Source organism: Eleutherodactylus coqui, chromosome 7, assembly GCF_035609145.1.
Source record: "Eleutherodactylus coqui strain aEleCoq1 chromosome 7, aEleCoq1.hap1, whole genome shotgun sequence".
Classification (NCBI taxonomy): Eukaryota; Metazoa; Chordata; class Amphibia; order Anura; family Eleutherodactylidae; genus Eleutherodactylus; species Eleutherodactylus coqui.
Window position 1 is genome coordinate 29,760,432 of NC_089843.1, and position 72,089 is coordinate 29,832,520.

The 72,089-nt window shown below is 45.2% G+C and overlaps 1 protein-coding gene across 1 annotated transcript; it reads left to right on the forward strand.

Moving 5' to 3' along the window:
• The first annotated feature begins 28,871 nt into the window (after positions 1-28,871).
• LOC136573464 (vomeronasal type-2 receptor 26-like) lies at positions 28,872-45,047 on the forward strand. The gene is made up of 3 exons (XM_066574755.1): positions 28,872-29,792; positions 40,479-40,602; positions 44,143-45,047. Exons 1-3 carry the CDS (start codon positions 28,872-28,874, stop codon positions 45,045-45,047), a joined length of 1,950 nt encoding a protein of 649 aa, XP_066430852.1.
• Positions 45,048-72,089: the final 27,042 nt, after the last annotated feature.

Genomic DNA, 72,089 nt, shown 5'->3' on the forward strand with positions numbered 1-72,089 from the left:
TCACAGGAAAGGCAGCCTAACATGAAGTAGGCCATGTGTCCTCAGGGTGGCAGCATCCGTGGTGGACTTGCGGAAATGTGCAGAGCAGGTCAGACAAGAGGGGGTAGTTTTTCAGAAACCGCTGAACCACCAGATTGAACACGTGGGCCAGGCATGGCACGTGTGTGAGGCTACCAAGCTGCAGAGCCTCCACCAGGTTATGCCCATTGTCACACATGACCATGCCCCGTTGGAGGCTCAGTGCCGAAAGCCAGAGGTTGGTCTGCTCTGTAAGACCCTGTAACAGTTCAGGGGTCGTGTGCCTCTTGTCACCTAAGCTGATTAGTTTCAGCACGGCTTGCTGACGCTTGCCCACCGCTGTGCTCCCACGCGCCCACTACCGACTGCTGGCGACGTGCTCACACTTCTTAATTGAGAGGTGGAGGTGGTGGAGGAGGAGGAGGCATAATACACCGGAGAAACCATCAACAAGGTAGGACCCGCTATCCTCGGTGTGGGTAGCATGTGAGCAGTCCCAGGCTCAGACTCGGTCCCAGCCTCCACCAACTTTACCCAATGTGCCGTCAGGAAGATATAGTGTCCCTATCCGCCAGTACTTGTCCACATGTCCATGGTTAAGTGGACCTTCCCAGTAACCGCATTGGTGAGGCCACGATTTATGTAACGGGGGACGTGCTGGTGCAGGACGAGGACGGCACACCTGGAAAAATAGTGGCGACTTGGGACCGAGTAGCTTGTACGGTAGCATCTCCAGGCTGATTCATTTGGCAATGAGCACGTTTAAAGCTTGTGCATGCAGGTGGGTGGAGGCGTATTTCCGCTTTTGCTCCAACACGTGTTAGCGACAGCTGAACGCTGCGCTGACAGCCATTGCTGGATGGAGTGGAGTACCGTGGAGGTGAGGGTCTGGGTGCATGCCGGGAGGCGCTCTTGCCTGCATCCTGGAAGTGGAATTGGAACTGTGTGGCAGGTTGTGGGACAGGGGAAGAGGCAATGGTGTGACCCGGAGGCGGTGAATGGCCTTCGACTCACCTTGTGGGGTGCTTGGCCATCATATGCCTGCGCATGCTGGTGGTGGTGAGGCTGGTGGTGGTGGCTCCCCGGCTGATCTTGGTGCAGGACAGGTTGCACACCAGGGTCGGTCATCCGCTCTGTCACTAAAAACATCCACACCTTTGAACACCTAGCCCTCTGCACGGAGGCTTGCCGCGAGGGGGTGCTGTGGGAAACAGTTGGGGGATTCTTTGCTCTTGCCCTGCCTCTCCCCCTGGTCACCCCACTGCCTCTTCCAACCCATCCTGCTGCTGCACTTGCCTCCCCCTCTGAAGCCCTGTCTTCAGTAGGCTTAGCAAGCCAGGTGGGGGTCAGTCACCTCATCGTCCAGCAACTCTTCCTCTGGATCCTCTGTGCGCTCCTCACTCGGACTTACTGCCCTTACAATGACCTCACTGAGAGACAACTCTGTCTCATCATCCTCATCCACAAAAAGCTGTTGAGACAGTTGCCGGAAGTCCCCAGCCTCATCACCCAGACTCTGGGAACTTTTCAAAGGTTGGGCATTGGTCACGACAAACTCCTCAGATGAGAGAGGAACCGTTTTTTCCCACTCATGGCAGGGACCCGAGAACAGTTCCTGGGAGTCGGCCTGCTCAGAAGATGTCATTTTCATGGAGTGAGGAGGCTGGGAGGAAGGAGGAGCAGCCAGAGGATTCAGAGGTGCAGTCCCTATGCCGGGAGTAGTGGACTGCGTAGAAGACTGGGGGTTCAATACATTGCTGGATGCGTTAGCTGCGATCCACGACAGGACCTGCTTGTAATAAAGTTCTACCAAACGGACCCGCAAATTTTGATATGAAGCTGGGGAGCATAGAGGCTTGGCGCTCTCCTAATCCCTCAGCAGCCGGCTGTGCCCACACCCTCACTTGGACGCCTGCGTCCACGTGCTCGATCCTTACCCCTATTTCTCATCATGTCGGATTAAGAATAGAGCAGGGCTCAAATAAATTACCCCACTGTATAGCGCTGAAAACTGTGGCTAATTCACCGCACACAGAGACTTGTAGATACGGAAGGCTCTATGCTGTGACCTAAAAAAGTTAAACCGCTGTCTTGCGCTGATACCTAGGGGTCATGTACCACTCACAGAGACTTGTAGATAAGAGAGGCAGTATGGAGTGGCAGAAAACTATTAACCCAGTGTATAGTGCTGATAACTGCGGCTACCTCAACCCCCCCCCCCCCCCCAAGGAATGTGTATTGTGAGACGCTCTGCATAGGGGCAGAAAACTATAAAGCCAGTGGATAATGCTGATAACTGCGGCTAACTCAACCCCTCCCAAGGAAAGGGTATTGTGAGATGTTCTGCACAGGGGCAGAAAACTATAAAGCCAGTGGACAGTGCTAATAACTACGGCTACTTCCCCGCACCCAAGGAAAGGGTATTGTAAGACGCTCTGCACAGGGGCAGAAAACTATAGAGCCAGTGGATAGTGCTGATAACTGCAGCTACTTCACCCAACACAGAGAATGGTATCTGTGAGGGGCCCAGGGAATATTAGCGTACTGTTTAGCGATGAGAACTTTGCCGAATGCACTGCACACAGGGAATGGTATAGCTGAAATGCTCTGTAGGGGCCCAGGAAATATTAGCATACTGTTTAGCAATAAGAACTCTGCCGAATGCACTGCACAGAGGGAACGGCAGCTGTGCAATGCTCTGCAGGGGCCCAGGGAATATCAGCGTACTGTTTAGCGATGAAAACTTTGCTGAATGCACTGTACACAAATAACAGTATAGCTGAAATGCTCTGCAGTGGCCCAGGAAAAAAATTAGCGTACTGTTTAGCAATGAGAACTCTGCTTAATGCACTGCACACAGAAAATGGTATAGGTGAAATCCTCTGCACAGGTCTAGATGCTTTTAAAAAAAATGGTGCACTACTGCTCCCAGCCAGCCACAAAAGTAATGCACACATTGAGGAGTAGCCGTAAGAAGGACCGTTGGGGTTCTAGAACAGAGGATCCCAACTCTAATACTTTCCCCATCTCAGCTGCAGCTCTTTCCCTAACCTCTGCCTGCATGCATCTGAGGCGAGCCGCAGGCAGCACCAGTTTAAGTACTTGACGGTCACCTGATCGGCCATGCCACTCACTACTGTGGAGTGGGATAGGGCTGGCACGTCACAGCAGGAAGTGGTAATACCCTCCCCGCACGTCTGTTGGCTAGAAAATGGCGCTAAACATGCAAGGAAGGAAATACAATTGACTCGAGTACCACGTGGTGTTCGTCTCGAGTACCGAGCATCTTGAGTACCCTAATGCTCGAACGAGCATCAAGCTCAGACCAGTGTGCTCGGTCATCTCTAGAAGTTACATAACAAAGGGATCCATTTACCTTTCCTATTAGAAATAAATACACAAGTTGTGACCCCTTTACTTTTGCTATCTACAACTGAAAGAATGCTTGTGCCAAATTTCACATTTGTACAACACCGGGAAGTCAAATAACATAAGGGGTCACTTACTTTTGTACTTAGAATTGAATAATCAAGTTGTGATCCCTTAGCTTTCCCTATTTAGGACCTAAAGAATGGTTGTGCAAAATTTCACATTTGTACGACTCCGGGAAGTTAAAGAATTAGTGGCAAATCAGTCAGTCAGTGAGGATGTACGCCTTTACATTTATAGATTGCCCTGGTGTTTATGTGTGTCTTTTAGGGCGCCCACCCACTGGCGTTTTTTTTCCCTGCAAAATTCGCAGCATTTTTTTCTCTGCAGGGGTCTATGGGACTTGTAATGTTAAAATTGCGATTTTGCGCGATCGCGATTTTAACATTACAAGTCCCATAGACCCCTGCAGAGAAAAAAATGCTGCGAATTTTGCAGGGAAAAAAATCGCCAGTGGGTGGGCGCCCTCAGAGTGAACATTAGATTATCAGCTTTGCAGGGGACATGGATTATTGTGAATGATGACAGCCTTTGTACAGAACTGCGGAATATGTTTGTGTTGTAATGTAACAGGAAAGAATTAAATCTGTATAACACAAGGAAGGCTAATAATGGTTATTTCTGTTTCTTCATCTTGTTTTCCAATGTAAAGCCGGTTCAGGCCGCAATCACTGGGGAGCAGATCCAGAATGATGTGTGATGAGAGCAGACAATGTGAAATATATCCCATCATACTGTATAAAAAGAGGGGAGATGATAGCAGTCAGCATAATGCCACTGATCCTGTGCGCTCTCTGTGTCGCTGCTGTTCTTGCTGCTTCCATTTATCATGTATGACTTATAACAGTATCTACTTATTCTTAATTGCTATCCCATTCCTAGAAGGAGATGTTTAGTCTCATTATATTGGGTTTTCCATGGCTTCCTGTAACACAATCATTCTGTAATCTCAAGATAATAGAATTCCATTACACAGAGTTAAAATCAACTTACCAGGAAGGAGACGTCATCATTGGTGGCTTGTTGACATGGTTCGCAAATGCAGAGCATATAAAAAACTCAGAGAACAATTCCACAACTATAGACTGTGCAACGTAAGTCATAGTTTCATCTACATATTGTACATGAGAAGAGGGGTGAGAATAGCATGACTGTGCAGAGTAACAATCCACTGATCCTGGGAATAGCATACAAAGAAGCCTGTACTGTAAGTAATGATGAGGGTTATGAGGGTCCAGAGTTGTCAAATATTTGTAAATGTCAAGAAAATCCATAAAAATAGGGGAGTTTTCCAGTGTGCATAAAAACTGATGCATCTATGATTTATTTGAAGTGTGAGGAGCTTGTACCGGTTTTTGTGATTATTATCATATTATAGGTCATACTAAATACTGCTATTGTATTTATATCACTATTCTGAGACATAGACACATATTACTTAAGGTCTTTACCTCTCATTATGGTTTACCAATTTGTCTATTAAAATGTTGGGGAGTTTCTGATTTTTGTTCTATTTGACCAGTAAAAGAAAAACTTCAGTCTGACGCCCTGATGGGTCTGATCTCAGAGAAGGTTTAATGAAGACAGAGGAGTTTAGCTTTGGCACTGTGAATATACTAAGGATGAAACAGTGAGATTCAAAATTCAAAGAAGCTTTATTGGCTGACGTTTGGGTGTCTCTATAGTTCTCTTGAATGTTAATGAAGCACTAGTAGCACTACATTCTGTCTCCTGCTTACTGCAGGGGTGCAGTAGCCTCACAGTGATGAGGACACAGCAAGATCCTACCGATTAGCAAGTTATTCCTCATCCTGTGGATAGGGGATAATTTGTAATTGTGGTACAAGCCCTTATACGGATAAAGAAACAGCTGTATAGGAGACTTTAAATTGGCTAAGGAAAAACCAAATTCTGCCACAAAGTAGAGGATCTCGAAGGCAGTGTCATGTCACAGGTCATACACCATGGCAAGCAGTTTCTTAGAGAAGATGGAAGCTGGAGGCTATCATCACATAAATATCCAATGCTGATGTTCAGTAGCTTAGGAGGAGGTAGGTAGACAGGCTATACTAGTCAGGCCTGCATCTGTCTAGGCACACCCTGAAGTAACAGGGATGACAGTAGGTGATGAAAGTGTCTATATATCCATATGTTCTTCTAAAAGTACTTTCACACAGTGCAGAATTGTCCCACAAGACGCAGCTATAGACACAGCTTAATTTGCTACTGTAGATTTCTGTTTGATAGCCATATATATACATGCAGATTTTCATGCTGAATTTTCTGTGTCTCTAGGTACCTCTTGCAGAATAATTTCACATTCTGTGAAATCACCCGATTCAGGAAAAGGACAGTATAGTTTTGGAAGAACTGGGCTCATTCTGTAGATCAACACAAATGTAGATCAGATTCTTAGCTTTAAAAGACCATCACAGTAACAAATTACACCATCACATCAGCACTGATAGAACTGGAGTTACAGCCATTTGAAGTGGGGCCCGGAATAATGAATTTACAGATGCCATGTCTGTGTGCAGAGCAGAGTGGTAGTGGGGGACAAGCAGGCAGCAGCACATATATCTGTGATTCTTCTGTCTATTCTCCTAGTCTGGGGAGAAAAAATGTATACTTTTCTTAATGATACCACCCTCCCCATTAACTAGAGGACATATTTGCTCTCTCATTGTCTTTGCTGACTGTGACATCTAAATGGTTTTACAGAAAAATAATAGTATTTTCCCCTCACACGTTCCTTAAGATATTGAAAATTGAAAAGAACAAAGATAAAAAAATACACGTAATTGGTATTACATATCCATAACAACACGTATTTTAAAATACATAGTGGGTCACATATAAGTAGCCCGCCTTCACTATTAGCTCCACACTCTTGGGAAAGCTGTCTAAAAAAAAATCTCTTTGTTGCCCATAGCAACCAATCACAGTGCAGCTTTCATTTTTCATATTGCGGAGGTAAAATGGAAGCTGTGATTGGATTCTAGAGGCGATGAAGACAGGTTTTCTTTTAGACAGCTTTTATAAGAGTGTCGTGCAGGGTTTGTAGGTGGGTTACTTTTCTGTGGTTCACCCTGGATTACATTACTTATCCATCAAAAATGCCAAAAAAGCACTTTTCTGTACATTTTGCTTCTTCAAAGCATGAGTAAGAGGTACTCAAAAAGTCGTAAATACCTCAAAATTATAAGTAATCTTGCAAAAATTAAGCCCACATAGAGCTATGTTAAATGAAAAATAAAATATTCTGGTCTTGGAATGTGGTGACCCAAAAAGTCTTTATATAAAAAGTGTTTTTAATCTGGGAAAGTAATTAAGGATAATAAAACCTTAATTTGGTGTTGATTAAATCATATTGACCCGTAGAATAAAATTAACAGATTATGTATACCATATGGTGAACATCATATAAATAATCCCCAAAAAATAATGCAAAAATTGATCCCTCCCCCCCCCAGTACCTCCCTCACAGCAAAAAAAATTAATAAAATAATGAAAGTTATTAAATACATTATATGAACCCCAAATTGGATCCTATGAAAACTAGAACTCATCCTGCAAAATACAATATCTTATTCAGCCACACTGATGAAAAAATTAGAATATTTTGAGCTTACCATCTTTTAATTAGACAACTTGAAACTTAAAATGGGATTGACACAAACTTTTACCGACTGGCCGCATATGTGTCACTCTTAGAATACTTTAGTTTCCTCCCCACCTGATGAACTTCATCCATAAAAAGCCATCCTTTTTCGCACATAGATGGCTCATCTGTTATCTGCAGAGACATATTTATCATTGCACTCCCCATGCTGGGAATGTAGAAAACATTTTGTGCCTGTTCATGATTGCCAGGAACAACTCTAGAGCACATGCTCTGGCTGTTCATCATTACTGGAGAACACTCCAGAGAGCATACTCATGGCGTCCCAGCTATGCTCCCTCCAATAGCAGGATTGAAAGCAGAACATCAAAATGGTGGCATCACCTGCAATAGATCTGAACCAATATATCCTGTGCAGACAGTTGTGCAACTCTGAAGTGAATGCACGGATGTAGCAGTCAGAAGCTACTTCACGGCCTGTTGACTATTTAGAAACATGTATAGACTGATGGTAAAAGCATGTAGAACGTAAAGTATTTTTTAACTTAGCAATTGAACATTAATGTTCAGCTTGTTTCTATTATTGAACACATAATTCACAATAACTTATATCTGCCTCAAACTTCTGGTCACATGATGTGTAATCTGGCTGCTGGCACTCAATATGCTCATCTTTGCCTCTGCTGGAGCATGAGTGCTCTGCACTCTAGCAGGTCACATGATTCATTCTATGAAATCACTTATTACTCTGTGTATGAATATACCTACGATTGTGTATAATGCCAGCCTTACTCACCTGTACATTTATTTGTTTACAGTGACGTGTTTGAGGGATCCATACAATCTCTGATTTTTCTCTTCGCCATTTATAATATTAACCAGAATCCTGACATCTTACCCAATATTACACTGGGATACCATCTTTATGACACATGCTCGGATGGACAATTGGCAGTACGCTATGTTTTACATCTTCTGTCTGGCCCTAATAAGATGATACCTAATTACTCATGTACAGGCCGTGGCCAGCTGGCTGGTGTCATCGGAGATCGCCACTCATCTACCACTATTCCAGCAGCACAAGTCCTTGGCCTATATGGATATCCTCAGGTATTATATACTCTAGGCATTGGGGCACATTTATCATCTGGATTGTGTAGGATTGTGATTAGAGATGAGCGAACGTACTCGGTAAGGGCGATTTCGCAATCGAGCACCGCGATTTTCGAGTACTTCACTACTCGGGTGAAAAGTACTTGGGTGCGCTGTGAGGCGGGGGGTTGCAGAGGGGAGTGGGGGGTAGCAGCGGGGAACAGGGGGGAGCCCTCTCTCCCTCTCCCCCCCACTCCCCGCTGCAACCCCTCGCTCACCAACAGCGCACCCGAGTACTTTTCACCCGAGTAGTGAAGTACTCGAAAATCGCGGTGCTCGATTGCAAAATCGCCCTTACCGAGTACGTTCGCTCATCTTTAATTGTGAGGTAAATAAGTTGCACTTTAGTGCCAAAAAATTATGATTTATTTTCCAAGTTGTATTTTTCCAACAGTGGACAGGGCTTAGCGTTAGAGGTCGTCACGGCTCAAAGTCTGTCATATTTATTACACTCAGCGCTCTTTCACACGAGCGTAGCTATTTTTGGTCGGCTGTGTCATGGCAACAGTGCAACAGAAAGACAACCTGGGTTTGGCTCATATACGCTGAGCCCAGATTGCCATTGGGCAGGGGAAGACAGTTTAGCTCTTTCCACCCCTTTGCCGACTCTCGGCAAGGGAAGGGGGCAGGACAGGCGGAGCTAGAGTGCTAAGCTCCCACCCTATTTCCGCCCCTTGTCCTCTACAAGCAATGGGAGTGGGCGGGATGCGGTGGGAGCTGCTAAACTCCCTCCCATCTCCCTTCTCCGGCAACTACCATAAGCTCCCATAGTGCCTGGACAAAATGCACTCCTATGCGCTATCTTGGCTGAGCGGGCACTTTTGCACCACGGGAGCACACCCATCTGAACTGATGCATTGTAAATAGAGATGAGCGAGCATACTCACTAAGGACAATTACTCGATTGAGCATTGTCCTTAGCGAGTACCTGCCCGCTCAGAAGAAAAGGTTCGGCTGCCGGCGCGGGTGAGAGGTGAGCAGGGGGGAGTGGGGGTGGGGGGTATGCAGACTGTCAGCTGTGAGGTAACCACTGTATGCAGACTGTCAGCTGTGAGGTAACCACTGTATGCAGGCAGTCAGCTGTGAGGTAACTACTGTATGCAGACTGTCAGCTGTGAGCTAACCACTGTATGCAGACTGTCAGCTGTGAGGTAACCACTGTATGCTGCCAGTCAGCTGTGAGGTAACTACTGTATGCAGACTGTCAGCTGTGAGGTAACCACTGTATGCAGGCAGTCAGCTGTGAGGTAACCACTGTATGCAGGCTGTCAGCTGTGAGGTAACCACTGTATGCAGGCAGTCAGCTGTGAGGTAACCACTGTATGCAGGCTGTCAGCTGTGAGGTAACCACTGTATGCAGGCTGTCAGCTGTGAGGTAACCACTGTATGCAGGCAGTCAGCTGTGAGGTAACTACTGTATGCAGACTGTCAGCTGTGAGCTAACCACTGTATGCAGACTGTCAGCTGTGAGGTAACCACTGTATGCAGGCAGTCAGCTGTGAGGTAACTACTGTATGCAGACTGTCAGCTGTGAGGTAACTACTGTATGCAGACTGTCAGCTGTGAGCTAACCACTGTATGCAGGCTGTCAGCTGTGAGGTAACTACTGTATGCAGACTGTCAGCTGTGAGCTAACCACTGTATGCAGGCAGTCAGCTGTGAGGTAACCACTGTATGCAGACTGTCAGCTGTGAGGTAACCACTGTATGCAGGCAGTCAGCTGTGAGGTAACTACTGTATGCAGACTGTCAGCTGTGAGCTAACCACTGTATGCAGGCTGTCAGCTGTGAGGTAACCACTGTATGCAGACAGTCAGCTGTGAGGTAACCACTGTATGCAGGCTGTCAGCTGTGAGGTAACCACTGTATGCAGGCTGTCAGCTATGAGGTAACCACTGTATGCAGGCAGTCAGCTGTGAGGTAACCACTGTATGCAGACTGTCAGCTGTGAGGTAACCACTGTATGCAGACTGTCAGCTGTGAGGTAACCACTGTATGCAGGCTGTCAGCTGTGAGGTAACCACTGTATGCAGCCTGTCAACTGTGAGGTAACCACTATATGCAGGCAGTCAGCTTTGAGGTAACCACTGTATGCAGGCAGTCAGCTGTGAGATAACCACTATATGCAGGCAGTGAGCTGTGGGGTAACCACTGTATGCAGGCAGTCAGCTGTGAGGTAACCACTGTATGCAGGCTGTCAGCTGTGAGGTAACCACTGTATGCAGGCAGTCAGCTGTGAGATAACCACTATATGCAGGCAGTGAGCTGTGGGGTAACTACTGTATGCTGGCAGTCAGCTGTGAGGTAACCACTGTATGCAGACTGTCAGCTGTGAGGTAACCACTGTATGCAGACTGCCAGCTGTGAGGTAACCACTGTATGCAGGCTGTCAGCTGTGAGGTAACCACTATATGCAGGCAGTCAGCTGTGAGGTAACCACTGTATGCAGACTGTCAGCTGTGAGGTAACCACTGTATACAGACTGTCAGCTGTGAGGTAACCACTGTATGCAGACTGTCAGCTGTGAGGTAACCACTATATGCAGGCAGTCAGCTGTGAGGTAACCACTGTATGCAGACAGTCAGCTGTGAGGTAACCGCCGCATGCAGACTGTCAGCTGTGAGGTAACCACTCTATACAGACTGTCAGCTGTGAGCTAACCACTGAGGCAGGCAGTCAGATGTGAGGTAACCACTGTATGCAGACTGTCAGCTGTGAGGTAACCACTGAGGCAGGCAGTCAGATGTGAGGTAACCACTGTATGCAGGCAGTCAGCTGTGAGGTAACCACTGTATGCAGACTGTCAGCTGTGAGGTAACCACTGTATGCAGGCAGTGAGCTGTGGGGTAACCACTGTATGCAGGCAGTCAGCTGTGAGGTAACCACTGTATGCAGGCAGTCAGCTGTGAGATAACCACTATATGCAGGCAGTGAGCTGTGAGGTAACTACTGTATGCTGGCAGTCAGCTGTGAGGTAACTACTGTATGCTGGCAGTCAGCTGTGAGGTAACCACTGTATGCAGGCTGTCAGCTGTGAGGTAACCACTATATGCAGGCAGTCAGCTGTGAGGTAACCACTGTATGCAGACTGTCAGCTGTGAGGTAACCACTGTATGCAGACTGTCAGCTGTGAGGTAATCACTGTATGCAGGCTGTCAGCTGTGAGGTAACCACTGTATGCAGACTGTCAGCTGTGAGGTAACCACTGTATGCAGACTATCAGCTGTGAGGTAACCACTATATGCAGGCAGTCAGCTGTGAGGTAACCGCCGCATGCAGACTGTCAGCTGTGAGGTAACCACTCTATACAGACTGTCAGCTGTGAGGTAACCACTGAGGCAGGCAGTCAGATGTGAGGTAACCACTGTATGCAGGCAGTCAGCTGTGAGGTAACCACTGTATGCAGGCTGTCAGCTGTGAGGTAACCACTGTATGCTGGCAGTCAGCTGTGAGATAACCACTGTATGCTGGCAGTCAGCTGTGAGGTAACCACTGTATGCAGACTGTCAGCTGTGAGGTAACCACTGTATGCAGGCAGTCAGCTGTGAGGTAACCACTGTATGCTGGCAGTCAGCTGTGAGGTAACCACTATATGCAGACTGTGGTTGAGGCGGCTGCTGCTGTTAATCAGATTTGGTTTATAATTACTTGTTGTTTTATAACTGTTACTTTCATATAAAGAAGCAGAATCTAATGATGACCGGAGGAACAGAGATGGTTAATAATGGCTACCGGGATGTTGGTGTTTCCTCAGTGTAACTAGTGAGGTGGTTGTTAGACATCCTTGGGTTCCTCACTGCCTGGATGTGTGGTTACATTTATGGGCGGTGTGGGTACTGACATGAGGGCTCATATTGTGCCGCTCTCATCCATTTATGGTTATTTTAGTCAGAAATCAGTACAAATTCCTTGCATCCAGGAAATAGAGAGTTTCCTGCAATAGGGCAAGATACCAGTGAGGCCATCATATTGGACGTAGGCCCGGCTCATTAAAGGAGACTCCCAGTACGGCCTATATGTGCATGAGTTAAAGGGACTCAGCTGTGAAGGGGTTAATAAGTTAATTTCAGTTATTTATGATCCTGATCTAGTTAAATTGCTAATCACATAGCTGAGGGCAGAGTTGCCGGTCATTTTGATCCCCCCCTTTCTTCAATTTGAGGTTGTCCCCTTTAAGGGTGATGCCACAGAAGTAGTTTATCTCCTCTCTGTGATTTATCATCTATCTTACCCCAAGCAGTTGTCTCTGAATGTTGAGGCGCTCTGGAGCTGCTGGCATTTAAGATATGCATCATGTGACTACATTGGCTTTATTATGGCACTTCGGTCATGTGATGCAGTATTCGGATAACTTCTTATTGGTTGGGGTGTTAATTCTTTGGGTTTCCGGTTTGGCGTTACCGATGGGATCTAAGGCATCCTCCTATTATTTAGGACTATCCTCATTGTTAGAGTAGGTGGGAGGAAGGAATCTCCTGATGTAGATGTAATACACTACTTAGATGATTTTTGTTTATGGGGCATCAGGGTAAGGAGGGGTGCACAAGGTTTAGAGGGCATGTGGTCAGGATGGAGGATTTTTGGGTGCCGCTGGCAGACGGGAGAAATGGTATGGCCATGTACTCGGTTGGAGTTTTTAGGTATTCAATTGATAGCATTGTGATGGTTATTCTAATTGCCAATGTCAGGGGTGTAGAGTTTATGGGTTTAATTAGTCAGACATTATGTGTAAAGGACGATTACATGGAGGGAGTGGCAGCGGTTAGCAGGTCAGTTCTTCTTTGCTTCACGGGTGATTATTATTGGTCGCAGGTATTCCCGCAGGTCATGTGTAGTGATGTGCGGTTGGAAGTCCCATACATCGCATGTGCGAATGTCAAGGGAGCTAAAGCAGGATTTAGTGGTATGGTTGGTATCTGTGACTTTAATGGTCAGTCAGCTTGGTGATGGGAGCTTGTGGAAGCGGATGAGTTATCATTAGGTGCTGACATCAGTGGATAATGGTTATTGAGTGATTGTTGGTAAGAGCTGGTTGGCAGGAGTTAGTTCGTATGCTAGTCAGATTATGTCTAACATATAACCTCTTATTGAGGGCTAGAGCTGGTCGGTGTGAGATTAATGCAGCTGTTATTTCATAGTCTTGTTTGCGGATGCAGCAATTCAGGGAAGAAGAGCCCAACATTTAGGATGCAGCTCATATAGCTCAGTTTGGAAGGTATTGTCGGGTATGGCTTTATTTCAAAGATGGTATAACCTCGTACCTATTAATTCTGTTTTTCAGGTAGAGTGATTGATCAGTAGCTGTAAGGCAGTAGCTGATGCCGCTGATCAACGCTCTGCTATCACATTTAGCTTACTACAGAAGTTGGTAAAAGTATTGCCTGAAGTGTGTAGATCAGCATATGAGGTCCAGCTGTTTAGATGTGACTTTGGGGCCTTAAGGATGTGTCCAACCATGGGAGCTTTATAATAATTAAAAAAAAAGACAAAATGGGTAAAGGGGTGTTGATTCCCTTGTTTGCTCATTTTCATGAGAACATATGCTTGCTTAGGAATTTGCAGGCGTTTGTGTCTATGCCCGCAAGCACCAGGTTCTTTGTTGATCCATGTACCCTGTTTCCCTGGAGATAAAACCTACCCCGGAAATAAACACTAGCAGGATTTTTGAGGATGCCTGAACTTTAAGCCCTATTCCAAAAATGAGCACTAGTTGCAGTTAATAAAAAAAAGTCAATGTAAATAGTGTCTAGGCAGCTATACATGGCAAAAGTAAGTCTTATGGAGCAATTAGTAGAAGACCCTGTCTTGTTTTCGGGGAAACAGGGTTGATGGGCAGTCATTAGCTTGCTTTTAATGTATAATTGTGCTTAAATTGTTTACAGGTGCGGTTTTATTGAAGAACAAGTAGACAGATGGGGTTCATCTCGGTGTAAGTTGTACATGTGCCTGAATAATATGGTGTACTAATTCTTTTTTCATTTTAGGAATTAGGAAAAGTATTGTGTGGATTGTTGGACCCTCCTTTGTTTACTGGGCTTGGAGAAGGGCAGCAGATCGCTGCTATTCCGAAAATTTGGGATTGTACAGATCACAGTTTGAAATTCTTGGTGCCGTAATAGATGTATGAGGTGGAGTGGATTAATGGCTAAACTGATGTATAAAGAGTCACGTGGGCTTGGAGCGTCACATGGGCCCTGTCCAGATGTTTTCATTTTACACTTAGGGGTTAATGACATAGAAGAGAACACATTGATATGTCATGGGAAATTGAAAGGGAGATGTGGAACATTAAACAAGGTTCCAGATATAGTGATGGTTTTTTCAGATATTGTTCCTTGATTATTATGGTCTTTGCCAAGGTCTGTATATAGCGTGAGAATTCAGAGAAGGGTTAACCTGGTGGTAGAGCTCAGGCCAGGAGTGGATTTTTTCTTTTTAGATATGCTGATTTGGAAGGTTTTGTTCCAGGCTTCCATAGGAATGATCTAGTATACTTGTCAGAGATTGAGTTGGATATTTTTAATATGGATTTGTGTAGATGATTGAGGAGGCTGCAGGTGTTGGGGGGGGGGGGGGGGGCATGTCATTAGTGGATGCCATGGCCTGGTGGGGGATTGTCGCCCGCATTAGGCAGGTGGGCAGGTGAACTTGGGGAGACGTTGGTGGTGGTAAACTTGTGTCTGTAAGACAGAGTTTACATGGAGTGTTATGGTTATTGATTGGTTAATAAACTTGGGTCTGTAAAACAGAGTTTACAGCAAGTGTTATGGTTATTATTGGTTACATTTCTCCCCAAATGTTTGTAACCCCGTTAATAAACACCGCGGTCTTCTTTATCCAATATTGGTGTCTGTGTTGGTTATTTATAAGAGTTTGGTAAGGTTTTAATAAAGCGTAAGATTCCATGTAAGGCGTGAGGGACAATTAGGAGGGAAAGCCTCATGGGATCTCGGAGCTTTATGTACATGATGGATGGATGATATGTCACCTTCTATGGAGGAGGTTTTCTGGTTAATCCTGATATGTTACAAAGGTCATTACTGGGTCAGATGAGATGGCACAGAGTGAGTTCTGCCCAGTGATGGACTGGTTGGCAGCAGCAGATGATTGGCTGTAGAAAAATGGTGGAAAATGCCTGTGGTTGTCAGGCAGAATCTGGTGGCCTGACAGCGGCAGGTGATTGACCCAAAGGAACAAGCTGAGAGGAGCAGCAGTGAGATATGGAGGTGCAGAGATGTGGGCCATCATCATCTGGAAAGGAAGCAGCATCTCGCCCTCCCTCCCTTAGGTTTGTCGCGGTGTAATTAATGGGGGATTGTCGCCCGCATTTGGCAGGTGGGCAGGTAAACTTGGGGAGAGTTTGGTGGCAGTAAACTCGTGTCTGTAAGACAGAGTTTACAGGAACTGTTATGGTTATTGATTGGTTAATAAACTTGGGCCTGTAAAACGGAGTTTACAGGAAGTGTTATGGTTATTATTGGTTACATTTCTCCCCAAATGTTTGTAACCCCGATAATAAACACCGCGGCCTTCTTTATCCAATATTGGTGTCTGTGTTGGTTATTTATAAGAGTTTGGTAAGGTTTTAATAAAGCGTAAGATCCCATGCCACAGCTGTGACACCTGTGGCAGAGGACTATGATGCTATCCCATTGCTTTCAATTGATGCCGCCCCATTGAAAGCAATGGGAGTGGATCACTATCCCCTGCTGCGACTGTAACAGCCGCAACAGGGATTTCATTGAATGTGAAACCCCTGGATGCTACAATTAGGTTATCAGCAGCAATCAATTGCAGCACTCTTACCAGGGGAGGCACTATATCTGCCAAGCCGCTGCAGAGACCTTGGACAGTAAATCCCCATTCAGCAATCTAAGACAACAAACTTCAGCAGCAGCAGCATGGAAAAAAAATACAAAAAGATCTTTATTCCTCCATGATAACATGCAACGTTTCGACTGTCATACAGTTTTTTTCAAGCCTAGCATACAAAGTTAAATGCATCTCTTAAATACTAAAACCATTAGACACCACCACCAATTGCATGGTTGCTGTCACAGCTTCTCCCCTTACAGCTCATCCCACAAATGTGTGTGCATAATGTAATCAGTACCATATCTGTAATGATATAAGTCTCCATACGACATCCAGGTATGTGTGGACAGTGTCAGTATCTCTAACGGTATCCTGACATTCCTCTGCGCATGTCCCCAGCACCCCGCTGTCAGAGATGCGTACTGAGCATGCGCAGGCCTCTGTATTAGCCTTATGATGTCAAATGCTCACGAGCCCTGTTCCCTCCGGCGTCAAAATGTTCAGTGCGCATGTCTGTCCATCCTGTACCTTCAATCTAAAGGTGGCACCAGTGCAGAGTCCCCTACACAGTATCTACTTGGGGGAAAGACTATATTTAGCCCCCAGAAGGCACCCTATATGTCCTCACACCATTACTATATCATATGTGCATCACATGCCTCAACTTAATGGCTGCTCAAAAATAACTATTGCTACAGTTCATGTAAGAACCAATTTGCCTATCATAAAATACTGTGTTATACAATCAGAATTATTCAAGTACGCCCTTATATTGCTATGAATTAAGAAAAGTAGATACATGGGAATACGGACACATGGAGTATATTCTTTGCTTTATATTTTATTTATGCTTCATACGGTCAGACAGTAGAGGGAGAACGTGCTTCAGCTTAAACAGCCTTGTTCACTGTTGCAGCCGTTCTGAGGCCTGCACTTTGCTTGCAGGCCAGACCAGGTTTTGGGTGTGCCCTTGCTTCTCCTGGAGCTGATGGGTGTGGTAGTTGCAGGAGTAAGTCAGTCAGCACCTGGTGCTGAGTAGCTTGGCTCCTACTTAAACAGTGCCAGCATGATCTCCTGTGCTGGTCAATCCTTCAATTACCTTTGGACAGCGACGGAGGAACACACCTTGGCTGAAGCTCCTAGCTAAGTCCTTTTATGCTTTGTTTGGTTTTCGTTTTTTTTCCTTTCTGTTGTGCTAGGGCTCCCTGACAGGGACTGGTCAGTGGCCCAGGCACGCATGCGGGCTCGCACTTGTCAGTGCGGTGGGTCCGCCAAGTAGGCAGGGCCCCCTCCCGGGTTAGGGGATGATAGGGAGAGAATTCCCCTTAGCTTTTGTTTCCTTTTGCACAGTTGTGCCTTTTGTTTGTGCTTTTCAGGTTGCATGTCCGTAGGACGCAACATTCACCTTGATCTGAATACCCCTGCCCACTCCTTTAAATGCTAAAATTTATTACCAATCATTAAAAACAACTGACTCATTAACCCCTTTTCAGTACATTGTTAGATGTCTATCCCATTCCCTTAGGACGTTCATCTTAACCCTTTAAATTTCACAGACCCTTTTATCTTTTAATACTAAATGTTTGACATGGTCATTACATAGCGAAATCACAGCATTGCATAGTATGAACCATAATTGCACATGACATAATGTCTGCAAAAATATCCAATTGATTTTTTATATGCGTTTTTATACAATTATTTGCATATAACAAACATAATGATAATTCTTGTATGTTTTATAATAACCCGCAATATGCATTATACTAACATAAATCATGATATATCATACATTGTATGTTTTTTTTCTTGTAATAAAGTTTATGTAGTATATAATATTTATGGGGATAAAAAATGATTAATTTACGATGTGTCATTAGTAGAGATGAGCGAGCACCAAAATGCTCGGGTGCTCGTTACTCGAGTCGAACTTTCAGTGATGCTCGAGAGTTCGTTCCGAGTAACGAACCCCATTGAAGTCAATGGGCGACTCGAGCATTTTTGGATATCGCCGATGCTCGCTAAGGTTTTCATTTGTGAAAACCGGAGAAATTCAAGAAAGTGATGAGAACGACACAGAAACGGATAGGGCAGGCGTGGGGCTACATGTTGGGCTGCATCTCAAGTTCCCAGGTCTGACTATTAAGCCACAATAGTGGCAAGAGTGAGACCCCCCCCCCCACCGCACTGTCAGCATTAAGATCGTTCTCCTCTGCCACAGCTGTAACAGCTGTGGCAGAGAAGAACGATGTTAGCCCATTGAATTCAATGGAGCCGGCAATACTGCTGGCTCCATTGAAAGCAATGCGCTGCCGGTGATCGCGGGATGAATTGTCGAGAAGGGGTTAAATATATAAGCCCTTCCCTGCAATTCATCCAGAAATGTGTAAAAATAAAAAATATATATATACTCACCTGGTCCCGGCAGATGGAGTTCAGCGCGGCCAGCGGCAGTCCTCCTGAACTGCTCTGAACAGCTGTGAGTAGTATTCAGCAGCCGGGGATTTAAAATCCCCGCCTGCTGAATGAGCTGCCTCTAATTGGTCACAGCCTGACCAATCAGAGGCAGATTCCACTCACACACCCATTCATGAATTTATGAATGGGTGAGTGACTGCTGCCTCTCATCTGATTGGTCCCGCTGAGCCAATCAGAGGCAGCAGTCACACACCCATTCATAAATTCATGAATGGGTGTGTGAGTGGAATCTGCCTCTGATTGGTCAGGCTGTGACCAATTAGAGGCAGCTCATTCAGCAGGTGGGGATTTTAAATCCCCGGCTGCTGAATACTACTCAGAGCAGTTCAGGAGGACTGCCGCTGGCCGCGCTGAACTCCGTCTGCGGGGACCAGGTGAGTATATATATATATATATATTTTTTTTTTTACACATTTCTGGATGAATTGCAGGGAAGGGCATATATATTTAAGCCCTTCCCGACAATTCATCTCGCGCTCGCCGGCAGGCCATTGCTTTCAATGGAGCCGGCTGTATTGCCGGCTCCATTGAATTCAATGGGCTAACATCGTTCTGCCGGGACAAGGTGAGTATATATATATATATTTTTTTTTTACACATTTCTGGATGAATTGCAGGGAAGGGCTTATATATTTAAGCCCTTCCCGACAATTCATCCCGCGCTCGCCGGCAGGCCATTGCTTTCAATGGAGCCGGCTGTATTGCCGGCTTCATTGAATTCAATGGTCAGTACTCGTTTAATCGAGACGAGTACCGCGTGGTGCTCATCTCGAGTAACGAGCATCTTGTGCACCCAAATACTCGAACGAGCATCAAGCTCGGACGAGTATGCTCGCTTATGTCTAGTCATTAGCGAAAAACTATATATTTGGACCATATTGCTTTGTGTTATAATTAATCTTAAATGTTTGAAGCTATTTTCATATTCACAAATTAATCTTAGACCTTATATTCCTATTTCATGGTGTGATCTATTCCTTTCCCATAATGTATGTGAGGAGTGTATGTCAAGTTCTCTCATTTACTTTATCCTCGATGCTATGCAACAGGTGCCGATTCAACATATTAGTATTCCACACTGACACTTTTATGTGAGGGATCCTATTGTTACATATTTATTACCAGTGTAAATACATTTTTTTCTTAGTTATGAATGTTCCACTCTGTAAATTCATAAGACAATTAATTGTATGTGAAACAGAAGATAAAAAATAAAAAATAAACTATGCATTTCATATTGAACCGTTGGATCGACTAGTATGGATAGTAATTAGAGATGAGCGAGCGTACTCGTCCGAGCTTGATGCTCGCTCGAGTATTAGGGTGTTCGAGATGCTCGTTACTCGAGACGAGCACCACGCGGTGCTCGACTCTATTACATTTCTTTCCCTGAGAAATGTGCGCGCTTTTCTGGCCAATAGAAGCACAGGGAAGGCATTACAACTTCCTCCTGTGACGTTCCAGCCCTATACCACCCCTCTGCAGTGAGTGGCTGGGGAGATCAGATGACACCCGAGTATTTAAATCTGCCCCGCCCGCGGCTCGCCACAGATGCATTCTGACAGAGATCAGGGACAGTGCTGCTGATGCTGCTGCTGCTATAGGGAGAGTGTTAGGTTTAATTTCAGTCTTCAAGAACCCCAACAGTCCTTTTTAGGGCCACATCTGACCGTGTGCAGTACTGTTGAGGCTGCTTTTAGCAGTGTTGCACTTTTTTTTTTTTTTGGTATATCGGGCGTGCAGACCATAGCGTCCTCAGTCTGCAGTCATTTTACAGAGCATAGGGGCAGTACTGGTGAGGCAGGGTCAGTGGTACAGGGAAAGAGGTATACTGGCTTTATAGGCGGTGGGCTTTTTCAAAAACATACTATATTTGGGGTGCCTGTGACCGTCTTCAGTTTACTGCGTGTCTGCTGGGGGTAGTAGTCGCTAATTAATACCCAGCTAAGTGTTACAGCAGGCTTGCACATAATTGTTTCCTGGCTCCGCTGTGCGTTCCGTAACATCATTGTCGTCATTCCGCCACAGGGAAACAGTACACATTATATCCGCTGCATGCGGTGTCTCTGGTTTTTCACCTCACCATTTTAAAAAATTGAGGCAAAATACTGAAAGCCTACCACTGGGCTTTGTCCACTTCACTGGTTCTGCACTGTGAATTGCAGCAGCTCAGTCATACGCACCTAGGTCTCACTACAGGCTTGCGCATAATTATTTCCTGGCTCCGCTGTGCATTCCGTAACATCATTGTCGTCATCCCGCCACAGGGAAACAGTACACATTATATCCGCTGCATGCGGTGTCTCTGGTTTTTCACCTCACCATTTTAAAAAATTGAGGCAAAATACTTAAGGCCTACTACTGGGTTTTGTCCACTTCCCTGGTTCTGCGCTGTGAATTGCAGCAGCTCAGTCATACGCACCTAGGTCTCACTACAGGCTTACGCATAATTGTTTCCTGGCTCCGCTGTGCGTTCCGTAAGCAAAGTCAGCCTCCAAACACAGACCAATAAGCGGCACATTTAATTACAGCGTTCTGTTTCTGCTCTACTCATAATACACCATGCTGAGGGGTAGGGGTAGGCCTAGAGGATGTGGACGCGGGCGAGGACACGGAGGCCCAAGTGAGGGTGTGGGCACAAGCCGAGCTCCTGGTCCAGGTGTATCGCAGCCGACTGCTGCGGGATTAGGAGAGAGGCAAGTTTCTGGGGTCCCCAGATTCATCTCACTATTAATGGGTCCACGCGGTAGACCTTTATTAGAAACTGAGCGGTGTGAGCAGGTCCTGTCGTGGATGGCAGAAAGTGCATCCAGCACTCTATCAACCACCCAGTCTTCTACGCCGTCCACAGCTGCAACTCTGAGTCCTCTGGCTGCTGCTCCTCCTTCCTCCCAGCCTCCTTACTCCATGAAAATGACACATTCTGAGGAGCAGGCAGACTCCCAGGAACTGTTCTCGGGCCCCTGCCCAGATTGGGCAGCAATGGTTCCTCTCCCACCGGAGGAGTTTGTTGTGACCGATGCCCAACCTTTGGAAAGTTCCCGGGGTCCGGGGGATAAGGCTGGGGACTTCCGGCAACTGTCTCAAGAGCTTTCAGTGGGTGAGGAGGACGATGACGATAAGACACAGTTGTCTATCAGTGGGGCAGTAAATCCCAGGGAGGAGCGCACAGAGGATTCGGAGGAAGAGCCGCTGAACGATGAGGTGACTGACCCCACCTGGTGTGATAAGCCAACTGAGGACAGGTCTTCAGAGGGGGAGGCAATTGCAGCCGCAGGACAGGTTGGAAGAGGCAGTGGGGTGGCCAGGGGTAGAGGCAGGGCCAGACCGAATAATCCACCAACTGTTTCCCAAAGCGCCCCCTCGCGCCATGCCACCCTGCAGAGGCCGAGGTGCTCAAAGGTGCGGCAGTTTTTCACTGAGAGTGCAGACGACCGACGAACTGTGGTGTGCAAGGTTTGTTGCGCCAAGATCAGCCGGGGAGCCACCACCACCAGCATGCGCAGGCATATGATGGCCAAGCACCCCACAAGGTGGGACGAAGGCCGTTCATCGTCTCCGGTTTGCACCACTGCCTCTCCCCTGTGCCCCAACCTGCCACTGAGATCCAATCCCCCTCTCAGGACACAGGCACGACCGTCTCCCGGTCTGCACCCACACGCTCACCTCCGCTGTCCTTGGCCGCATCAAGCAATGTCTCTCAGCGCAGCGTCCAGCCGGCGCTAGCGCAACTGTTTGAGCGCAAGTACGCTGCCATGCACCCTCACGCTCAAGCGTTAAACGTGCACATAGCAAATAGATCAGCCTGAAGATGCTGCCGTATAGGCTTGTGGAAACGCAGGCTTTCAAAAACATGATGGCGGCGGCCCCGCGCTACTCGGTTCCCAGTTGCCACTACTTTTCCCGATGTGCCGTCCCAGCCCTACACGACCACGTCTCACGCAACATTGTACGCGCCCTCACCAACGCGGTTACTGCCAAGGTCCGCTTAACAACGGACACGTGGACAAGCACAGGCGGGCAGGGCCACTATATCTCCCTGACGGCACATTGGGTGCATTTAGTGGAGGCTGGGACCGAGTCAGAGCCTGGGACCGGTCACGTCCTACCCACCCCCAGAATTGCGGGCCCGAGCTTGGTGGTGGTATCTGCCGCGGTGTATGCTTCCTCCACTAAACCACCCTCCTCCTCCTCCTACGCAACCTCTGTCTCGCAATCAAGATGTGTCAGCAGCAGCACGTCGCCAGCAGTCAGTGTCGCGCGGGGTGGCAGCACAACGGTGGGCAAGCACCAGCAGGCCGTGCTAAAACTACTCAGCTTAGGAGAGAAGAGGCACACGGCCCATGAACTGCTGCAGGGTCTGACAGAGCAGACCGACCGCTGGCTTTCGCCGCTGAGCCTCCAAGCAGGCATGGTCGTGTGTGACAACGGCCGTAACCTGGTGGCGGCTCTGCAGCTCGGCAGCCTCATGCACGTGCCATGCCTGGCCCATGTCTTAAATTTGGTGGTTAAGCGGTTTCTGAAAAGCTACCTACGCTTGTCAGACCTGCTTGGAAAGGTGCGCCGGCTCAGCGCACATTTCCGCAAGTCCAACACGGACGCTGCCACCCTGCGGACCCTGCAACATCGGTTTCATCTGCCAGTGCACTGACTGCTGTGCGACGTGCCCACACGGTGGAACTCTACGCTCCACATGTTGGCCAGGCTCTATGAGCAGCGTAGAGCTATAGTGGAATACCAACTCCAACATGGGCGGCGCAGTGGGAGTCAGCCTCCTCAATTCTTTACAGAAGAGTGGGCCTGGTTGGCAGACATCTGCCAGATCCTTGGAAACTTTGAGGAGTCTACCCAGATGGTGAGCGGCGATGCTGCAATCATTAGCGTCACCATTCCTCTGCTATGCCTGCTGAGAAGTTCCCTGCAAAGCATAAAGGCAGACGTTTTGCGCTCGGAAACGGAGGAGGGGGAAGACAGTATGTCGCTGGATAGTCAGAGCACCCTCCTGTCTATATCTCAGCGCGTTGAGGAGGAGGAGGAGGTGGAGGAGCATGAGGAGGAGGGGGAAGAGACAGCTTGGCCCACTGCTGAGGGTACCCATGCTGCTTGCCTGTCATCCTTTCAGCGTGCATGGCCTGAGGAGGAGGAGGAGGAGGAGGATCCTGAAAGTGATCTTCCTAGTGAGGATAGCCATGTGTTGCGTACAGGTACCCTGTCACACATGGCTGACTTCATGTTAGGATGCCTTTCTCGTGACCCTCGCGTTACACTCATTCTGGCCACTACGGATTACTGGTTGTACACACTGCTCGACCCATGGTATAAGGAGAACCTTTCCACTCTCATACCCGAAGAGGAAAGGGGTTCGAGAGTGATGCTATACCACAGGACCCTGGCGGACAAACTGATGGTAAAATTCCCATCCGACAGCGCTAGTGGCAGAAGGCGCAGTTCCGAGGGCCAGGTAGCAGGGGGGGCGCAGAGATCAGGCAGCATGTACAGCACAGGCAGAGGAACACTCTCCAAGGCCTTTGACAACTTTCTGGCTCCCCAGCAAGACTGTGTCACCGCTCCCCAGTCAAGGCTGAGTCGGCGGGAGCACTGTAAAAGGATGGTGAGGGAGTTCCTAGCCGATCGCACGACCGTCCTCCGTGACGCCTCTGCCCCCTACAACTACTGGGTGTTGAAGCTGGACACGTGGCCTGAACTCGCGCTGTATGCCCTGGAGGTGCTTGCTTGTCCTGCGGCTAGCGTCTTGTCAGAGAGGGTGTTTAGTGCGGCTGGGGGAATCATCACGGATAAGCGTACACGCCTGTCAACCGACAGTGCCGACAGGCTTACACTCATAAAGATGAACAAAGCCTGGATTTCCCCAGACTTCTCTTCTCCACCAGCGGACAGCAGCGATACCTAAACAATACGTAGGCTGCACCCGCGGATGGAAGCATTGTTCTCTATGACCATCAAAAACGGGGACCTTTTAGCTTCATCAATCTGTGTATTATATTCATCCTCCTCCTCCTGCTCCTCCTCCTGAAACCTCACGTAATCACGCCGAACGGGCAATTTTTCTTAGGCCCACAAGGCTCAGTCATATAATTTTTGTAAACAATTTTTATACGTTTCAATGCTCATTAAAGCGTTGAAATTTGCATCTGAACCAATTTTTATTTTAACCGGGCTGCCTCCAGGCCTAGTTACCACTTAAGCCACATTAACCAAAGCGATTAATGGGTTTCACCTGCCCTCTTGGTCGGACATGGGCAATTTTTCTGAGGTACATTAGTACTGTTGGTACACCAATTTTTGGGGCCCTCGCCTACAGTGTAATCCAATTAATTTTTTGCCCACCTGCATTAAAGCTGACGTTACATCAGCTGTGCTGGGCACTGCAATGGGATATATTTATGTACCGCCGGTGGCTTCCTGGCACCCACCCATGCTGTCGGTCCACGCGGAGTTGTAACTGCATGTGTCCACTTCTAAAGAACCCCAGTCTGACTGGGGCATGCAGTGTGGGCCGAAGCCCACCTGCATTACACATGACATTACCTCAGCTGTGATGGGCAATGCAATGGGATATATTTATGTACCGCCGGTGGGTTCCAGGGAGCCACCCATGCTGTCGGTCCACACGGAGTTGTAACTGCATGTGTCCACTTGTAAAGAACCCCAGTCTGACTGGGGCATGCAGTGTGGGCCGAAGCCCACCTGCATTAAACATGACATTACCTCAGCTGTGCTGGGCACTGCAATGGGATATATTTGTGTACTGCCGGTGGGTTCCAGGGAGCCACCCATGCTGTCGGTCCACACGGAGTTGTAACTGCATGTGTCCACTTCTAAAGAACCCCAGTCCGACTGGGGCATGCAGTGTGGGCCGAAGTCCACCTGCATTAAACATGACATTACCTCAGCTGTGATGGGCAATGCAATGGGATATATTAATGTACCGCCGGTGGCTTCCTGGCACCCACCCATGCTGTCGTTCCACACGGAGTTGTAACTGCATGTGTCCACTTCTAAAGAACCCCAGTCTGACTGGGGCATGCAGTGTGGGCCGAAGCCCACCTGCATTAAACATGACATTACCTCAGCTGTGCTGGGCACTGCAATGGGATATATTTATGTACCGCCGGTGGGTTCCAGGGAGCCACCCATGCTGTGGGTCCACAGGGACTTCACAATAGGGAGTTGTACCTGCCTGTGTCTATGAATTAAAAACCCCGGTCAGGTTGGGGCATGCAGTGTGGGCCGAAGCCCACCTGCATTTAATCTGACGTTAGCTCTGCTGTCCAGGGCACTGTAATGGGATACATTTATGTACAGCCGGTGGGTTCCAGGGAGCCACCCATGCTGTGGGTGCACACGGAATTCCCATTGCGGAGTTGTACCTGCCTGTGACTATTTATAAAAAACCCCGGTCTGACTGGGGCATGCAGACACCTTGACAGAATGAATAGTGTGTGGCAAATAGGTTCCCCATTGCTATGCCCACGTGTGCAGCTCCAGATGGAGGTGGCACTAGATTGGATTTCTCATTGCTTCTGTACAGCATTGTGGGCTATCGCCCCGCCCCTTTAAAGAGGGTCACTTCTTGGCCCTGCCAACCCTCTGCAGTGTGTGCCTGCGGTTCCTCCTCATGGCAGACGCACTTATAAATAGACATGAGGGTGGTGTGGCTATGAGGCCAGCGTGTGGCATGAGGGCAGCTGAAGGCTGCGCAGTGACAATTTGGTGTGCGCTGTGGACACTGGGTCGTGCAGGTGGGGGGGGGGGTTGGGCAGCATGTAACCCAGGAGAAGTGGCAGCGGAGTGTCATGCAGGCAGTGATTGTGCTTAGTTGGAGGTAGTGTGGTGCTTAGCTAAGGTATGCATTGCTAATGAGGGCTTTTCAGAAGTAAAAATTGTTGGGAGGGGCGGGGCCCACTCTTGCCGCTATTGTGACTTAATAGTGGGACCTGGGAACTTGAGATGCAGCCCAACATGTAGCCCCTCGCCTGCCCTATCCGTTGCTGTGTCGTTCCCATCACTTTCTTGAATTGCCCAGATTTTCACAAATAGAAACCTTAGCGAGCATCGGCGATATACAAAAATGCTCGGGTCGCCCATTGACTTCAATGGGGTTCGTTATTCGAAACGAACCCTCGAGCATCGCGAAAATTTGTCCCGAGTAACGAGCACCCGAGCATTTTGGTGCTCGCTCATCTCTAAAGGTGAAATATAAAAAAAAAATTAAAAACAATCACAGAAAATGGCCATTACTTACTGAGTGAGGAGTGCATATAAATGCATCCTCTCACCATGCAGTAGCAGACAACCAAATGGAGGAGCGAATTACACCTGAGCAGTATACCGATGAGACAGCCACTCACACTGCCTCTTGATATAGAGGGGTGTGGATCCAACCAATGCCTTGCATTTATTATCTATCATTCACATGCAACATGGCTTTAAGACTCCAGGGGGAGCCCAGGGTGGCAGTACCAATGTGGTTCACTGACGGAAGTGCAGGCAAAGCCGCCAAATTATCATGGGGTCATTAAAAGGTTGCTGGTCTGCATGGTGAACTACATATATCAGAATGGTCTGGCACTTTGTATCCACTATATGTGGGAGTATACGCCAAGCAGCCACACCCTTCTATATCAAGAGGCAGTGAGAGTGGCTGTCTCATTGGTGTCCTGCACAGGTGTAATTCGCTCCTCCATTTGGTAGTCAGCTACCTGCGTGGTGAGAGGATGCATTTATATGCACTCCTCACTCAGTAAGTAATGGTCGTTTTCTGTGATTGTTTTCACATTGATATTCTAGTTTAGTGAGTGTCTCGTTAAAGATCAGAATATCAAAACTAAATTCTGTTTCCATTGTCTCTTCTTGTACCCTGATATCCTGAGTAAGGGCTGCTGCATATGAGTGTATGCGCAAAAACGGTCGCACCTGCATAATGCATTTGTGCAATGGAGTCTTTTTGCTTCCATGCCTGTTCAAAACCTTGCGTACTTGCGCAGGAATCGCTTATTCACAGGGATCACCCGCATCCTGATATAAAAGGCTAATTTGCCTAATGAGGTGCCGGTGTTTACAGGTATGCACAGTGTTTTGCGCATATCCGAGAGTAAATTTGTGCATATTTGCCCACTCTCACAGACTCCTATGAGGACCTTTGGTGCAGAAATGTGCACCAAAATAGAGCATGTCTTGTCATGTTTTTTTGGTTTTTTTTGCACACATTAAAAGCATTTGCAAAAAGGAACCATGAGAATGAGCCCATTAATATCAATGGGTTCTTTTCGCTGCGTATTGCTTGCCCAAAGATTTCCTACACAAATAGGCCCATGTGAGCCTGTCCTAAGACCATATTTGGGTGCCCGATATTCTCACACAAACTCTGTCTATGTACGACTGATCTCACACGGAAATTGAATCCATTCTTTTGACTGAGCTAATTCACATGATAGATTTTTTTTCTTTTTGATCAGACCAAGAGTCTCAGGTGGGAAATCGATGCATGTCCTATTTTCGTGTCAATCTTGCTAGACAACGGGACATGCAATGTGTGGTTTCTGGCACGTCACACAGCACACAGATGGGGTGTCCATTGCTGTGCAATGCAACATGTGTCTGAGACTCTTGGGCAAAACTTTCTGTAGCACGTCTGTAGTAGCCCAAATGGGTCTTTAAATGGACTTTAAATGGTGGTGCTCAGTTCATGTATAACCAGCAGGGGTTAACCACTACTTAATTTGACCTATGACTGAGCTATTAATAATCTGCCAGCTGGACAGTTAATTTTCTTTTGTTGCTGGCAGATTGAACTCTGATTGGCTGCACATCAGCTGACACAGCTAACATGTAAAGGAAATAAGCACTGTTAAAGAAAGGCTTGTATGTGTGCATTGATATATGATCACTACTGACATCAACAAAGACATATAAGAGAAAGTTATTACATTTTTTCTTAAACTCTGGTTCTTGTGATTTCTTAATTGCATCACATTTAACATTCTTGTGCTAATGTAGCACTGGCGTCACAAATTATTAAAAAACACAAAAATAGCAGTAACACCACAAAGAGGCCATTGTGGCTCTGTTGCAAATAGTGAGGAGTCACTTCAGAGCACCTAAGCAGCCACCTCTTAAACATTTAAATATAGCCTAACAGAATGTGTTTTGTATGTGAAGTTTTGGATTACAGAGGACATTGTATTAACTAATTGACTGAGAACAGTCAATACAAAATGATTTTAGTTTTCTTCTGTGTTTTGCAGATCAGCTATGGCACCTCCGACCCCTCATTGTCTGATAGACTCCTCTATCCACATGTTTTCAGAATGGTCCAAAATCACCACATCCACAATATGGCGATCAGTGAACTGTTGGAGCACTTTGGCTGGACCTGGGTTGGGATTTTACAATCGAATGATGAAACTGGAGAGGATGAGCTGCAGATACTAACAAAGTACATGAGAGAGCGTGGGATCTGTGCCGCCTTCACCATAACACTTACACAGGAAAATTATAATAGGATTTTACAAGCTCTAAACAATCCACGAGTCTCCATAATTATAATGTGCGGGACCTACTCTGATTATATAATGGATTTAATACGAGATAATCCATTGTTAGACAAAACCCTCATCCTTTCCCCATCCTGGATCTCTACTACTTTCAAAGATTTAAATAAAAAGCTTTTTGTATTTAATGGAAGTCTAGCAGTGCAGTTTTCATCACCTTTTCCAGTTCTGGAGGATCTTATAAAAATATACAGTAAACATGATGATCTGTACCAAAAACTGTCTTACTGGAGATTGCTAGATGAACTAGCCAAGAGTGATCCTATAGATCCCTTCATATCACACTATGACATCAATAAAGAGCACAACTACACTCAGAATACTGAAGGAATTACGAGGTATTTCCTCTCATTAGGGCCTGCCACAAGACTATATGCTGCAGTAGAAGTTCTGGGAAAAGCTCTACATGAAATGTTCTTATTTATAAAGGACAAATATGAAGAAAACTCAATAACTGGATTTCTACACAACAGACGGAAATTACAGCGCTACATACAAATGATGAAGTCCTCACCGGATCCAATGAGACCTTCATATTACTTTAATGAGCAGGGAGAAGCCATACATCCATATAAGATAATAAACTGGTTATCTATAGGAGATGCCATACAGGAGGTTGAAGTAGGAAATTTTACTCCGTGGGCCGTCAGTGGTGAAAAGCTTCACATAAATCCACAGTCTATAACATGGAAACACACAAAGGAGGTGAGAAGAGTTATATTATGTAGGTAACATAGTAACATAGTATGTTAGGCTAAATGAAGACAATGTCCATCTAGTTAAGCCTGTTTCAACCACACACACACCCCCACCCCCTCCATGTTGATCCAGAGGATGTAAAAAAAAAACAATGAGGTGGAAGCCAATTAGTCCATTCGGGGGAAAAAAACCTTCCATTCTCCATAATGACAGTCAGAATAATCCCTGGATCAATCTTTGATAGTTCCTACCTGACTTTAAGACCCAGATCAACAACCCGCTGGTCATCTAATGTCTATATCCTGTAATATCTTGGCGCTCTGGAAAGACATCTAGTCCCCTCTTAAACTCCTCTATGGATTTTGCCACATCCTCAGGTAGAGAGTTCCACAGTCTCACTGCGCTTACAGTGAAGAACCCCCTTCTGTGTTGGTGATGAAACCATCTTTCATCTAGATGTAGAGGATGTCCTCTTGTTACCGTCCCAGTTCTGGGTATAAACAGATCATGGAAAGATCTTTGTATTGTCCCCTAATGTATTTATACATAGTTATTTGATCGCCTCTTAGCCATCTTTTCTCCAGGGTAAATAATCCCAATTTTGTTAGTCTCTCTGGGAATTCTAGTCGTCTCATTCTGTTTACTAATTTAGTTGCCCTTCATTGAACCCCCTCAAGCACTGCAACATCTTTCCTGAGCATCGGTGTCCAGAAGTGTACACAGTATTTCATGTGGGGCCTGACAAGTGCCTTATATAGTGGAAGAATAATGTTCTCGTCCCTCACCCCTCGCACTTATGCTTCTTTTAATGCACTCCAAGATTTTATTTGCTTTTGCAACAGCTGACTGGCATTGATCCAGTTAAATCTATGGTCCACTAGAACCCCAGGTCTTTTTCCATATCACTTTTACCTAGCAGTACCCCATTTAGTGAGTATTGGTGACATCTGTTTCTTCTGCCTGTGTGCATAATCTTACATTTACCAACATTAAACTTCATCTGCCATGTTTCTGCCCAAGCCCCCAGCTTATCTAGGTCATTTTGTAGCAGTACATTGTCCTCCATTGTATTAATTGTCTTGTATAATTATGTATCATCTGCAAATATCAATATTTTACTGTGCAGTCCCTCTATCAGGTCATTAATAAATATATTGAACAGAATGGGGCCTAATACTGAACCCTGTGGCACCCCATATATTTTATATATCAACCTATTATGTGGCACGGTGTCAAATGCTTTAGAGAAATCGAGATATATGAAATCAATAGACTCTCCCAGGTCTAGCCTTGAACTTACTTCATCATAGAAGCTGATCAAATTGGTCTGACATGATCAATCTCTCATGAACCCATGCTGATGAGGAGTTATACCATTGTTTTCCTTGAGGTATTCTAGGATAGTGTCTCTAAGAAACCCCTCAAATGTTTTTACAATTATTGAAGTGAAACTTACCGGACAGTAGTAACCAGGATCTCTTTTGGACCCCTTTTTGTATATTGGAACCACACTGGCAATGTGCCAATCAGCTACAACCCTGGTCTTGATAGTGTCCATAAATATAAGAAATGGCAGTCTAGCTATTACCTTAGAACCCTTGGGTGTATTCCTTCTGTGCCTAGCCATTTATCGATTTTAATCCTCTTTAACGGGTTCTGCACTTCCTCCTGTGTTTGGCATGCCATATTTAGTGGGTGGTTCATTTTATTCCCCTGAATCTCGTTCGTGAATACACTTGAAAATAAACTATTTAAAAGATTTGCCCTCCTCCCATCGTCTTCTATGATTTATCCTGCATTATTTGTTAAAGGGCTAGTGCTCTCAGTGCAAATTCTTTTACTGTTTATACAATTGAAGAATAGTATAGGATTATTTTTGCTCTCTTTGGCAATAAATCTTTCTGATTCCCCCTTAGCAATTTTGATCTTTCTTTACATATTTTGTTTTTTTCCCTGTATTATTTTAGCGCTTCTTTGCTGTCCTCTAGTTTTAGTAGTTTAAATGCTTTCTTTTTTTACTTATTGCCCCCTTACAGCTTGTTGAGCCACATTAGTTTCCTTCTACTTGTAGTTATTTTGTTTTTGAAAACTATGAACTGTTCATATGAGGTAATGAGAATATTTTTAAATTTCTCCATTTGTCCTCTGTACTGATATTTTTGAGGATGTTGTTCCAATTAATGTTACCGATAATAGTTCTGAACTGATCAAATTTTGTTTTACTAAAGTTTAGTTTTTTTCTCGCTCCCTGATAGGGCTTCCTTTTGAATGACAGCTGGAAATTAATTATATTGTGGTCACTATTTTCCAAGTGTCCCTCAACCTGCACGCCCATTACTCAATCTGGTTTGTTAGTTAATAAGTCCAGAGTGGCCCTCCCTCTAGTTGGCTTCCACACAAGCTGGGCAAGGTTCTTTAATTGTTCTCAAGAACTTATCACCCTTGTCAGATTTGCAGGTTTCATCTTCCCATATTATTTCCAGATAATTAAAGTTCCCCATAATAATTACTTCATTGCGGTTTGACACCTCTTCTTTCTGTCTTAATAATAACATTTCAGTTTCTTCTGTTGCTTTTGGTGGTCTATAGAAAACCCCTATCAATATTTTGTTATTTTTTTTCTCCCTGTATTTCTACCCACTGAGATTCCACATGTTCATCTCCTGCACCTATAGCCTGCCGTAGCCTCGGCATTAAGTAGGATTTAACGTACAAACATACCCCTCTCCTTTCTGTTCCCCACGGTCTATTCTGAAGAGATTGTAACCCTGTAAATTTACCGCCCAATCGCACTTATCATCAAGCCATGTTTCCGTTATTCACACTATATCATAATTTTCATTAGTCATTCTCACTTCAAGTTCACTCACTTTACCAATCAGACTTCTTGCATTCGGTATCATACAATTTATATGGTTGTTGTTGTTCTTTTTATTTATTGTGATACTAATGGTACTATTGGCTGTTCTGTCAGTTCTAACTGTACTAACCTCACCCCCTGCTCAACCCCCATTCACATTACTTAGCCCAAGGTTGCTATCTGCACTGTATACCCCCCTATTTCTCTTTTTGCTCTCCCCCAAAAAGAGTGGTCCCTATTTTAAACACGCCTGCAACCTTCTAACCATCTTCTCCCCCAGCACAGCTGCATCCTCCCCATTAAGATGTAGCCCGTCCCTACAGTAGAGCCTATAGCCAACAGCGCAGTCAGCCCAGTTCTCCAGGAACCCGAAACCCTCCTTCTTACACCAACTCCGGAGCCACTTGTTTACCTCCCTAAGATTCTATGGCCTTTCTAGTGTGTTTTTTTGTGCAGGTAGTATTTCCAAGAAAACTACCTTGGAGGTCCTCGCCCTAAGCTAACTTCTTAGGTCCCTTAAGTTGTTTTTGAGGGCCCTCCATTGACCTCTAATTTTTCATTGGTGGCATGACCATGACCACTGGATCCTCACCATCCCCTCCCAGTCATCTGTCAATCTGATCCATGATGTGTAGAACTTGAGCACCAGGGACACAACACACCGTTCGACAATCCCGGTCTTTGTGGCAGATTTCCCTGTCTGTCCCCCTTATAATTGAATCCCCCACCACTAGGACCTGTCTAACTTGGCCTACACTTCCCGTCCCCATCTCACTGGAGCAGTCATCTCCTTGGTATTCAGAGGGCATTTGGTGCTGCAGCAGTGCTGACCCTGTAGCTGCATCCCCCTTATCTGCCAACTTTGCAAACTTGTTGGGTTGTGCCAGTTCAGGACTAGCCTCCCAGGTTCTCTTTTCCCCTCTACCCTTTCAAACTCTCACCCAGCTAGCTGCCTATTCATCCTGCTCTTCCGAACTTCCCTCCACCCCCACATCTACCTCAGTGAATGCCTGCTCAGTGAGCAGCAAACTCCTTTCTATGTTGTCAGTGGATCTCAATGTTGCTAGTTGCTCATTCAGATCCAGGATTTGGGTGTTTTCAAATGTGCAAAGAGCATTCATCTTGCACAACAGTAAGCAACCTCGATCAGCTGATCAAGGACCTCATACATTGCACAAGTAGCACACTGGACAATATTGTCAGGCATAGAGCTCTTCCTAATGGGGATCTACAATTTACTTATGTAAGTAGTGAAGATTGACTAGATCTAGAGATGAGCGAACATACTCGTCCGAGCTTGATGCTCGCTCGAGTATTAGGGTACTCTAGATGCTCGTTACTCGAGACGAACACCGCACGGTACTCAAGTCAATTCCATTTCCTTCCCTGCATGTCTTGCGCCATTTTCTGGCCAATAGACATGCAGGGAAGGCATTACAACTTCCTCCTGTGATGTTACAGCCCTATCCCACCCCCCTGCAGTGAGTGGCTGGTGAGATCAAGTGACCGCCGAGTATTTAAAGCAGTCCCGCCCGCTGCTCGCCTCAGACACGTGCTGGCAGAGATTAGGAAGGGTGCTTCTGGTGCTATAGTTAGAGTGTTGGCGTCTTCAAGAACCCCAACGGTCCTTCTTAGGGCCACATCTTACCGTGTGCATTACTCTTGTGGCTGCTGGGAGCAGTTTTGCACAATTTTTTTTCATCTTTGGCTGTGCAGACTATTGCGTTCTCAGTCTGCAGTCAATTATACAGAGTATAGGGGCAGTACTGGTGAGGCAGGGACAGTGGTAGTGTAGAATTCTGTCAACAAGTACCCCGAAAAAGCTCCTTCTTAGGGCTACCTGTGACTGTGTGCAGTTTACTGCGTGGCTGCTGGGAGTTGTAGTGGCTCTCTATTAGACAGCTTGGCCTTTTTGCAGCCTAGCGTATAATTTTTTCGGCCTACAGTGTGTGTTATATAACCGCTGTGATCCTCCAAGTGCAGGCCAATAATTGCCTAATTTTTTACACCACTCTGTGTGTCCCGTCAACTTCATGCACAGCGTACAGGCGACAGCCGCTGATAGAGGGAGAGACATATATACGCTATCTAGGCTGTTGGCTTTTTCAAAAAAATCTGAAAAAAACCCCTCCTTCTTAGGGCTACCTGTGACTGTGTGCATTTTACTGCGTGGCCGCTGGGAGTTGTAGTGGCTCACTATTACCCAGGTCGGGCTTTTGGCAGCCTAGCGTATAATTTTTTGCGGACTGCAGTGTGCGTTACATAACTGCTGTGCAGGTCAATAATTGCCTAATTTTTTACACCGCTCTGTGTCTGCTCTATTCGTAATACACCATGCAGAGGGGTAGGGGTAGGGCTCGAGGATGTGGATGTGGCTGCGGGCGAGGACACGGAGGTCCAAGTGAGGGTGTGGGCACAGGCTGAGTTCCTGGTCCAGGTGAATCGCAGCCGGTTGCTGCGGGATTAGGAGAGAGGCAAGTTTCTGGGATCCCCAGTTTCATATCACAATTTATGGGTCCACATGGTAGACCTTTATTACAAACAGAGCAGTGTGAGCAGGTCCTGTCGTGGATTGCAGAAAATGCATCCAGCAATGTATCGACCACCCAGTCTTCTACGCAGTCCACTGCTGCAATGTGAATCCTCTTGCTGCTGCTCCTCCTTCCTCCCAGCTTCCTCACTCCATGAAATTGACACATTCTGATGAGCAGACAGACTCCCAGGAACTATTCTCGGGCTCCCGCCTTGATTGGGAAAAAATGGTTCCTCTCCCACCTGAGGAGTTTGTCGTGACCCATGCCCAACCTTTGGAAAGTTCCCGGGGTCCAGGTGATGAGGCTGGGGACTTCCGGCAACTGTCTCAAGAGCTTTCGGTCGGTGAGGAGGTCGATGATGATGAGACACAGTTGTCTATCTGTGAGGTAGTAGTAAGGGCAGTAAGTCTGAGGGAGGAGCGCACAGAGGATTCGGAGGAAGAGCCGCTGGACGAGGAGGTGACTGACCCCACCTGGTTCGCTAAGCCAACTGAGGACAGGTCTTCAGAGGGGGAGGCAAGTGCAGCAGCAGGGCAGGTTGGAAGAGGCAGTGCGGTGGCCAGGGGTAGAGGCAGGGCAAGAGCGAAGACTCCCCCAACTGTTTCCCAAAGCACCCCCTCGTGCCAAGCCACCCTGCAGAGGGCTAGGTCTTCAAAGGTGTGGATGTTTTTCAGTGAAAGCGTGGACGACCGACGAACAGTGGTGTGCAACCTGTGTCGTGCCAAGATCAGCCGGGGAGCCACCAGTACCAGCCCCACCACCACCAGCATGCGCAGGCATATGATGGCCAAGTACCCCACAAGGTGGGACGAAGGCTGTTCACCGCCTCCGGGTCACACCACTGCCTCTCCCCCTGTGCCCCAACCTGTCACTCAGATCCAACCCCCCTCTCAGGACACAGGCACGAGTGCCTCGCGGCCTGCACCCACACCCTCACCTCCGCTGTCCTCGGCCCCATCCAGCAATGTCTCTCAGCGCAGCACCCGCACACTCAAGCATTAAACGTGCACATTGCTAAATTAATCAGCCTGGAGATGCTGCCGTACAGGCTTGTGGAAACTGAGGCTTTCAAAAACATGATGGCGGCGGCGGTCCCACGCTACTCGGTCCCCAGTCACCACTATTTTTCCCGGTGTGCCGTCCCAGCCCTACACGAGCACGTCTTCCGCAACATCAATCGTACCCTCACCAATGCGGTTCCTCAGAAGGTCCACGTAACCACGGACACATGCACAAGTACTGGTGGGCAGGGCCGATATATCTCCCTGATGGCACATTGGGTGAAATTGGTGGAGGCTGGGACGGAGTCAGAGCCTGTGACCGCACACGTCCTACCCATACTCAGAATTGCGGGTCCTTCCTCGGTTCTGGTATCTGCGGCGGTCTATGCTACCTTCTCTAAACCCTCCCCCTCCTCCTCCTCCTCCTCCTCCTCCTACGCAACCTCTACCTCTCAATTAAGAAATGTGAGCAGCACGTCGCCAGCAGTCGTTGTGGTGCGGCAGCACAGCGGTAGGCAAGCATCAGCAGGCCGTGCTAAAACTACTCAGCCTAGATGACAAGAGGCACATGGCCCCCGAGCTGTTGCAGGGTCTGACTAAGCAGACTGACCTCTGGCTTTCGCCGCTGAGCCTGAAAGCGGGCATGGTCATGTGTAAGCTGGTGGCGGCTCTGCAGCTCGGCAGTCTCACACATGTGCCATGCCTGGCCCACGTCTTCAATCTGGTGGTTCAGCGGTTTCTGAAAAACTACCCGCACTTGTCAGACCTGCTCGGCAAGGTGCGTCGCATCTGCGCACATTTCCGCAAGTCCACCATGGACACTGCCACCCTGAGGACCCTGCAATATCGGTTTAATCTGCCAGAGCACCGGCTGCTGTGCAACGTGCCCACACGGTGGAATTCTACGTTCCACATGTTGGCCAGGCTCTATGAGCAGTGTAGAGCAATAGTGAAATACTCCAAAAACTCCAACATGTGTGGTGTAGTGGGAGTCAGCCTCTTCAATTCTTTACCGAGGAGTGGGCCTGGATGGCAGACATCTGCCAGGTCCTCGGAAACTTTGAAGAGTCTACCCATATGGTGAGCGGCGATGCTGCAATCATTAGCGTCACCATTCCTCTGCTATGCCTGCTGAGAAGTTCGCTGCAAAGCATTAAGTCTTTGTGGTCGAAAAAGGAGACGGGGGAAGAGAGTACGTCGCTGGATAGTCAGAGCACCCTCATGTCTATATCTCAGCGCATTTTGGAGGATGAGGAGGAGGAGGGGGAGGAGCAGGAGGAGGAGGAGGGGGTAGAGACAGCTGGGCCCACTGCAGAGGGTACCCATGCTGCTTGCCTCACATATGTTCAGCGTGTATGGCCTGTGGATTAGGAGGAGGAGGATCTGGAAATTGATCTTCCTAGTGAGGACAGCGTACTGATACCCTGGCACACATGGCGGACTTCATGTTAGGCTGCCTTTCTCGTGACCCTCGCGTTAGACGCATTCTGGCCACTACGGATTACTTGGTGTACACCCTTGTTGACCCACGGTATAAGGAGAACCTTTCCACTCTCATTCCCGAAGAGGAAAGAGGTTCGAGAGTGATGCAATACCACAGGGCCCTGGTGGACAAACTGATGGTAAACTTCCCATCTGACAGCGCTAGCGGCAAAAGGCGCAGTTCCAAGGGCCAAGTTGCAGGGGAGGCGCGTAGATCACGCAGCATGTTCAGCACAGGCAGGGCAACACTGTCCAAGGACTTTGCCAGCTTTATGGCTCCCCAGCAAGACTGTGTCACCACTCTCCAGTCAAGGCTGAGTCGGAGGGAGCACTGTAAAAAGATGGTGAGGGAGTACGTAGCCGATCGTACCATCGTCCTCCGTGATGCCTCTGCTCCATACAACTATTGGGTGTCAAAGCTGGACACGTGGCACAAACTTGCGCTGTATGTCCTGGAGGTGCTGGCTTGCCCTGCTGCTAGCGTCTTGTCAGAGAGGGTGTTTAGTGCAGCTGGGGGAATCATCACGGACAAGCGTACCCTCCTGTCAACTGCCAGTGCCGACATGCTTGCACTTATAAAGATGAACAAAGCCTGGATTTCCCCAGACTTCTCTTCCCCACCGGCGGAGAGCAGCGGAACCTAAAGTTTCTTTTCGCTGCAACCGCAGATAAAAGCACTCTTCTCTATCACCGGGAAAACGGGGGGTTTAGCTTTGTCAATCTGTCTCTGACATTAGTCCTCCTCCTGCTACTCCTCCTCCAGAAACAACATGTCATCGCGCTGAACAGCCAATTTTTCTGCGGCCCAAAAGGCTCATCTATATCTACCAATGTTTTTACAATTTTTCAAAGTTTCAAAAGTATTGAGACTGTAAGGCCTTAGTCAGACGGGCGTTTTTTCGCGCGATTTGCGGATCGCATGACGGATGCGCATCCGCAAATCGCGTAACCGGTGCGCGCAAGTCGCCCGCAAATCGCCCGAAAATCTGCTCCTAGCCGCGTTTCATTAGAAACGGGCCAGAGCTGTCCAGCGCATTGCATTTAATGGAGACGGCAATAGAGCCCGCTCCATTTAAAGCAATGCGCTGCGGGCGAGCCCGGGATGAATTGTCGGGAAGGGCTTAAATATATAAGCCCTTCCCTGCAATGCATCCTAAAATGTGTAAAAATAAAAAATATATATATACTTACCTGCTCCCGGCAGCCGGAGTTCCGCGCGGCCGTCCTGCTGTGGGTGTGAAGGGGGTGTGAGTCAGACCTGCCCCCTGATTGGCTCAGCGCTGAGCCAATCAGAGGCATGTCTCACTCACACCCATTCATAAATTCATGAATGGATGTGAGTCAGACCTGCCCCTGATTGGCTCAGCACTGAGAGGCAGCAGTCACACACCCATTCATGAATTCATGAATGGGTGTGTGAGTGAAACCTGCCTCTGATTGGTCAGGGCTGTGACCAATTAGAGGCAGATCATTCAGCAGGGGGGGATTTTAAAGCCCCGCCGGCTGATAGTGCCGAGAAGCAGTTCAGGAGAACTGACAGCGGCCGCGGCTGGACTCCGGCTGCAGCGGAAAGGTGAGTATACAATTTTTTTTTATTTTAACACATTTTAGGATGAATTGCAGGGAAGGGCTTATATATTTAAGCCCTTCCCGACAATTAACCCCACGCACGCCGGCAGCCCATTGCTTTCAATGGAGCGGCTGTATTGCCGGCTCCATTGAATTCAATGGGCAAACATCGTTCTTCTCTGTCACAGCTGTTACAGCTGTGGCAGAGAAGAATGATTTGTCTTCTATATGTTCTCAATGGGGTCGGCGCTGCTGCCGCCGGCCCCATTGAGCGCATATAGAGAAGAGAACAGGAATCGCAGATCGCAGATAGGTGCGATCTGCGATTTTTTGTTCTATAATTAATTGGACGAGCGCATAAAAAGCTCTCATGTGTCCGATACCATTGCAAAGCAATGGTTTTATAAAATCGCCGGACGCATGCGCATGCGCAAATCGCGGCTAAAAACGCCCGTCTGACTAAGGCCTAACATGGTACTTACACTGATTTTCTTCACTTACACACTCACTCTCTTACACCTCCTCACTTAGTCACACACACTTAGATAGACACTAGACACACACTTAGACACACACTAGACACACACAGACACACACTTGGACACACAGAATATACTTATCGCTTCTGTCAGCAGATCCTCCGCAGTTGATGACGTCAACTGAAGGCTCAGCGTCAGGACCTCTGTCCCTGCGGCCACATCCTCTGGCCACCTGCTGCTCTGGTACCTGCTTTTCTTTTCCTCTTCTTCACCTCTTCCAGCCACTGGACATATCCTTCCAGTGGCTTTCCTGGTCTTCTTGCAGCTCTGGTTCTGCTCTGACATTTCCCCACTCCCGTTCTCTGCTCCACAGGCTCCCCGCTGATGTCCCTTCCAATACGTCATTTCCGGCTTCACTGCTTCGGCTGCACAATATCCTGCTCTGGCTTTCAGCCTGGAATGCTCACAACTGCTTAAGAGATGTGGATTTCTTTACCTGGCATCCGCCAGCATTTATTGAGCATCACAGCAAATCTCAAAAGCACAGTCCATATGCACCCCACTTGGGTGTGAGTCAAGGGTTGTCGTCAATGTCTGACTCAAGCCTTTTCTTGACCACCAGCCTGCAGCACCTCAGCCCTGCTGCACTGTGACTCCTCTCTCTTTATTATGTAAATCTTGTCTACCATTTAACATTATATAGTTTACACCCTCTTATCATACATGCGTTTTATCTTTGTAGTAAAGGTTCTTGTCTTTTCTTACAGATCCCAGTATCCCGCTGCTCTGACCAATGTTCACCTGGTAGCAGGAAAAAGACAAGAGGAACAATCCATGCCTGCTGCTATGACTGCGTCCCGTGTGCAGAAGGGGAGATATCCAATATAACCGGTATATGGTAGTATAAGCAGTAGGTGATGATAATGATGTACCAGTAGAATGTACTTATTAAAGAAAACATACGTGAACCCTTTGAAATTACCTGGATGAATTAAGCCACAGTTTTCAGTGCTGTACAGTGGGGTAATTAATTTGGGCCCTGTTCTATCCTTAATCCGCCATGATGAGAAGTAGGGGTAAGGGTCGAGGACACGGACGCGGATGTCCAAGTGAGGGTGTGGGCATAGGCCAAGTTCCTAGTCGTGGTAAATCACAGCCGGCTGCTGCGGGATTAGGAGAGAGGCAAGTTTCTGGGGTCCCCAGCTTCATATTACAATTTACTAGTCCACGTGGTAGACCCTTATTACAAACTGACCAGTGTGAGCAGATCCTGTCATGGATGGCAGAAAATGCGTCCAGCAATGTATCGACCACCCAGCCTTTTACGCAGTCCACTACTCCCGGCCTAGGGACTGCAACTCTGAATCCTTTGGCTGCTGCTCCTCCTTCCTCCGAGCCTCCTCACTCCATGAAAATGACATATTCTGAGCTGGCAGACTCCCTGAAAAAACAGTTCCTCTCTCACCTGAGCAGTTTGTCGTGACCGATGCCCAACCTTTGGAAAGTTCCTGGAGTCCGGGTGATGAGGCTAGGGACTTCCGGCAAGGGTCTCAAGAGCTTTTTGTGGATGAGGATGATGAGACACAATTGTCTCACGATGAGGTGACTGACCCCACCTGGTTTGCTAAGCCAACTGAGGAGAGGTCTTCAGAGGGGGAGGCAAGTGCAGCAGCAGGACAGGTTGGAAGAGGCAGTAGAGTGGCCAGGGGAAGAGGCAGGGCCAGAGCGAAGAATCCCCCAACTGTTTCCCAAAGCACCCCCTCGCGGCAAGCCTCTGTACAGAGGGCTAGGTGTTCAAAGGTGTGGATGTTTTTTAGTGAGAGCGCGGACGACCGATGAACAGTAGTGTGCAACCTGTGTCGCACCAAGATCAACCGGGGAGCCACCACTACCAGCTTCACCACCACCAGCATGCGCAGGCATATGATGGCTAAGCACCCCACGAGGTGGAACGAAGGCCATTTACCGCCTCTGGGTCACACCACTGCCTCTTCCCCTGTGCCCCAACCTGCCACACAGATCCAATCCCCCTCCCAGGAAACAGGCACTAGAGCCTCCCAACCTGCACCCACACCCTCACCTCCACTGTCCTCCACTCTATCCAGCAATGTCTCTCAGCGCAGCGTTCAGCTGCCGCTAACACAAGCGTTGGAGCGAAGGCGCAAATACGCCGCCACGCACCTGCACACACAAGATTTAAACTTGCACATTGCCAAATTAATCAGCCTGGAAATGCTGACATGCAGGCTTGTGGAAACGGATGCTTTCAAAAACATGATGGCGGCATTTCTCCCAGTGTGCTATCCCAGCCCTACACCAGCACGTCTCCCGCAACATAAATCGTGCCCTCACCAACGCGGTTACTGGGAATCTCCACTTAACCCCGGACACGTGGACAAGTACTGGTGGGCAGGGCCACTATATCTCCCTGATGGCACATTGGAGGAACTTGGTGGAGGCTGGGATCGAGTCAGAGCCTGGGACTGCTCACGTCCTACCCACACCCAGAATAGCAGGTCCTACCTCGATGCTGTTATCTGCAGCGTTTTATGCCACCTCCTCCAAACCCTCCCCCTCCTCCTCCTCTGCCACCTTTACCTCTCAATTAAGAAGTGTGAGCACATCGTCAGCAGTCAGTAGCGCGCTGCAGCACAGCGGTGGGCAAGCGTCAGCAAGCCGTGCTGAAAATAAGAAATGTTACTGGGGTCCACCTATTCTCTTGTTACATACATGTTATAGGGCGACAGCTTAGGTGACAAGAGGCACATGGCCCCGAGCTGCTGCAGGGTCTTATAATGGTCGTGTGTGACAACGGCCATAACCTGGTGGTGGCTCTGTAGCTAGGCAGCCTCACACACATGACATGCCTGGCCCACATCTTCAATCTGGTGATTCAGTGGTTTCTGAAAAACTACCCCCACTTGTCTAACTTTCGCGGCAAGGTGCGCCACGTCTGCGCACATTTCCGCAAGTCCACCACAGATGCTGCCACCCTGAGAACTCTGCAATGCCAGTTTCAGCTGCCAGTGCACCGACTGCTGTGTGACGTGCCCACACGCTGGAATTCTATGGTGCACATGTTGGCCATGCTGTACAAGCAGCATAGAGCAATTGTGGAATACCAGCTGCAACATGGGCGGCCAAGAGGTAGTCAGCCTTCGCAATTGTTTACTGAGGAGTGGGCATGGATGCCAGACATCTGCCAGGTCCTCGGAAACTTTGAGGAGACTACCCAGATGGTGAGCGGCGACGCGGCAATCATTAGTGTTACCATCCCGCTGCTTTGCCTGCTGAGAAGTTCGCTGCTAATCATAAAGGCCGATGCTTTGCGGTTGTAACAGGAGACGGAGGAGGACAGTATGTCGCTTGATAGCCAAACCACCCTCATGTCTATATCCCAGCGCGTATTGGAGGAGGGGGAGGAGGAGGACGGGGAAGAGACTTCTGGCCACACTGCAGAGGGTACCCATGCTGCTTGCCTCTCATCTGTTCAGCGTTTATAGGCTGTAGAGGGGGAGGAAGATCTTGAAAGTCATCCTCCTAGTGAGGGCAGCGATGTACTGCATACTGGGACTCCAAGGCAGTCTGGATTCCAAGACACCAAGGCAGTTTAGCCTTTAGCTACGCTCCTGATATTTATCATGCATATGCTGGTGTCCCTTAGCACTGCTGATCATCTGCCTGCTTCCACTTAAGGACAGGTAGCTAACAGCAGAAACAAGTTCTGAGAGTTTTAATGGGTTCCAAACCCTCACCAAAGGAGTCAGCACCCCAAAGTGGATGTACTCCTGCCCAGTGGTAGTTTTAGCACTGTTAGATGAATATGATAGATCCTCACCCTGACACACACACAGCTCTCAATGGTGCCGCGCCATTGTACAATGCTTCCCTCCTCCCTGTACACCACCCAGACCATGCACTCCAATCTGCTAACACACTCAGACTAAACACCCCTCTAATATAAAACTCAAATGCCCACCTCCAGGACTTCACTAGAGCAGCACTGATCCTCTGGAATACTCTACCTCAAGGCATTTGGACAATCCCCGATGCATGAAAGTTCAGAAGCACCCTAAAAACGCAACTCTTCAGGGAGGCATATTAAATCTCCAGACATAGTCCCCCTGTCTCTCCATATGGCTTCAAACACTTTCCACCCTACCTATCAGCGACCTCTTTGTCTTGCACCTCCTTATTTTCCACATGTAATTCCCGTACTGCCTGTGTTCCCCCATGCCTCATCTGCCCTCCTTGTACCTCCTCTATCACCCCCACCTGTTTGTTTCAAACTGATTGTAAATCACATGTAATTGTCTATATTCTCCCATTCTTAAAAGTGCTGCAGAATAAGTTTGTGCTATACAAATAAAGCTTATTATTATTATTACTAGATGTAACATTTATTTAATATGTTATGAAATATTCCTACAGATGCTGAGAACTGTATTAAATGCCAAAGGCATGAATGGCCGAATGAGAAGAGAGACCGATGCCTGCCCAAAGTTCTAGAATTCATCTCTTATCAGAATGACACAATGGCTTCTGTATTTTCCAGTCTCTCGGTCTTCGGATGTCTTGTGACTGGCTTCATATTTGGGATATTTATCTTCCACCGGGACACTCCTATTGTTAAAGCTAATAACCAGAACCTGAGTTATCTCCTCCTGGTCTCCATCCTCCTCAGCTTCCTCTCCATCTTCTTGTTTCTTGGTTGTCCCAGCAACGTAACTTGTAGATTACGGGAAACTAGTTTTGGGATTTTTTTCTCAGTTGCCATCTCTTCACTTCTCGTGAAGACTGTTATGGTTTGTGTTGCTTTTAAGTCCACCAAGCCTGGAAGCCCCTGGAGAAAATGGTTGAGTGTAAAGCTGCCCTATACTATGGTGCTGTTTTGCTCATCAATACAAGTTGTCATCTGTGTTATTTGGTTGTCCATTTATCCTCCATTCCAGGAGCTGGACACTCAGTCTTATCCTGGGAAGATCATCATTCAGTGTAATGGAGGATCAGATATTTGCTTCTACTCCATGTTGGGCTATATGGGGCTCCTGGCAGCGGTGAGCTTTGTTCTGGCTTTTATGGTGAGGACATTACCGGACAGCTTTAATGAGGCCAAGTACATTACCTTCAGCATGTTGCTGTTCTGCAGTGTCTGGATCTCCATGATCCCGGCTTATCTAAGCACCCGGGGGAAATCCATGGTGGCAGTAGAGATATTTGCAGTAATGGCATCCAGTGCTGGACTTTTAGGTTGTGTGTTTCTTCCAAAAAGTTTTATCATTTTGTTCAAATCTGAAGTTAATAGAAAAACTGATCTCCTGGCTAAAAGGAAATAATGTTGGCAAAATATTATCCCCTGATAATACAGAGTAGTACAGCGTGTACATGTCTTGTCAAACTGTCCACTTTCGTGAAAGTGACAGCTGCCGACCCAATTGTAATATCTTGTCAACCTCTCCTTCCCCCTGTAGTAGTGCAGGTGGCCCCACCTTTAAGTTCAGCTCGTCAACCCATCCCCATCCCTGGAGTTATGATGGCCCATACCATATGACTTATCAAGATTCTCCTGACACAGGAGTTATTCTTTTCCCACACTGGAGTTTTCCCTATTCTCTCCACCAACCAAGGAAGAGACCAATGGGACAGTGAGGAAGAAAAGAAGATCAGCAGATAGAGCCAGCAGAAGTTCTGGGATCAACTGACCTGAAGATCGATGCAGTGCTGAACAAGATCCAGGCAGCGGCGGAAGAGCAGGGCTTGGCGTTGCTGGAGAGGGCCCTGGATGGCACCCTGGGGACATTGGGAGCAGTGACTGGAGGAGCAGCAGGAGCGGCATCTGTAGCAACAGTGGCAGTGGCAACTGGAGCGCTGTAGCAGCTGGAGTGGTGAGGGAGAAGAGGCCATGGCAGGTGCATGCTCCAGTGTGGCTTAGCCCCAAGCACACATCAATGTGCCATTGCGGCATAGGGAGCCCATCACAGACACATCTGGGCCAGCTCTCTCCTGCACTACCAGCAAGAGGAGAGTGCAGGCCTTCGAGAAATCCTGCAAGGTGACACGGTGCGGTGTCCGCATCTAGGCCTGCACTGCCAAGGGGGTGGGCCTAGCACCAGACTGGATCCCAGGAGCTAGAATGCATGTGGGGCTGCTCACGTGGCGATGTATCGGTCAGGGAGCAGCCCCAGTGTGGACATGGTCTGCAGATAGCTGAGGGGAGGTAGGGCCAGGAGGCCAGAAGCAGGATGGATCGGGTGGAAATGGATGGAAGACGGCGGCCAGCTGGAGCAAGGACTAGGTCCAAAATAGCGGCTGCAACTCAAGCAGTGCAATTGCAGCCAGAAGAGGATCCAGAGCTTCAGCACGGACTATCGTCTGATGAGGATTCAGATCTGATGAAGGGAGGATCCGTGGCTGGTGGTTTCACAGCCCCTACACAGCCCAGTGAGATGACCTCTTTGGATTGCGCGTTCCATTTAGTTAGTCAAATAGTGCTTGCTGGAGATAGTTTGGGTGGTTGGCCAGGAGGTGCTGGAGCGTTTGCAGGCGCGCGTGGCGTAGATAGTGTTTTTAGGCGATTTGTGGGAGATGTGGCAAAGGCATGAGGTAGGGTCTGCGCCATCATTGCTATCAGCCTGGACCATGCCGTCCAGTGCATCTGGTAGCTGGGATAGCGTTCCTGTTGGGAGCGCGGCCGAGGGAAGTAGGGCAGCAGGCGGCGAGAGTCTTTCCGACGGAGAAGGACGGAAATGGGATCTGGTTATACAATAGAGCAAGGGGGGGGGAAGTCTATGTATGTTTTAAAGGGCCATTGGGTGTACATTTGAGAAAAGAGTTGAAGGAGAGGATCTGGCAGGTCGAATATGTTGAGGTATTCTCTCTTCTCCCCGTGGAAAAATTTAATTTGGACAAGGGAAAAGAACCGACTATAAAAAGGAGGAGGAGGAAAAGCGCTGGTGGCGCTTGATACTGCAGACATTTTCTAATTGGTTACAGGCATTCACTACACTAGCCAGTGCTATAGGGGAAAAAGAACCAGAAAATTGCTCGGCCTTTTCTGTTTTTTGGATTAAATAGGGGAGGAGTATAGGGTATATGGGGGTCAAACATGGCTGAGGTACGATGAACAGTTTAGGCAGCAGACCAGTCAGCAATTAAATGGGATCAAAAAGATATTGGGCTTGGGTTGGGGGTGATGGCCCCAGTCTGGTATGGGCAGCCCTTTCAGGGAGGTGCTGGGACTTCGAGGTTGGCCACCAGGGTCACAGGCAGGAAGCCAGGAAGAACAGGCCGGAGGCAATAGGCTCAGTTTGTGTTGGCAGTGTAATGATGGCAAATGTAAATTCGGAGGAGCCTGCAGGTTCAAGCATGTTTGCTCCCTGTGTAACACCATGTTGCATGGAGCGGTAAAGTGTTTCAAAAAAAGGAAAGGGAAAGGTTCAGGTGGGGCTGGAAAAAGGGACAACACCAGTGAAGCTGGCAGAGATGGTGCCATTCTTAAATAGGTACCTGGATAGGGAGAAGGCAGAGTTGCTATTAGAATGGTTTGAGCATGGTTTTAAAATTCCATCCCTAGTTCATAGTATCCCTTTTACGACAAAAAATGTACAGTTGTCGCTAAAGTATCTGGCTATGGTAACCGAAAAGCTGTATAAACAGGTTGATTTAGGTTGCATGGAGGGACCTTTTAAGTCCCCTCCATTGGCGGATTTGGTGCATGGCGTGGTTCCTAAAAAAGAGCTGAATAAATTTAGTTTGATTCACCATATATAGTATCAAAAGGGGCATCAGTTAATGATGGTATAGATCCAGAGATTTGCTCTGTGGTCTATACTTCATTTGACGGGGCAGTTAGTTGGGTACGAAAGTATGGGGAGGGGACAATGTTGGCAAAGTGGATATTGAGTCAGCTTTTTGGTTACTTCAGGTATCACCCGAGAGTATTTGTTTGCTAGGTTGTTATTGGGAAGGGATTATGTTGTGGTTAAGTGTTTATCCATGGGCTGCTTGATATCATGCACTTATTTTGAAGTGTTCCACTCATTTTTGGAATGGTTAGTAGGGCATACCACTAGCCTTAGGCCAGTCATCCATTAGTTGGATGATTTCCTGTGTATTGGTCCAGCACGGTGCGACATTGTTGGGGTTAGTTCAATAGGTGGCTTGACGTTTTGGGGTGCCTTTGAGAGAGTTGCAGTCGTTATTGGGCAGGCTGACTTTTGCTTGCCGAATAATGCCAATGGGGCAAAACTTTTGTAGGAGATTAGCAGCGGCTATGGCTGGGGTACGGTTTCCCCATCACTTTATTTGACTGGGAAAAGGTTATAAAAAGGATTTAGCGGTGTGGTCAGCATTCCTGGAAAAATACAACAGGAGGTCGGTAATGGGTGAGGTAGTAGACAATTTTGGTCGGTTAGATCTGACGATGACGGGGTGAGGGTGTTGTTGAGTTGGTTAGGTGAAGGGTCGGTGAAAAGATTGTTGGCAGCAAAGGTTAATAGGTACATGGGGGGGTTGCTTTTGGCGCTAAGTTGAGGGGAGTGACGGACGTTAAGAAAGATTTTTTGGTGAGGCAGGCACTAAAGGGTTTTCGGAGAGGGAGAGGGAGAGGGAGTGTAGATACTCGGCGACTGGTATTTTTTGACATGTTGGAAAAAATGGAAACGATTCTGGAGGAGGTGTGTGACGACAAATTTGAATATTTGTGGTTTTAGGTGGATTTCCCTTTTGCATTGTTGGTGCTCTTTGAATTGGCGAATTGGTTTTGCCCAATAAAAGTATAAAGGGGGATTTGCAACCGGAGGATCTTAAGCCAGTAGATCGGATAGGCCTTGACGCATACAGATAAGCTACAGCAAAGTACACGAGGCAGCATCCACGAATGGTATTAATAAAATGAATGCATCACAAAAGATGCTCCTTTATTTTTCCAAAAACATGCAAGCAGCGTTTCAACTCCAAAAGGGAGTCTTTGTCAAGCTGAGGGAATCCCCACCAGCCCCACATTAAATACAGATAAACACCAATCACTGAATACAATCAAGCTAAAAACAACTCCCCTTAGAGATGCAAACACTTACAGATCGATGGAGCACAGCCTGCAGGACCCAAGATGGCGACGTCCATTCAATGTGGTGAAGGTAGCATAGCAGCATCTCAATCAAGACGCCGTTCGCGTTAGGGTGGTGAATTGTGCATACACAATAATCTGCTGTTAACGTGATACTGTGACCGGGAGGCACTCATTACCAGGGCAACCAACAACAATGGGCAAAGCAGCGACTACGGCTAGTGAGAAGGCTCAAAAAGGTTATGATTAACAGACTATGCATGGTCAGCAGTAGATTAACACAATACTGTGACCGGGAAGCACTCGTTACCAGGGCAACCAACAACAATGTATAAAGCAGCATCTACGGCTAGTGAGAAGGCTCAAAAAGGTTGTAATTAACAGACTATGCATGGTTAACAACTCAATGGTAGCTGTGCTATAGCGCTATAAAGCGCATATACAAAACTGTGTTACTCACATGATATCGCCACCTTGGGGGCACAAAATACTACGGCGACTGGTGTCATCAGTTACCCCCCCCAATATGTAATGTCATAATCCCAACGCTTAATTGCAAACATCTATAGTGCCATGATAGCACCCAAAGTGTTCCTATCGTATATGTGTGTTCAAAGTGCAGATATGAAGGTACCGGAATTACAGCTAGGTGTATCAGTATATACTGTATTCTACCCAATGTGTAATAAAGAAGATAACAATAACAATTCGTACACACTATCATCCGAAAGTTGTTGAAAAATCTCAGCCTAATATTGGACAGAGTCCATCACCACCACCGCCGCGCCCTCATCGGCGGACTTGATGGTGATGGATCTATCCTGGAATAGTGATTTGAGAGCCCGCCGTTCACTCCAATTAAGATTAGCTTTAATTTTTCGTAAATTATTGTGGGTACGTAATTTTTTGATATCCGCATTAACGAGAGAGATATATGTTTCAACTGCATGGTCGGTGTTCGGCAGTTGGAACCTACTCTTGTTGTATAAACCACATTCACGCAAGGTGAACATGGACACAAATTATTAGTGAACCCACCGGGACGTCTCGGGTAGGGGATCATTGTTCAACAATATTTTAATTCTCTTCGATAAGGTACTACGTAGATTTGCCACCCTAGGCGCCTCATATGTCAAAGATACTAGCGATTTTTTAAAATCAATTTTGGGCAGAATACATATCACTGATGACATCATTTTAGCCTCCTTCGACGTGACATCTTTATATACATCCATTACCCATGAAAAGGGTTTGAATTCAGTGAGACCTAGTAGTGAGATTAGCATATTCTGATATTTCACTTGAATGTGAACATGTGATTGGAATTCATCTTGTCAAACTACTTTTTGTTTGCCGGCAAATATTATAGACAGTGCCAGGGGAACGCAATGGGGTCAAATGTAGCACCGACGTATGCTAATATTTACATGAACACGTTTGAGGATAATTTTGTATACACTTCCTCCCATTGGCCCCTGGTTGTCTCCTGGCACCGTTATATTGACGACATCTTTCTAGTTTGGAGAGGCAACGAAAGAGAATTATTGGCTTTCCACATGGAATTAAATGGTGTAGGGCCTGAACTCCAATTCACCCTGACATATTCTAAAGAAAAAAATGAATTTCTGGACATATTGGTAGTGAAGGAAGGTGAGAAGTTGGAGACTGACATTTATGTGAAAGAAACTGACAGTAATAGCTTACTCGAATATAGTAGTTACCACCCGCGCCCCATGGTAAGGTCTTTTGCCATCGAGCCAACTGATCAGAGTTAAGCGCATCACTAATGAACACAAACTAGATATCCGGCTATCACAGATGTGTAGTAAGTTTTTAGCCAGAGGTTATCCAAAAAATGTGGTCTCGATGGCTACACAGAAACTAATTAATGTAAGTCGTGCTGATTTGATGTCCCCTAGGTCAAAAGTGGAGGGTCCGAATCGAATGCCTTTTGTGCCTGTATACAGTCCTGTAAGTACACAAATATCCACTATATTAAAGAAACATTGATCCCTTTTGAGCCTGACCAGTAACGTGGAAGAGTTCAACCCACTGATCATGTCTTACAGACGGGGTCGAAGTTTACGAGACACACTAGTGCACTCGATGCACAATAAGAAATTGGGTTTACAACAAACATTGTTGGCACCACGTCGGTTGGGTAATTTCCCATGTTTGGGATGCTCATGCTGTAATAATATGATGAAAGGAGACAAATTTTATCACTCACAAACAGGGGCTGCTTTCCCAATTAAGGGTTATTATACTTGCTCTACACCTTACGTGGTTTATCTCCTCAGCTGTCCATGCGGATTGTGATACGTTGGTGAAACCATGTTAGAGATACGCAATAGAATTAATGCACACAAGAGCACCATCCGCACAAAGAACACGACATTACCTGTTTCACACCACTTCGTGGAGAGCGGCCATACTGTCAGCCAACTGCGCTTTTGAGTGATCGACAGTGTGCCCCCTCTTCCTCGTGGTGGCGATTGTGAAAAAATTCTTTCAAAGAAAGAATTACGCTGGATTTATCTATTAGATACTCTAACCCTTAGAGGCCTTAATATCGAATATAACGCTACAGAGTTTCTGTAGATATACTGATACTTACCGTGTCCGCCATACATTGGTATTTAATTTTTAATTGGTTCTTATTATCTTTTTCAGATGATGATCAAAGATTATTGCGAGATATTGATTTTTGAACCTTGTTGGGAGGAATCTGGAACAACACATGGAGGCACACCATCATGTTGCTCTGCTTTAATTTTTTGTGACTGTCTACATCTGTCTATAATTATTTATTACGTCCTTTGAATGCTTCTAGCTATAATGCTATTGGTGACATCAGAAGCACTTAACTCCACCTAGAAGAGTATTGTACATTAACGTATGTATTGTAGTGTACGTATATATGTGGTGTGCTCGTGTGAGAATTACTTTGCTTGTCACTAAATATTGATGGCTAGAAAATGATGCCCTGTCATGGTTTTTGTTCCCGACTAGAGATAAGTGAGCACCAAGATGCTCGAGTGCTCGTTTCGAGTAACGAATCCCATTAAAGTCAATGGGCTACTCGAGCATTTTTGTATTTCGCCGATGCTCGCTAAGGTTTTCATTTGTGAAAATCTGGGAAATTCACAAAAGTGATGGGAACGACACAGCAACGGATAGGGCAGGCGAGGGGCTACATGTTGGGCTGCATCTCAAGTTCCCAGGTCCCACTATTAAGCCACAATAGCAGCAAGAGTGCCCCCCCCCCCCCCCGCACTGTCAGCATAAAGATCGCTCTCCTCTGCCATAGCTGTAACAACTGTGGCAGAGAAGAACGATGTTTGCCCATTGAATTCAATGGAGCCGGCAATACAGCCGACTCCATTGAAAGCAATGCGCTGCGGGCGATCGCGGGATGAATTGTCAGGAAGGGGTTAAATATATAAGCCCTTCCCTGCAATTCATCCTGAAATGTGTAAAAATAAAAAGAAATATATATACTCACCCCTCCGCTGCAGCGACTGCTGCCTCTCATTGACTCAGCGGGACCAATCAGATTGGTCCCTGCACTGAGCCAATGAGAGGCAGCAGTCACTCACCCATTCATGAATTCATGAATGGGTGTGTGAGTGAGACCTGCCTCTGATTGGTCAGGCTGTGAACAATTAGAGGCAGCTCATTCAGCAGGCGGGGATTTTAAAGCCCCGGCTGCATAGTATAGAGAAACAGTTCAGGAGAACTGCCTGCGGCCGCAGCTGAACTCCGGCTGCAGCGGAGGGGTGAGTATATATATTTCTTTTTATTTTTACACATTTCAGGATGAATTGCAGGGAAGGGCTTATATATTTAACCCCTTCCCGACAATTCATCCCGCGATCGCCAGCAGCGCATTGCTTTCAATGGAGCTGGCTGTATTGCCGGCTCCATTGAATTCAATGGTCAGTGCTAGTTTAATCGAGACGAGCACCGCGTGGTGCTCGTCTCGAGTAACGAGCATCTCGAGCACCCTAATACTCGAACGAGCATCAAGCTCGGACGAGTATGCTCGCTCATCTCTATTCCCGACTCTTCCCAACCTTGTTCTCATCTATATATATAAAGCTGAAAGCCCTCACTGACTGACTGACTGACTCACTGACTGACTGACTGACTCACTGACTCACTGACTGACTCACTGACTGACTGACTGACTCGCCAAAAGTTCTCCAACTTCCCGATATCGTAGAAACATGAATTTTGAAACGAGCATAGATTATCTCCAAAATAGAAAAAGTAATTGGGTCCCAACTCGATTATTCAATTCTAGCGCAAAAGAATTGGCGTCGAAATTTTACGTACATAATCTAAATCACTCACTTCCCAATGCCTTAGAAATTTAAAATTTGGCACGAGCATTGGATATGTCATAAATAGGAAAAGCTAATGGGTCCCAACTCGATTATTCAATTCTATGCGCAAAAGAATTAGCGTCCAAATTTTACGTGCGGAATGTAATTTTTTCAATTTCCGGTGTCATAGAAACGTGAAATTTGGCACGAGCATTGATTATGTCATAAATAGGAAAAGCTAATGGGTCCCAACTCGATTATTCAATTCTTTGCGCAAAAGAATTAGCGTCCAAATTATACGTACAAAATGTAATTTTCTCACTTCGCGGTGTCATAGAAACAGGAAATTTAGCACGAGCATTGATTATGTCATAAATAGGAAAAGCTAATGGGTCCCAACTCGATTATTCAATTCTATGCGCCAAAGAATTAGCGTCCAAATTTTACGTACGGAATGTAATTTTTTCAATTTCCGGTGTCATAGAAACGGGAAATTTGGCACAGGCATTGATTATGTCATAAATAGGAAAAGTTAATGGGTCCCAACTCCATTATTCAATTCTAGCGCAAAAGAATTGGCGTCGAAATTTTACGTGCGGAAGGTAATTTTTTCACTTTCCGGTGTCATAGAAACGTGAAATTTGGCACGAGCATTGATTATGTTATACATAGGAAAAGCTAATGGGTCCCAACTCCATTATTCAATTCTATGCGCAAAAGAATTAGCGTCGAAATTTTACGTGCGGAATGTAATTCTTTCACTTTTCAGTGTCATAGAAACGTGAAATTTAGCACAAGCATCGATTATGTCATAAATAGGAAACGCTAATGGGTCCCAACTCGATTATTCAGTTCTAGCGCAAAAGAATTGGCGTCGAAATTTTACGTGCGGAATGTAATTTTTTCACTTTCCGGTGTCATAGAAACAGGAAATTTGGCACGAGCATTGATTATGTCATAAATAAGAAAGCTAATGGGTCCCAACTCGATTATTCAATTCTATGCGCCAAAGAATTAGCGTCCAAATTTTACGTACAGAATGTAATTTTTTCAATTTCCGGTGTCATAGAAACGGGAAATTTGGCACAGGCATTGATTATGTCATAAATAGGAAAAGTTAATGGGTCCCAACTCCATTATTCAATTCTAGCGCAAAAGAATTGGCGTCGAAATTTTACGTGCGGTAGGTAATTTTTTCACTTTCCGGTGTCATAGAAACGTGAAATTTGGCACGAGCATTGATTATGTCATAAATAGGAAAAGCTAATGGGTCCCAACTCCATTATTCAATTGTATGCGCAAAAGAATTAGCGTCCAAATTTTACGTGCGGAATGTAATTTTTTCACTTTCCGGTGTCATAGAAACGGGAAATTTGGCACGAGCATTGATTATGTCATACATAGGAAAAGCTAATGGGTCCCAACTCGATTATTCAATTCTAGCGCAAAAGAATTGGCGTCGAAATTTTACGTACGGAATGTAATTTTTTCACTTTCCGGTGTCATAGAAACGGGAAATTTGGCACGAGCATTGATTATGTCATACATAGGAAAAGCTAATGGGTCCCAACTCGATTATTCAATTCTAGCGCAAAAGAATTGGCGTTGAAATTTTACGTGCGGAAGGTAATTTTTTCACTTTCCGGTGTCATAGAAACGTGAAATTTGGCACGAGCTTTGATTATGTCATACATAGGAAAAGCTAATGGGTCCCAACTCGATGATTAAATTCTAGCGCAAAAGAATTTGCGTTGAAATTTTACGTGCGGAATGTAATTTTTTCACTTTCCGGTGTCATAGAAATGTGAAATTTGGCACGAGCATTGATTATGTCATAAATAGGAAAAGCTAATGGGTCCCAACTCGATTATTCAATTCTATGCGCAAAAGAATTAGCGTCCAAATTTTACGTACGGAATGTAATTTCTTCCCTTTCCGGTGTCATAGAAACAGGAAATTTGGCACGAGCATTGATTATATCATACATAGGAAAAGCTAATGGGTCCCAACTCGATTATTAAATTCTAGCGCAAAATAATTGGCGTCAAAATTTTACGTGCGGAATGTAATTTTTTCACTTTTCGGTGTCATAGAAATGTGAAATTTGGCACGAGCATTGATTATGTCATAAATAGGAAAAGCTAATGGGTCCCAACTCCATTATTCAATTCTATGCAGAAAAGAATTAGCGCCCAAATTTTACGTACGGAATGTAATTTTTTCACTTTCCGGTGTCATAGAAACATGAAATTTGGCACAAGCATTGATTATGTCATAAATAGGTAAAGCTAATGGGTCCCAACTCGATTATTCAATTCTATGCGCAAAAGAATTGGCGTCAAAATTTTACGTGCGGAATGTAATTTTTTCACTTTCCGGTGTCATAGAAACGGGAAATTTGGCACGAGCATTGATTATGTCATACATAGGAAAAGCTAATGGGTCCCAACTCGATTATTCAATTCTATGCGCAAAAGAATTGGCGTCCAAATTTTACGTACGGAATGTAATTTCTTCCCTTTCCGGTGTCATAGAAACAGGAAATTTGGCACGAGCATTGATTATATCATACATAGGAAAAGCTAATGGGTCCCAACTCGATTATTAAATTCTAGCGCAAAATAATTGGCGTCAAAATTCTACGTGCGGAATGTAATTTTTTCACTTTCCAGTGTCATAGAAACAGGAAATATGGCACGAGCATTGATTATGTCATAAATAGGAAACGCTAATGGGTCCCAACTCGATTATTCAATTCTAAGCGCAAAAGAATTAGTGTCCAAATTTTACGTATGTAATCTAATTCTCTCACTTCCTGATGTCATCTATATATATAAAGCTGAAAGCCCTCACTGACTCACTCACTCACTCACTCACTGACTGACTGACTCGCCAAAAGTTCTCCAGCTTCCCGATATCGTAGAAACATGAATTTTGGCACGAGCATAGATTATCTCCAAAATAGGAAAAGCTAATGGGTCCCAACTCGATTATTCAATTCTAGCGCAAAAGAATTGGCGTCAAAATTTTACGTGCGGAATGCAATTTTTTTATTTTCCGGTGTCATAGAAACAGGAAATTTGGCACGATCATTGATTATGTCATAAATAGGATAAGCTAAGGGGTCCCAACTTGATTATTCAATTCTATGCGCAAAAGAATTAGCGTCCAAATTTTACATGCGGAATGTAATTTTTTCACTTTCCGGTGTCATAGAAATGGGAAATTTGGCACGAGCATTGATTATGTTATACATAGGAAAAGCTAATGGGTCCCAACTCGATTATTAAATTCTATGCGCAAAAGAATTAGCGTCCAAATTTTACGTACGGAATGTAATTTTTTCACTTTCCGGTGTCATAGAAATGGGAAATTTGGCACGAGCATTGATTATGTTATAAATAGGAAAAGTTCATAGGTCCCAACTCGATAATTCAATTCTAGTGCAAAAGAATTGGCGTCGAAATTTTACGTACGGAATGTAATTTTTTCACTTTCCGGTGTCATAGAAACGGGAAATTTGGCACGAGCATTGATTATGTTATACATAGGAAAAGCTAATGGGTCTCAACTCGATTATTAAATTCTATGCGCAAAAGAATTAGCGTCCAAATTTTACGTACGGAATTTAATTATTTCACTTACCGGTGTCATAGAAACGTGAAATTTGGCACAAGCATTGATTATGTCATAAAAAGGAAACGCTAATGGGTCCCAACTCGATTATTCAATTCTAGCGCAAAAGAATTGGCATCAAAATTTTATGTGCGGAATGTAATTTTTTCACTTTCCGGTGTCATAGAAACGGGAAATTTGGCACGAGCATTGATTAAGTCATAAATAGGAAAAGCTAATGGGTCCCAACTCGATTATTCAATTCTAAGCGCCAAAGAATTAGTGTCCAAATTTTACGTATGTAATCTAATTCTCTCACTTCCTGATGTCATTTTATATAAAGGAAACGTCGCATGGTTGCCTCCCCGTGGTATTTCCTGGGTAACGCAGAGAACTATGCAAAATGGGGAACATATTTTTTTTCCTCAGTATCTCTAAAGTAACCACGACTTCATAAGCTTTTCCCTGTGAACACCAGATAAACACCAGTACCAAATTAACTCGGGCGATGCCGGGTATATCAGCTAGTCTATATATATAAAGCTGAAAGCCCTCACTGACTCACTCACTCACTCACTCACTCACTGACTGACTCGCCAAAAGTTCTCCAACTTCCCGATGTCGTAGAAACATTAAATTTGACGCAAGCATAGATTATCTCCAAAATAGGAAAATAAATTGGGTCCCAACTCGATTATTCAATTTTAGCGCAAAAGAATTGGCGTCGAAATTTAACGTACGTAATCTAAATCACTCACTTCCCAATGTCATAGAAACGGGAAATTTGGCACGAGCATTGATTATGTCATAAATAGGAAAAGTTAATAGGTCCCAACTCGATTGTTCAATTCTATGCGCAAAAGAATTGGCGTCAAAATTTTACGTACATAATCCAAATCTCTCACTTTCCGGTGTCATAGAAACGTGAAATTTCGCACGAGCATTGATTATGTCATAAATAGGAAAAGAGAATGGGTCCCAACTCGATTATTCAATTCTAGCGCAAAAGAATTGGAGTCGAAATTTTACGTGCGGAATGTAATTTTCTCACTTTCCGGTTTCATAGAAACGGGAAAAATGGCACGAGCATTGGTTATGTCATAAGTAGGAAAAGGTAATGGGTCCCAACTCGATTATTCAATTCTATGCGCAAAAGAATTAGCGTCCAAATTTTACGTACGGGATCTAATTTTCTCACTTTCTGGTGTCATAGAAACATGAAATTTGGCACGAGCATTGATTATGTCATAAATAGGAAAAGTTAATAGGTCCCAACTCCATTATTCAATTCTAGCGCAAAAGAATTGGCGTCGAAATTTTACGTGCGGAATGTAATTTTTTCACTTTCCGTTGTCATAGAAATGGGAAATTTGGCATGAGCATTGATTATGTCATAAATAGGAAAAGCTAATGGGTCCCAACTCCATAATTCAATTCTATGCGCAAAAGAATTAGCGTCCAAATTTTACGTGCGGAATGTAATTTTTTCACTTTCCAGTGTCATAGAAATGGGAAATTTGGCACGAGCATTGATTATGTAATGAACAGGAAAAGCTAATGGGTCCCAACTCGATTATTCAATTATATGCGCAAAAGAATTAGCGTCCAAATTTTACGTACGGAATCTAATTTTCTCACTTTCCGGTGTCATAATTTGGAACGAGCATTGATTATGTCATAAATAGGAAAAGCTAATGGGTCCCAACTCGATTATTCAATTATATGCGCAAAAGAATTAGCGTCCAAATTTTACGTACATAATCCAAATCTCTCACTTCCCAATGTCATAGAAACATGAAATTTGGCACAAGCATTGATTATGTCATAAATATGAAAAGTTAATAGGTCCCAACTCGATTATTCAATTCTAAGCGCAAAAGAATTAGTGTCCAAATTTTATGTACGTAATCTAATTCTCTCACTTCCTGATGTCATTTTATATGAAGGAAACGTCGCATGGTTACCTCCACGTGGTGTTTCCTGGGTAACGCAGAGAACTATGCAAAATGGTGAACATATGTTTTTCCTCCGTATCTCTAAAGTAACCACGACTTCATAAGATTTTCCGTGTGAACACCAGATAAACACCAGTACCAAAATAACTCGGGCGAAGCCAGGTATATCAGCTAGTCTATATATATAAAGACGAAAGCCCTCACTGACTCACTCACTCACTGACTGACTGACTGACTGACTCGCCAAACGTTCTCCAACTTCCCGATGTCGTAGAAACATTAATTTTGGCACAAGCATAGATTATCTCCAAAATAGGAAAAGTAATTGGGTTCCAACTCGATTATTCAATTCTAGCGCGAAAGAAAATTTTATGTGCGGAATGTAATTTTTTCACTTTCCGGTGTCATAGAAACGGGAAATTTGGCACGAGCATTGATTATGTCATAAATAGGAAAAGCTAATGGGTCCCAACTCGATTATTCAATTCTAAGCGCAAAAGAATTAGTGTCCAAATTTTACGTACGTAATCTAATTCTCTCATTTCCCAATGTCATAGAAATTTGAAATTTGGCACGAGCATTGATTATGTCATAAATAGGAAACGTTAATGGGTCCCAACTCGATTATTTAATTCTATGCGCAAAAGAATTAGCGTCCAAATTTTACGTGCGGAATGTAATTTTTTCACTTTCCGGTGTCATAGAAATGGGAAATTTGGCACGAGCATTGATTATGTAATAAATAGGAAAAGCTAATGGGTCCCAACTCGATTATTCAATTATATGCGCAAAAGAATTAGCGTCCAAATTTTACGTACATAATCCAAATCTCTCACTTCCCAATGTCATAGAAACATGAAATTTGGCACAAGCATTGATTATGTCATAAATATGAAAAGTTAATAGGTCCCAACTCGATTATTCAATTCTAAGCGCAAAAGAATTAGTGTCCAAATTTTATGTACGTAATCTAATTCTCTCACTTCCTGATGTCATTTTATATGAAGGAAACGTCGCATGGTTACCTCCACGTGGTGTTTCCTGGGTAACGCAGAAAACTATGCAAAATGGTGAACATATGTTTTTCCTCCGTATCTCTAAAGTAACCACGACTTCATAAGATTTTCCGTGTGAACACCAGATAAACACCAGTACCAAAATAACTCGGGCGAAGCCAGGTATATCAGCTAGTCTATATATATAAAGACGAAAGCCCTCACTGACTCACTCACTCACTGACTGACTGACTGACTGACTCGCCAAACGTTCTCCAACTTCCCGATGTCGTAGAAACATTAATTTTGGCACAAGCATAGATTATCTCCAAAATAGGAAAAGTAATTGGGTTCCAACTCGATTATTCAATTCTAGCGCGAAAGAAAATTTTATGTGCGGAATGTAATTTTTTCACTTTCCGGTGTCATAGAAACGGGAAATTTGGCACGAGCATTGATTATGTCATAAATAGGAAAAGCTAATGGGTCCCAACTCGATTATTCAATTCTAAGCGCAAAAGAATTAGTGTCCAAATTTTACGTACGTAATCTAATTCTCTCATTTCCCAATGTCATAGAAATTTGAAATTTGGCACGAGCATTGATTATGTCATAAATAGGAAACGTTAATGGGTCCCAACTCGATTATTCAATTCTAAGCAAAAAAAGAATTAGTGTCCAAATTTTATGTACGTAATCTAATTCTCTCCCTTCCCAATGTCGTAGATACATGAAATTTGGCACAAGCATTGATTATGTCATAAATAGGAAAAGCTAATGGGTCCCAACTCGGTTATTCAATTCTAAGTGCAAAAGAATTAGCATCCAAATTTTATGTACGTAATCTAATTCTCTCACTTTCTGATGTCGTAGAAACATGAAATTTGGCATGAGCATTAATTATGTCATATATAGGAAAAGCTAATGGGTCCCAACTCGATTGTTCAATTCTAAGCACAAAAAAAATTGCATCCAAATTTTACATACGTAATCTAATTCTTTCACTTCCTAATGTCATTTTATATCAAAGAAATGTCGCAGGGTTACCTCCATATGGTGTTTCCTGGGTAACGCAAAGAACTATACAAAATGTAAAGTAACCACGACTTCAAAAGATTTTTCGTGTGAACACCAGATAAACACCAGTACCAAATTTACTCGGGCAAAGCTGGGTATATCAGCTAGTATTATATATATACGATGTACCCTATATATGCTGTGATGCAATGTGGCTCCTTAATTTGCTTAATATGCTCTTAATCCATGCACCTAACTTATTGGCCCTGTGAGTATCATGCGTTCCACCTTGGAATGCACTGGATAGGGTAGCGTGCATGCGTGGTTCATCGTGTGACACGCTCTCACGTGACCGCTATGCCGCGTCATGACGCGAGGTCATGTGACATCGGCGTCATGACACATTGAGCCAGGTCACCGGCGCTGGACACAGGCTGCAGCATGGAGCATCATTACATTGCCACAGCATTACACATAAGGTACTGATTATTTGTAATTGCACTATTGCTTTGATTGTTTATTTGTTTGCTTATATACTCCCGTGTTTACCATTGATTGTACATTTTGAGAAAGACTGATTGTCGAAACGTCATGTTTTTGTGACTTGGGAGAGTTAAAAGATCCTTCTCAGAAATCGTGCCTTGAATGCTGCCACGCCTTCTTTATTACACATTGAATTTGCAAGGAATCTCTTTGGATCGAGTTCCTTTTTGTGGCGATTGCATAGTACCTGCTCATTCCAAGATTGGGACAGAGGTAGTGCTGTCTGCACTCCGTTATTGTTATACTGTATTCTACCCAGAATGAATTTCCAAATTCCATATGCGCTAGTACTGTAGTAATACAGGCCAAAAAGCCACAGTCAAATACATCACCAGATGCCGTAATATACCCAAAAGGGACAGGTGGGAAGGGTACAAAAGGTCGTAGTGTATAGATAGGTAACCCAGATACTCATAAATCTGGGCAAATCCTGAGATGATCAAAAATAGTTGCTGCTAAAATGTTGGCCCCCAGAATGAACATTATACAAATAGGTAAAGCAAACCAAATTTTATTGCATACAAAATCAAAATTAGATCTGTACAGAGCAAGCAACCCCAGGCACTGTATGTATCATATAACAAAATAAGCCGTCTTTAATAATGAATCCCCAGGCTGCGTCCAAAGAACCTGCGGAGAGAGGATACATCTAGTTAAAAACAAGTGGGACAAAGTCAAAGGCATGTATAAAAAAACAGCTTACATATATGGTAGCGGATTGTATTCCAAATTTAAACCATAGGGGTGGAGGGTTCAAAGATCCATTTGGATTCAAGGAATTTCAGTCTCTTCTCCCTATCTCCACCTCTCGGGTTATCAGGTACAGAGTCAATGATTTGGAATCATAATTGGCTCACGGAATGTTGTTTGTCGGCGAAATGTTTCGCCACAGGTACATCTGTTTGTGTTTGGATATGCGGTTCCTGCACTCCGTAGTCGTTTTGCCAACATACAACAATGTGCACGGGCATGTAACAACATAAATGTCGAAGGATGAAATGCAGGTAAATCTATCCTTAAAGGGGTTGTCCCGCGCCGAAACGGGTTTTTTTTTTTTTCAACCCCCCCCCCGTTCGGCGCGAGACAACCCCGATGCAGGGACGTACAGACAGCTTACCGGAGCGCTTACCTTAATCCCCGCGCTCCGGTAACTTCTATACTTACCTGTGAAGATGGCCGCCGGGAACCTCTTGCTCCGTGGACCGCAGCTCTTCTGTGCGGTCCACTGCCGATTCCAGCCTCCTGATTGGCTGGAATCGGCACGTGACGGGGCGGAGCTACACGGAGCCGCTCTCTGGCACGAGCGGCTCCATAGAAGATTACAGAAGACCCGGACTGCGCAAGCGCGGCTAATTTGGCCATCGGAGGCCGAAAATTAGTCGGCTCCATGGGAACGAGGACGCCAGCAACGGAGCAGGTAAGTATAAAACTTTTTATAACTTCTGTATGGCTCATAATTAATGCACAATGTATATTACAAAGTGCATTATTATGGCCATACAGAAGTGTATAGACCCACTTGCTGCCTCGGGACAACCCCTTTAATGGCATATCACCTGCCTGTCCGTGAGTGTGTAAATGTATTCCCCTTAGTCATATTGTTGCAACTGGCACAGCTGAGGCAAGGAAAATTGCCATGTTTCAGAGGTGCCAGTAAAGACTGTCTGATGATCTTCCCAGGGGTTCGTGCTGTATGTACCAGTTGATCTCTAAGGTTCCTTCCCCGACGGTATGCAATAATTGGCGGTTCCCTGAATTCAGGGATCGTAGTGTGACAATTAGCCAAGACAGACCAGTGTCTCCTAATGACTTGGGCCACTTGTTTGCTCACAGGACCAAACTCAGAGATAAAAGGCATATGGGACATAGTCACATTTTTATGAGTAGGGGTCAGAAGAGACTCACGTTCCATGAGTTGTGCCCTAGAACATAGGGCCGTGGTAAGTTCCTCCAGATAACCGAGAGCTCTAAACTTAGCACAGACCTGTTCAAGTCTCATGTCGACCCTGTCATCATCCGCACCCTGAGGAACTGACTCCACGGTAGGAAATCGCACATGCGAGGAGGGTGACAGCTACGATAATCGAGGAGGCTGTTTCGGTCCGTCGGCTTGGTAAAGAAGTTTGTCCTATGTTGTCCCTCATGTTTATAATTCAGGACATCTAAGAACTGTATTTGTACAGTAGACCAGGACAAAGTAAATTAGAGATCCGGGAGGATGTTATTGATCATCTCGTGGAATAGATGTAACTCACTCTCTGTGCCATCCCAGATTATAAATATGTCATCAATGTAGAAAGCCCACGTACGGACCTTGCACCAGTGGTCAGATGTATAGATATGGGACTCCTCGACGTACGCCATGAATAAGTTGGCATACGTCGGTGGCACATTGGTGCCCATGGCGGTTCCACGGCACTGTTTGTAGTACGTCTCACCTTACATGAAATAATTGCAGTTGAGTATCATTTCCAACAGAGACTGTACAAACATCATTTTTCTTTTGTCAAAATCAGATCTCGCCAGAAAGTAATTGACTGCTTCCAGTCCTTTCTCATGCTGGATATTCATGTAGAGAGACGTAACATCAAAGGACTCCAATATGGATCCATCAGTTACAGATATTTCCTTGATCTTCAAAAGGAAGTCTGTTGTATGTTTAATATATGATGTTGTCTCTACCACAAAATTCCTCAGCACTTTGTCAAGGAATCGTGAAGCGTTACTTAGGAGTGATCGCCTGCCAGAGACTATGGGTCGTCCCAGGGGGGCGCTCTACATCCTTGTGGATCTTTGGTAATGTATAGATGATCGGGGTAATTGGATGTGTAACGAAAAGGAAATTTTTTAACCTCTGATCAATGACCCCCAGATGTAGAGCATCATTGAGTATCAGCATAAGATCATTCTGGTACTGGGATGTTGGATCCCCTGCCAGGGGCTCGTAGGTGTCACGATCAGCAAGTTGTGGCAATAGTTCTCCGTGATATTAGCTGGTAACTGATGACACCAGTCGCTGTAGTGTTGTGTGCCCCTGAGGTGGTGATATTAAGTGAGTAACACAGTTTTGTATATGCGCTTTATAGCACTATAGCACATCTACCATTAGGTTGTTAACCATGCATAGTCTATTAATTACAACCTTTTTGAGCCTTCTCACTAGCCGTAGATGCTGCTTTGTACATTGTTGTTGGTTGCCCTGGTAACGAGTGCTTCCCGGTCACAGTATCATGTTAATCTACTGCTGACCATGCATAGTCTGTTAATCATAACCTTTTTGAGCCTTCTCACTAGCCGTAGTCGCTGCTTTGCCCATTGTTGTTGGTTGCCCTGGTAACGAGTGCCTCCCGGTCACAGTATCGCGTTAACAGCAGATTCCCGCATATGCGCAGTTCACCACCCTGACGTGAACGGCGTCTTGATTGAGACGCTGCTATGCTACCTTCACCACATCGAATGATCGCCGCCATCTTGGGTCCTGCAGGCTGTGCTCCATCGACCTGTAAGTGTTTGGACCTGTAAGGAGAGTTGTTTTTAGTAGTTGTTTTGATTGTATTCAGTGATTGGTGTTTATCTGTATTTAATGTGGGGCTGGCGAGGATTCTGTCAGCTTGACAAAGACTCCCTTTTGGAGTTGAAACGTTGCTTGCATGTTTTTGTTTTTGGAAAAATAAAGGAGCATCCTTTGTGATGCATTCATTTTATTAATACCATTCGTGGATGCTGCCTGGTGTACTTTTCTGTGGTCTACTTTGGAGCTCTGGAGTCAGCTCCTTTTTACTGGGCTGTGCATTGCTGTTAGCCTCACACCAAGTGGTGATTACCTGTGAGTGCTGCTGCTACTTCGACTTTCAGCTGGCATACAGATAAGCTGTCGACACAGATGTGACATATTGATATTTTCCAGTCTTTGGAAACTATAGCCAATTTGCAATATTTAGAATGGAGAAGAGTGGCCTAGGTGTGTGTATTTTTGCTATCTTTACTACTTTCTCTGTGTTATGTAAAGCACAGGTAATACATACCTGGGTATACCTGGCTGCGACTGTGCTGAATCAGGAGTAATCCAATATTGAGACACAAGGTTACACATATCAGTTGTTGACTGGTGTGTTATCCATGTGGACAGTGGGCGGCTACCATTGAGTAGAAGGCATGAAGGAGACCTAATTGATGGTCTCTTCCTAACAAGACGATGTCCAGCTGGCTTGCTCCTGCCCTCATCCCCATTACAGACTGTGTAACCTAGTTCTGAAGAGACTTGAGCAGGGGTCACAGCCTGCACATTGATTTGCCCTCTTACCCTGGATTTACTGCAGCTGCCTTGGCAGCAGTGTCCGCATGTTCATTTCCTTTTGCTTCTATACTGTCCTCCTTTATTATCCACAGCTGTGTAGGTAACATAAGAGCTTCCATATTGGACCATAGTCATGTGCTATCTCTAAAAGCATCTCTAGAATCTGTGTATATGTTTGCTGTCTTACCCTCTGCTGCTCTACACACTTCTGTCAGTGCCTTCAATTCTGCCTCCTGAGCTGACAAATGATGTGGAAATGGTTCTGCTTTTGTTACCTCATTCTGTTTGACCACTGCATACCACTGTAGAACTTGCCATTTTCCTGATATATTGAGACAAAAAAACTCAAAATCTGGATTAGCAATGATTTCATCTTTTACATATCCTTTCTTATTTGTTCCATACTTCCACATTTGTAACAACCCTTTGGAAGGTTGTCTCCCCTCTTTTCTCCCACACCCCCTGTTAATCTGTGACTGATGTAGTGTCATGGGAGTTTTTAATGCATAAATTATTACTGGATCAAATCCGGGTCGGGGGGAAGATGGTTGCCCCACTGGCTAAATGGGTCAGGTCTCCAGTCAGGGTCATGCTGGCCACAATGAGTGCAAGTCCAGTAAACTCCGTCTGTCTGTGTCACAACTAAAGCATAAACGGGAGGGGCACAGAGGTTTATTCCTATCTTTCTATCTGCACTCTGACACTGACTCTTGCATGCATCTATGGCTGCACCTGCTGACCCTACAGTATCAGTCCTAGTTTCTCCAGTCAATTCCTGAATGCACTTCACAGAAATCTTTCTCGGAAGGCATCTCTCTACACTTCTCCTGTCCAATAACTCTGTGTATGCAAAAATGTTTTGTCATCTGTTCCTTTTGTGTCTTTCTTGTCTAAGCTATTGAGACATTTATAAGTTAGTCTATTGCAGTAAGCACATCTGACAGGAGAGCTTTTTATCTCTTTGACTATCTGCCTAGTGGGCATTTCATTTTTTTTTCACAATTTACCAACTCTGATGTGGTAAAAAATGGGTTGGAGACAGCCTGTTTTTTTTTTACTTCTATTTAGCCCACTAGGAATTCAATTTTAATTTCCAAGCATATTCAATTATTACATTATTATTAAATTATATGTAATTCTCCCCTGTTTCGCACTGACGGCAATAAACACTCTCTACATTATTATCTATCTTAAAATATATATATTGTAGTCTTTAAGAAGTCAATTGGCAGTCTAACAAAATTAATGTTATCTTTTATGATGGTGGGTACGTTTACTTTCACTTTTGTAACTTGCCACAACATAACTTGCCGACCACAATGAACTCATCAAGAGTAAGTTATTCAAAGAGCTACATCTTTACTTCCTGCAAAATAACTAATTTTACTGCATTGTATCTTAAATTGTGTGACATGTAAGTGTCAAGTTAGTCTTTCATCTGGTTTGTTATACAGTCTGCAGCACGCCCCATGTATGTTTTTGTCTTTATCTCTGTGCCATCAGCTTAAAATGTCTTATTCTCTCAGTCAAAGAGAGTCTCTCTACACACGCAATCCTGTTATCGCATATGCAATCAATATTTACACATTAAAGCATATCATATTCATACCAGAACAACTTTCAGACACATGATACCTTTTGCACATGCATACATACATACAGGAACACAACAAGATATACCTTTCTGTCTGGTTCTTTGGACCTGAGATAACACAACAAAAGTTTTTCCTTTAACCAGCGGTCAAAGAACCCACCGCCTCAGGAGGGATAGATAGTAAATGTAAGAAAAAGTAATTTTTCTTACCTTTTTTGTTTTCCTACTGGAGCTCCAAGAATCTGTCTGTTCTGTCTGGCAGAGGGTTGTTAGGTTGTCAGCTAGACAAAGGATACCTCTCGAATCCCCTGTTTTTCACACGTTGGTTGCGCCAAAATTGTTATCACAATTTTATCTGTGAAAGCGGTATATCTTGTAGAATTTGCTATTAGAAGAATAACTAATCATAGTCACATTTTTATGAGTAGGGGTCAGAAGAGACTCACGTTCCATGAGTTGTGCCCTAGAACATAGGGCCGTGGTGAGTTCCTCCAGATAACCGAGAGCTCTAAACTTAGCACAGACCTGTTCAAGTCTCATGTCGACCCTGTCATCATCCGCACCCTGAGGAACTGACTCCACGGTAGGAAATCGCACATGCGAGGAGGGTGACAGCTACGATAATCGAGGAGGCTGTTTCGGTCCATCGGCTTGGTAAAGAAGTTTGTCCTATGTTGTCCCTCATGTTTATAATTCAGGACATCTAAGAACTGTATTTGTACAGTAGACCAGGACAAAGTAAATTAGAGATCCGGGAGGATGTTATTGATCATCTCGTGGAATAGATGTAACTCACTCTCTGTGCCATCCCAGATTATAAATATGTCATCAATGTAGAAGCCCACATACGGACCTTGCACCAGTGGTCAGATGTATAGATATGGGACTCCTCGACGTACGCCATGAATAAGTTGGCATACGTCGGTGGCACATTGGTGCCCATGGCGGTTCCACGGCACTGTTTGTAGTATGTCTCACCTTACATGAAATAATTGCAGTTGAGTATCATTTCCAACAGGGACTGTACAAACATCATTTTTCTTTTGTCAAAATCAGATCTCGCCAGAAAGTAATTGACTGCTTCCAGTCCTTTCTCATGCTGGATATTCATGTAGAGAGACGTAACATCAAAGGACTCCAATATGGATCCATCAGTTACAGATATTTCCTTGATCTTCAAAAGGAAGTCTGTTGTATGTTTAATATATGATGTTGTCTCTACCACAAAATTCTTCAGCACTTTGTCAAGGAATCGTGAAGCGTTACTTAGGAGTGATCGCCTGCCAGAGACTATGGGTCGTCCCATGGGGGCGCTCTACATCCTTGTGGATCTTTGGTAATGTATAGATGATCGGGGTAATTGGATGTGTAACGAAAAGGAAATTTTTTAACCTCTGATCAATGACCCCCAGATGTAGAGCATCATTGAGTATCAGCATAAGATCATTCTGGTACTGGGATGTTGGATCCCCTGCCAGGGGCTCGTAGGTGTCACGATCAGCAAGTTGTGGCAATAGTTCTCCGTGATATTAGCTGGTAACTGATGACACCAGTCGCTGTAGTGTTGTGTGCCCCTGAGGTGGTGATATTAAGTGAGTAACACAGTTTTGTATATGCGCTTTATAGCACTATAGCACATCTACCATTAGGTTGTTAACCATGCATAGTCTATTAATTACAACCTTTTTGAGCCTTCTCACTAGCCGTAGATGCTGCTTTGTACATTGTTGTTGGTTGCCCTGGTAACGAGTGCTTCCCGGTCACAGTATCATGTTAATCTACTGCTGACCATGCATAGTCTGTTAATCATAACCTTTTTGAGCCTTCTCACTAGCCGTAGTCGCTGCTTTGCCCATTGTTGTTGGTTGCCCTGGTAACGAGTGCCTCCCGGTCACAGTATCGCGTTAACAGCAGATTCCCGCATATGCGCAGTTCACCACCCTGACGTGAACGGCGTCTTGATTGAGACGCTGCTATGCTACCTTCACCACATCGAATGATCGCCGCCATCTTGGGTCCTGCAGGCTGTGCTCCATCGACCTGTAAGTGTTTGGACCCTAAGCTATTGAGACATTTATAAGTTAGTCTATTGCAGTAAGCACATCTGACAGGAGAGCTTTTTATCTCTTTGACTATCTGCCTAGTGGGCATTTCATTTTTTTTTCACAATTTACCAACTCTGATGTGGTAAAAAATGGGTTGGAGACAGCCTGTTTTTTTTTTACTTCTATTTAGCCCACTAGGAATTCAATTTTAATTTCCAAGCATATTCAATTATTACATTATTATTAAATTATATGTAATTCTCCCCTGTTTCGCACTGACGGCAATAAACACTCTCTACATTATTATCTATCTTAAAATATATATATTGTAGTCTTTAAGAAGTCAATTGGCAGTCTAACAAAATTAATGTTATCTTTTATGATGGTGGGTACGTTTACTTTCACTTTTGTAACTTGCCACAACATAACTTGCCGACCACAATGAACTCATCAAGAGTAAGTTATTCAAAGAGCTACATCTTTACTTCCTGCAAAATAACTAATTTTACTGCATTGTATCTTAAATTGTGTGACATGTAAGTGTCAAGTTAGTCTTTCATCTGGTTTGTTATACAGTCTGCAGCACGCCCCATGTATGTTTTTGTCTTTATCTCTGTGCCATCAGCTTAAAATGTCTTATTCTCTCAGTCAAAGAGAGTCTCTCTACACACGCAATCCTGTTATCGCATATGCAATCAATATTTACACATTAAAGCATATCATATTCATACCAGAACAACTTTCAGACACATGATACCTTTTGCACATGCATACATACATACAGGAACACAACAAGATATACCTTTCTGTCTGGTTCTTTGGACCTGAGATAACACAACAAAAGTTTTTCCTTTAACCAGCGGTCAAAGAACCCACCGCCTCAGGAGGGATAGATAGTAAATGTAAGAAAAAGTAATTTTTCTTACCTTTTTTGTTTTCCTACTGGAGCTCCAAGAATCTGTCTGTTCTGTCTGGCAGAGGGTTGTTAGGTTGTCAGCTAGACAAAGGATACCTCTCGAATCCCCTGTTTTTCACACGTTGGTTGCGCCAAAATTGTTATCACAATTTTATCTGTGAAAGCGGTATATCTTGTAGAATTTGCTATTAGAAGAATAACTAATCAGGAGCTGCTCCAGAAATCAAGACAATTCCACACAATTGGTCTCTGTGTAATTAGATGATTCCTCCCTTTATGCATCAAACAGCGAATATTTCTAAAAACAATAAGCATGGGTTTGCCAGTTGCGGCTTCATATCAAACAATAGGAATAGTTCTTATCCAACTATAGCATTAGTGAGATAGTGAGGTATGTCTTATCTAACCACAGATGTTTTCCTATCTTCTAATTATAGTAAACAAGGGTGGTCTTCTTATCATGCCCCATGTCCCACTCACAAAGAGCTTGACAACACTCTGTGATGTCAACTGCCTAGGTTGCAATAGTCTGTTTATCTCTAGTATAGATAGGTTCTGTGTTTCTATATCTCATTGCACCCCAATGATCATTTAGCATAAGCATGTTTCTTGTAGCGTAAAAGACATCAATGGCTCTTATCACAATAACATACATAGTAACATAGTATGTTAGGCTGAATGAAGACAATGTCCATCTAGTTCAGCATGTTTTAACACCTTCCTTTTTGGTCCAGAGGAAGGCAAACTTCCTGACCCCACAATGGCAGCCAGTGTAATCACTGGATCAACATTTTAGGTCATCAACCCCACTGATCACCTAATGTGTATATCATGTAATATCATAGCAATCTAGGAAGGCCTTTAGTCCCCTCTTAAACACTTCTATGGATTTTTGCTCTCTTTGGCAATAAATCTTTCTGCCTCCTCCTTAGCAATTTTCATCTTTTCTTTACATATTTTGGTTTTTTTTTCCCTGTATGATTTTAGTGCTTATTCGTTGCCTTCTTGTTTTAATAGTTTTTATTTTTTTCATTTATTGCCCCCCTTACAGTCTTGTCGAGCCACATTGGTTTCCTTCTACTTGTACTTCTTTTATTTTAAAGGGTATGAACTGCTCACATGAATTAATTAGGGTGTTTTTAAACTTTTCCTATTTGTTGTCTGCTCTTTTATTTTTGAGGACGTTGACCCAATTAATGTTACCGATAGTACTTCTAAGCTGATCAAATTTTGCTATACTAAAGTTTTTAGTTTTTTTGTCACTCCCTGATAGGGCTTCTTATTGAATGAAAGCTGGAAATTAATTATATTGTGGTCACTATTTCCCAAGTGTCCCTCAACCTGGACCCCCATGATTCGGTCCAGTTTGTTAGTTAATAATATGTCCAGAGTGGTCCTCACTCTAGTCAGCTCCTGCACAAGTTGGGAAAGGGGGTTGTCTTTAATTGTTCTCAAAAACTTATCACCCTTGTGAGATTTGCAGGTTTCATCTTCCCATATTATATCCGAATAATTAAAGTCCCCTATAAGAATTACTCCATTGCGGTTTGACACCTCTTCTATTTGCCTTAATAATGTTTCAGTTTCTTCTGTTGCTTTTGGTGGCCTATAGAATTGTGTTATTTTTTTCTCTCTGTAGTTCTACCCACATAAATTCCACATTTTTACCTCCTGCACCTATATCTTCTTGTACCCTTGGCATTAGGTAGGATTTAACATACAGACAAACCCCTACCCTTTCTGTTCCCCACGGTGTAGTCTGAAGAGATTGTAACCCTGTAAATTCACTGCCCAATCACACTTGTCAAGCCATGATTCTGTTATTCCCACTATGTCGTAATTTTCATCAGTCATTCTCACTTCAAGCTCACCCACTTTACCCATCAGACGTCTTGCATTTGTTGCCATACAATTTATACAGTTGCTGTTGATCTTTATATTCATTTTGCTACAAATGGTACTATTAGCTATTCTGTCAGTTCTAACTGTACTAACCCCACCCCCTA

Excerpts from the sequence above, each read along its gene's own strand:
- LOC136573464 (XM_066574755.1), top strand. The coding sequence starts at position 28,872 with ATGGCGATCAGTGAACTGTTGGAGCACTTTGGCTGGACCTGGGTTGGG. Across the intron at positions 29,793-40,478 it reads CATGGAAACACACAAAGGAG|ATCCCAGTATCCCGCTGCTC; the intron begins GTGAGAAGAGTT and ends CTTTTCTTACAG. Across the intron at positions 40,603-44,142 it reads GGAGATATCCAATATAACCG|ATGCTGAGAACTGTATTAAA; the intron begins GTATATGGTAGT and ends ATATTCCTACAG.